The sequence below is a fragment of the Sinohyriopsis cumingii genome, chromosome 8, assembly GCF_028554795.1.
Source record: "Sinohyriopsis cumingii isolate HCF-2022 chromosome 8, ASM2855479v2, whole genome shotgun sequence".
NCBI classification, from domain to species: domain Eukaryota; kingdom Metazoa; phylum Mollusca; class Bivalvia; order Unionida; family Unionidae; genus Sinohyriopsis; species Sinohyriopsis cumingii.
In genome coordinates, this window is record NC_142968.1 from 19,165,102 (window position 1) to 19,237,190 (window position 72,089).

At 35.6% G+C, this 72,089-nt stretch overlaps 1 protein-coding gene across 1 annotated transcript; it reads right to left on the bottom strand.

Moving 5' to 3' along the window:
* Positions 1–19,247: 19,247 nt before the first annotated feature.
* LOC149793080 (uncharacterized) lies at positions 19,248–49,435 on the bottom strand. Its single transcript, XM_089966288.1, has 3 exons — positions 49,313–49,435; positions 28,619–28,756; positions 19,248–19,411 (listed from the first exon to the last, which is right to left on the bottom strand). The coding sequence occupies exons 1-3, from the start codon at positions 49,383–49,385 to the stop codon at positions 19,275–19,277; spliced, it is 348 nt and encodes a 115-aa protein (XP_089822414.1). The 5' UTR covers positions 49,386–49,435; the 3' UTR covers positions 19,248–19,274.
* Positions 49,436–72,089: the final 22,654 nt, after the last annotated feature.

A 72,089-nucleotide genomic window follows, 5' to 3' on the forward strand; every position in this document is an offset into this window, starting at 1 on the left:
GAATAAGAGAGAGGACACACACAATGCTTTGAGAAAAATCTTTAAAGATCGAATACGACCTGATTTGATTTGCTGAAGAAAAATAGCTTCGATACAGGAGATTTCAGGAATTTTGTCGTATGGCTCACTGCAAACATGACTGAACAACAAACAGCATAGCCTCTCCATGGGTGAGTTAACAAGAGTCAATGTCGATGAAAACATGTTCTGATTGATTGATTGATTGTTTGATTGTTTGTTTTTTAACGGCGCATCAGCACTGTTAGGCTATTTAGCGCCAAACAAAGTGTTATTCGTATAATCTTTAAAAACTTATAAAAGGTCCTTTATCGACCAGCGATATAAAAGAACAAATGGTTGAAATTAAAAACGGTAAGATGGTAACGGTGCAAAATAAAGCTTCCCGATCAACGGGAGATGTAAAAAAGATGAATAGGTATTAAAATGAGACGGTATATATATTGCATAAAACTGCACAAGGTGATAGCATAAAAGTCAGAGTTTAGAGTAAATATTTACGGCTTTCAGGAACTCTATAATACATGCTCTTGTTGAACAGGATCAAAGAAATCATACGAGACACTTGCTATTACCTGATATATGTCTAGTGTATATTCGCCTTCGGGTTGATAAAACTAGTAGTATATAGGATGTGAAAGTGCGAGAACAAAAAAAAAAAAACTAGTAGTAGATGGGATATGAAAGTTCATGAATACTACACTAGTAGTAGATAGGATATGAAAGTGCGAGAATACTACACTAGTAGTAGATGGGACATGAAAGTGCGAGAACACAAAACTAGTAGTAGATAGGATGTGAAAGTGCGAGAACAAAAAACTAGTAGTAGATGGGTTATAAAAGTGCGAGAACACTACACTAGTAGTAGATGGGATATGAAAGTTCTAGAACACTACACTAGTAGTAGATGGGATATGAAAGTGCGAGAACACTACACTAGTAGTAGATGGGATATGAAAGTGCGAGAACACAAAACTAGTAGTAGCTAGGATATGAAAGTGCGAGAACACAAAACTAGTAGTAGATGGGATGTGAAAGTGCGAGAACAAAAAACTTGTAGTAGATGGGTTATGAAAGTGCGAGCACACAAAACTAGTAGTAGATGGGATATGAAAGTGCTAGAACACTACACTAGTAGTAGATAGGATATGAAAGTGCGAGAACACTACACTAGAAGTTGATGAGACAGGAAAGTGCAGATACACTACAATTGTAGTAGTTGAGATATGAAAGCGCTAGAACACTACACTAGTAGCAGAGATAGGATATGAAAGTGCGATCACGTGTCAAGATTAAAACTGATTACATTAAATTGCTATTCCGCAAAATCAAACAAAAGCACTCTCAAATGCAGTCTCATGTGGGGTTAATGGAACTAAACACTTGTAAATTGAATCATTGTTGCCATGTCATGTAAGGGTACTGGAGTATTCCAAGCAGGATTGTAAATTTCAAATTAGTCTAAGGTTCTATTTTGAATCTGATAAAACACTACTTGTGAACTAGCAGAATATCACGTTTCATTGCAATCCAACTGCGGAACTGTGTCATACACCGTTACAGGACAGAAATACAAATGACTCGAATAAAACTTTCGTGAGCAAATTGTCTAGTCAGTATGCACAGCTTTTGGTGATAACCATACAACTGACCAAGTTTCTCTGGAGCAGTGACCATGCGGATGTGAAGAAATCTCTTTTTCTACTTCTAATGTATGACCAGAAAAAAACATGTCTTTCCAGAATATTTTCCTCTACATAATTTACTCATCTTATTTACTGTTGCCTTTAATGGGCATGTATTGGCTCATTGTCCAATCATATAAATTAGTAATGTAAGTTACATTATGTATGGTTTGTTCTATGGCTCATCGAACTCAGCATCTTTTTTATCTTGCTATCTATGGCTGCGATTAATTTGTAACTTGCTCTTGTGTATCTATGTGGTGTCTTATTGCGTATTTATTGGGTATCATAAGCGTATCCATTTGGTGACATATACCACAGGTATGAAACTATTTCAAAAACGATTCCCGCTTTCGATGATTAGAAATATGTAATTGTCTGTAAAATGTTTTAGTTCAACACCCGATATTTTTAACTTCGCATAGTTCACTGGTCATAATAGATGCAAATGCTGAGCGTAGTATAACTTATTGTTTGTTACACATATATTTCCTATTTCTTCAAGGTTGTCAAAAAGCAACAAACAACAAACTTACATCAGTTTATAAATCCACTTGCCCGACTATCTGGACAAGCTCAGATTTGGCTTCGGCAAGCTCAGGTTTTATGAAAACATTTGAGAGAGAGAGACAGAGAGAGTGTGTGTGTGTGTGTGTGTGTGTGTGTGTGTGTGTGTGTGTGTGTCCGTTCGTAATAATAATGTGAATATTTACCATTAAAGCAAGGTTTGGCAAATAGGGACAAAATATGAGCAGTGCCGGATTAAACCCTGTGGAGGCCCTTAGTTCCTTAGGCAGTCGAAATCTTGGGGCCCCTCGCAAATTATCTCCTAATACGTTTTATCAATATAATTTTGATATGTTGTCGCGGGGCCCCTAGGCCGGTGACTACTCTATCTATTGGGTTATACGGCACTGAATATTTGTAGTTTAAGTTATCAGTTACATTTTTTTCGTACATGTCTGGGATGAGCCGACTTTCTGGTCCTAATATAGCTTCGGGAATTCAGTAAGCTTGCCACCTCTAAGCAATCGATTTGCCTTTTGGAAATTTGAATTTGTCCAAACATAATATCCAACATGAGGTAAAAAAAAACAAACAATATAATATACAAAATATGGGATCTGTAAAGGATCTCGCATTTTATTTTATTAACAATTTTGGTGTTTCTTACTTATTTTTATTTGCACTTTAAACCATATAAATAGATAATTAATGTTCTCAAAAATATATACATTATTTATGTAGATGGATACATATATAAAAGTGTTAAAATCCAGATATATTATCTGTATTGAGAATCTTTGTCCTTCACCTGGTCAGATAAATCACTATATTAATTTACACCGAGTTGATGATTCTTATCTATGTGAAATTTTAAATATTGAATCGTGACAAACATCTATTTCTTACATTTGCTTACCTTTTCACCGCATAGGCCTTGATCTATGGTGATACTTTTTCTGCACTCTGTTTCTACTTCTTGAGTAAGACGTTTCAGAAGTCTGAATGTCGAGCCTAGCTGCACATTTACAGACCCAGTTGTTAAAATCTTTCAGCGAAGATATTCTTGTATCAATGTCAGAGAAATCTTCAGTAAGTGTTGTTACCGTACACTCTGCAACTTTCTATTTAGTTAATCTCATTGACATTTTGTTAAAAATCTGTTCAAAAATAGATTATTGTACCAGTTTATTTCTAGCTGGAACACTAATTGTTTGGGTTTGTAATTAAGAGACAACAGCATTAATGATCTACAACATCCATTCAGCAGAAGAGTTGATGAAAAGGAATATCCACCTGTCAGCTGCTGAGTCATATGTAGTGCTAGCTTCCCACCTAAATTAGCTTTGATTTTTGAGGCAGACAATTATACTAATTATTAGTTTACTTATGTGCTTCAGTGTTTCCAGTACCCATACAGAAATAGTTTCAAGTTTACACGTGTTCTTCAAATATTCCAACAGCCCTGCATTAGATGGTATTTGAGAGTGAGGCAATTTGAATTTTGACAACCGGCTGTCTGGTTTAGTCTGTTTTAATGAATTATTAAAGTACTGTTAAATACATATCAAACAAAATTTATGAATGTTTTCGCAGCGGTATTTACATAGCTAGACAAAATGTACAAATATTCTCGCACTGACATTTAGCTAGCCAGAAAATAACGTAGGATGTATACGACAATACACGCAAACAAAATCAGATACTTGCAAAGAGGCATGATCGCATGGATTCTGAGTTTCACAAGCACATAAGATAATAATAATAATAACAATAACCCTTATCACCAGTGGAAAATGGTCTGCAGCAGACCCCAAAATATGAGCCCGGAATATTTCTACATCTCTGACCGAAAGAGCACCGCTGATTTAGGAAACCAAGGCACGTACGTCCCGCCGGGATCTCTCCAGGAAGACATCCTCCTGTAATTGATAAAGAAAGGATTGATTTGTTATTACTAATATTAATGTTATTATGCTTATTATGTTTATTCCAAAAGAAGTTTGTTGAGTGAAAAAAAGACAGTAATCGGTAAGTTTCTTTGTTTCACTATGGTCGAGGATCATTATATAATGTATAATGTAATGTCCTTCATAACCAGTATAGTTGATACTTGCCAATATGAGATGTCGGATGTCATCTTACATATGCATACATATTTATTAACTATTAATTTGATTCAATGCAATGTAAAATTAGATGACACAAATAAACACTTTCCTCTATGTGTTTAATAGTTACTGTGATGACTCTAACAATAAATCTGAAATAAATTATTTATCAAGTTTCCAAGTTTGAAGACAATAAGGTGTTGTGTTGCTGCACCCAGCAGCTCCAATGATATGACGTGTTGTGATCTGGATTTTTAACGTAGCTTTAACAATTGTTCAGTCATATCGCTACGATGTCTGCAGTGTGGCAGTTTATAGTAATGTCTAGCACTGGGACATCATTCCGCAGACATGTAGCATGATGTCCAACCCAGTCACATTATCCTGACAACAGGCCGACGAGTCCTAACACTAGCCTCTTAATGCTGAGCGCCTGGCGAGGAAGATGTTAGCACCCTTTTTATAAGTCTTTGGTATGACTCGGCCAGGATTCGAGCCCGCGACCTCCCGTATACGAGGCGAATGCTTTGTCCACTAGGCCACTGGAGTGGTCGCTCTAACAATTGTTTGTAGCAAAGAGTATGCACTCGCCATGCGGACAGATGTTATTGCATCAAACAGGACAAAGACGAATAAAAATAGGAAACCAGCCTTAAGAACAGGATGTTGGAAAGTCAGAACAATGGCAACTGGCCTATCCGAAGACCTCAAATAGGTCAACGATTGACCAAAACTGATCGCCATTATGTTTTGCCTAGTTCGAGCCAACGAGTTGGGTGAGTTACATTCTTTTTTGTTCAAAGTAATGTTCAGTTTCGCAAAACACGTTCAATGTTATATTATATGCTTGCTTTGTTTTATCATACTTTTAGTTTAATTCACCAAGAGTGTATGGCTTATGTATATAAATGAGTTTTAGTACATCATACCTTTTAGTTTAGCCAATCAATGGTATGTCATTCGTACATTACAGAAAGTCGTACATAAAGAAATATTTCAGGTGTGTTAGTATTAAGTCGTGTGAAAAGCTCCCTTTTTAATCTGAATCTGAATGATAATCAAAAAGCAGATTATTTGGAACGTTGTTTTCTCATATTCAGCTAGCTAGGTGTGAGTGACTAGGTGTTGATAACTAGGCGTGGATAACTGGGTGCGGACTAACTAGATGTAGCAAGAGGCCGCTGATGAAAAACCACCATAAGTGCCAACGTGTGTGTGCATGGAAGGCAAGGGTGGTTAAAGTGACCGAGCCGGGAAAGCGGGTCAAGAGCATAATATGAAATGTCCAGTAAACATTGGTCATATGTATGAGAAACGTCATTGTAGTGTTCGACTTCAGGGAGAAATGTCATTATAGTGTTCGACTTCAGGAAGAAATGTCATTATAGTGTTTGACAATAGGGAGAAATGTCATTATAGTGTTTGACAATAGGGAGAAACGTCATTATAGTGTTCGACTTCAGGGAGAAATGTCATTATAGTGTTTGACAATAGGGAGAAACGTCATTATAGTGTTTGACTATAAAGAGTAATGTCAGTAAAGTGGTTGACTATAGAGACAAGAGGCAAGTTAGTGTTTGACTAAGATAACGTCATAGTTGTGGAATATTCCAAATAAGTATTTATCTGTTCATCATTGTTTTACATTGGATCCATACTATGTACCTTTGTATTTATTTGGCGCCCTGTTTCGTTATTGTATGATCATTAGTGCGGTAGGATAATACATTTCTTTTCATTGTCACTCACATACATGTTTATTATTTCTTAAACTACATTCAGTCTCAAAGGGTGTTACCTCGATTACGTTACAAAGGTATCATGGAAACATCACAGATCTGGTACAACAGCTAGATATGATTATTATCAAGCGTATCACCCACAAGAGTGTCATAAGCACTTGGAGCTACCATAGCGCTCACTGCATTCACTGGAATCTAGAAACGTCAGACTTCAGCAATAATACAACGAAATCCCAGCATCAATGTAACACCGCAGCGAACCAAAAGAAGTCACGGCCCTACGCTTACACCCTAAAATAAGCTCTCCTGTCCAGCAGCCTGCACGAGTGTCCAGCAAATATGGGAGCAACTGAAAATGAATATTATCTACAGCACATCCTTATCATTCTTTCGTCAAATTCAAAACAAGACCAATGATTGGTTCGAAGCAAACTATAGGGCAGTGGTCAGTCATTGAGGCCAAACTTATTGCCCTTAACTACAAAGCCCAGAAACTGAAAGCTTTACAAGTAATCAGAACTGCCAAAAGCAACGCTCAACAGACTGAACGGCGCTTTGGCAATAGTATTTGCTGCAAGTATGTAGGAACACAGCAACATCAGATGCAGGCCACATCACAAACATATGCAACGGGATCAAAAAGGCAATAGCTGCAATTATAAAAAGACAACCCCTCTTAAAACACATACAAAGGAGAACATTAACGATCCCGGCCAGCAAATGGACCGGTGGATAGAACACTATTCGGAGCTGTGATCCTGGGAGAACATTGTCATTGATAACAGCCATCCACGCAACCGAAAGTTTGCCTATCTTGTATAAAGTTGACGATGAACTTACTATTGAGGAACTCAGCAAAGGTATATGTAGGCTAGCCAAAACAGAGTGTCTCCTCGAAAACATGGGCAACAAACAGAACCAACAAATGCGGATTACTTATCATATTCAGACACCACCAGGAGCTCATTTGTCTGTGCTGCAAAAACGTGAAGTGCCACTAGATATCAGAGGCGTTAACATCATTACTCTCTACATAAACAAGGGCGACATGAGTGATTGCATCAATTATCGCTGCATCTCCTTGCTGAGCAATACAGGCATGACGTTTGCTCGAATTGTCATGAACAGAATTCGCACCATGCGAATCTAGTTTACCCTAAGTCACATTGCGGGTTCAGAGCAGAAAGACCCTCCAACGACAAGATCCTCACTGAAGCACAAGAAAACAGGAAACCAAGAGGGCCACTCTACAAGGCCTTCACTGATTTCACAAGGGAAGCGGTCTATTCAAGCTGTTAGAGCACATCGGATGCCCACATAGATGTGTGCGAGAGAGATATCAAGGCTATGAACGCTCATGTGGACAACTAGGAAGCACTTACACAGGACCGAAGTAATTGGCTGCTGAACTTAATCAGAGATACGACAGACACAGGTTTTAGAGCGTGCGCACATTCCTAGTATGTTCGCGTTGCTAAGACAGCGTTGTCTGCGATGGCTTGGGCATGTACACTGAATGCTGGATGATTGACGCATACCAATGGACATCCTCTACTGCTTGCTAGCCTCTGGCAAAAGGTTGTTAATTCGCCCACATCCACGCTTCATTAATGTGTACAAATGAGACATCAGGGCTTTGGACGTCTATGTGACCAGCTGGGAGGCACTTGCACAGAGCCAATTTAGCTTGAAGCATGAGCTCAGACACGGCATTTAGAGATGTGAGAGACATCTGTTGCAATTGACAGAAGATAAAAGAGCCTGCAGAAAGGATAAGATGCAATAACATGTGTAAATCCAATTCATCACTTTTCAATGTGGCAGATGCAACAGAGATTTTTATCCTCAATTGGATCTCTACAGCCACAACAGACGCTGATAGTCAACTAACTGGCTACTTCAGAGCGCAGCCACAACCACATAGTCTTCGGAGACTAAATGATACCAATACCTTCAATTTTAACCATTGAATCAAATTACCAAAGACATATTTTAGATTGAAAAGCTTAATTACTCATTTCAATCAATGAGACTTTCAAGACTAGCCCAAACATATTAGATTCAAGGAGGCATTTTATTCCTTTCAGTGAAAGATATGTATTGGCGGTTCATTAGTTGGCCGTATTGGGGATACTAGTTTTAGTCGTGTGACGTCATGGTTCCCGACAGATCCAATGTGGCGGGTACAAGAGCTGTTATATCTGGTCAGAGTACAAGAACGGAAGCAAAATGGAAGACAAGGAGTAGCTTAATTTGTTCGTAACTTACCTGTTTTCACTCGTTAACTAGATCATTTTCATTTGCTCATTAACTATAGCCATGGTAGCTCAGATGATAGAACGTCGGATGAGTAATCTAACCTTCGCGAGTTCGATACCAGTCCAGTCAGCCCCTAGTGTACAATGTCACTGTCTTCTCTGGAAAGGAATTTCGCTTTCACTTGACATTTTCAGGTAGGGTATTCCATATGAGAACAGAAGAGTTAAGGAAATTATTTCACGTCTGGTTTTTAATACTGAGAGGTTTTGTCGATTATGTAAATTGTGTCTCGGCATGATGTAACCAATAACCAACTTTGACGGGACACAAATTTTTAGTTAGTGATCCGATATCAAGAATGGAACAAACAAATATATTTACATCCATTTTATTAGATATGGTGGACAGATGCGTGACTATAAGGCTTGCAATTTTTTGACCGTCTGATTAAGCTTACTATAATAGCGTTTTTCGAGGAAACACAAGAAATAGAGATCGACTGAGAAACAAAGCGATCAGAACAAACAACCCATGAGACAATGCGATATCAAGAATCGAAAATAATGAAAGCAATCAAAATATTATTTGCAAGGAAAATTAATTTAAATGTTATAACAATTCAGATAATCTCCAAACCAACTCAAAGTTCAAACTTAGTTAAACAGAAAGTATCCCATAAAACATTAGTTAAACAGAAAGGATTCCATAATATACAACCATTACTATTCACACAAAATGGTGGCACACTGAACAAACATTCTCCGATTTGGAGAAAACAGAGTGTTTAAATTCGTTTTTTTCATCTGTCTCTAAAATCAACGTTATCAATATATCTTTCAATACATTGACAGGGACTGAGATAAATTAGCAGGAAATTCTAGACGTTGTAATAACAATTCCTCTAAATAAACACTGTGGCTCTGTTAAGATAAGTAAAACTCTTCTAAATGGTGCAGCCCCAATAATTATAATATCGTTATGTATTTTAAGCAACATATCTCTAATGAGAAAATTGTCTATGTTCTCTGGAAACAGAGGTAGTATTCCAAGTTCGCAAGAAAGATGGAAAAATGATCTCACTAGTTATATAACTATTTCTTTACTTGGCTGTGTAGGCAAAATCAAGGAAAGGGTCATTTTCAAACATTTATACATTTGCTAATATCAATGGGACTTTCTTCCAAATCACTCAACAGTGTACAAAAGAAAGCATCTTTGTAATATGTTGCTATGTATCGAAGTCCATCAATAGAGTCTGGCATTAAGAAATTATCCTTAAATTGCTAAATATTTTAAGATACCGCAAATGCAAGAAGAGTAGACAGTCCTTAGATATAATGTATCTATTATACAGAAGGTCGATCTTAGAATATGCAAATGTGTGTTCTCATATTGAATACCCTACCTTAAAATGTCACATGGAAAGGCGATTTCTTCAAATTTAGAAAGTATATATCCCGCCAAACAATAGCTAACTTCTTATCTTTCTGGTTATATCATATAGCGACCTCAAAAAGTTCTGTATGAAAATTACCTGATGAACAATCCCTGACGCAGCTGTGTGGTAGAAGCAGAAGATGCATATTATTATATTTTTATATGCACTCAATACAAAGGCAAATTCTAATACTTAGTAAAAGTAAAATGCCCGTCCCAATCTCTACAAACATTCTCTTATATAATACACCTGAACTTGAAACCAAGATAAATTTAAATTGCTTAAGCGTTTCAAATATACATTAAAGATACAAAGTGTTTGGCTAATGCTCATTCCTTAGATTCTAAATATAAAGTGATTCTTCAAACTGTAATCATAGTGATGTAGGTGCATTAAATACTAAACGACATTTCTTCTGAAGCTTGGTAACATCATTGCGTACTTAAATTGAATCTCTCTCTCTCTCTTTCTCTCTCTCTCTCTCTGTGCAAGCTTATTCCACGAAATATCAGCACACCTAATTCGTTAGTGTTGTTTGATATTTTTTTCTTTTCATTTTGCCTCTTGTCATATTTGATCAGTTTGTACCACTGTATTTGTATGGGGATGGGATTTTATAATGTTGTGGGAACTTGTAGCAAATAAAATATGTTTAAAATATATCACTAACAGTGTGTTAAAGGACATTAAAAACAACAAAAACAAAACAACCTAAAAGACAAGAAACACACGATAACAATACCATGTTGCTGGTCTGCGTATTCAAGTTCCGAGTGGACACCTTTTCTTCAGACCTCTGACCAAAGTCACCAAAACTTCTAAATAGTGATTGAAATCAAACTGGTCACATACCCCAACAACTCATCGGAAGTGAACTGAACAAGGGTCCTGTTTAAACTGCTTCATGAAGAAGTTAAATACATATTTTCGTCATTTAAATGGGCACAGGAGTGTGATTTAAGCATTATATCCGTCTTTGTTCTTTGATTCGGCCCTAACAATAGAACTCAACACTAAACAGTTCTCAGCGATCCATCAAAAGTACCATTTGGAGTGCGTATCATTACTTTTGTACTGCCAACGAATGGGAAACATCAGCGGCGCTGTAACTAAAATGCAAATGATGAAAATAAAGAGCATCAAACACGTCCAGTAGGGAAAAAAAGTGGTTGTATTCTTCCTTCTTAAGTTATTATCTTTAACTTAAAAGAATAGAAAAACGTGCCAATGAAAATTAATGAAATATGCGTTTACACCTGATAACCTTTGACCCAGTGAACATGATGACTTTCTATTGATAACGCTGTGATACGAGTCTGAGATATTTAAGGAGTAGGCTGTATAAATGTCAGATTCCTATGTATTTCCATTGGGAGAAAATGTGTGGTGAATATACGGAAAACTGATTGTCGTATAGACCGATATGTAGGAAAAGGTGATTGGGCCATACTTCAAGAGGACTTACTCTTACTTCCAAAGCAACCCATTATTCTAAAAAAAAAAACTCAATAGCCATTAAATATGTATCCATTTACAAACTGAATGAAGAACGATCAAAACAGCAAACTCTAAACTTTCTATCCTCAGAGAAGAAAAATAATAAAACTTGCCATTTCTACCAATACGTAACAAATTTTGAACAAAATCAGAGATATTTCGTCGATACGGTGCTGCGAATTGCTTCGCATGTATTGATTTAATGAAGACAATAGACGATCATTAACGGTTCGATTTCCCACAATTACTCGCTATGAAAAGTCTGGTGAAAAACATAAAACAAAGCTAAGAGAAAATGTACAGCCCCTGGTGCACAATGTAAGCCGAAACTTTTTCTTGAATCCGAAGACGACATAAGTCTTTCTGGACTAGAATCGTCCTGTCCGGCATACGGCATGAAATCATGCATTATTTATACCACTGTAAATAACGAGGGAGGAACATGGATAAAGAATGGATTTCTTTGAAATACACTCCATAGCTAATTATACGAAAGTATTTAATGCTACCTCATTACAAGGAATACTTATTTTTGTAGACGTATATCAATACATTGTAAGAACATTTATAATACATAAGCACATTATGTTAACGTTAGTAACATCATGGACACATATTTTAATAAACTACCCTGTTTTTATGAGCAATTCATGAGCAAAATGGATTCCTATTAAGCAAAATGGAACTTGAATGCTGGGGGGTGTGTGTGTCTTTCTTGATGTAAACAACTTTCGTCTTTCATCGTTCAATAAAAACAGTTATTTACATTATTATTTCATTCTATCACTCCCATATGGAGATCTGTTCACATAAAATACTCATTCACATTTTTTATCACCAGTTATAGATTGCTCGTACTCAATACAAAATAAAAAAGTCAAAATTTTATTGCGTAGAACAATAGAAGTTAACATGTTCTTGGAATGTTTACATTTTATTTTTGCTACAAATTATCATTAGAAAGGTTCATGTCATTTAACACCATTTCTAGACAGAATGAGAATGTTCTTGTTTAAAACAGGTTAGTGCTAAATAAGGACTTCGATACTGTTGCTATTTGAGATATTATAGTGCTAAATAAGGACTTCGATATTGTTGCTATTTGAGACATAATAGTGCTAAATAAGGACTTCGATACTGTTGCTATTTGAGACATGTTAGCGCTAAATAAGGACTTCGACAGTGTTACTATTCGAGACATGTTAGTGCTAAATAAGGACTTGGATACTGTTCCTGTTTAAAACAGATTAATGCTAAATAAGGACTTTTAGTAGTAGTAGTAATAGTAGTAGTAGTACTAGTAGTAGTAATAGTAGTAGTAGTAGTAGTAGTAATAGTAGTAGTAGTAGTAGTAATAGTAGTAGTAGTAGTAGTAATAGTAGTAGTAGTAGTAGTAATAGTAGTAGTAGCAGTAGTAGTAGCAGTAATTAAATTTTACCTGAGATACGCGAGAAGACCTTATCAACCTGAAGCAGGATTGCAAGGAAAGCAATGGTGGTGATCTTTGCCATTCTGTAGTGTATTGTATTTGTTTGCCAATGTGAACTATATTCTTATGTATTATCATACACTAATCACCAATTAATCAACTGTCAGGAACACGGACGTACGTAGAAAGGTTTACGTGGACAGCTGGTACAGCAATTCACATTTATTTGAGCCATACCTCAATGACAAGCTTATATGATAACAATACAAAGATTCAACGAAATTGTTTTGCGAGACAGTCTGTTGCATCTAAACCCTTTAAACTCTCAAACAATTGTTTTACGAATGAAATAAAATAGTTTTTCTTTTCCTGGTGCTGAACAAGAAAAACATACCTGTTGTCCAACTATTTTGACACTCAGGCAGGATTTACAAGTCCCACAACAATGCATATAATGGAATATTTCTCTCATTACTGTATCAATTACTGTTGCAATGGCAATAACGAACCATGAAAACCGATTTTATGGAAATTGTAATGGACATCATTTGGGTCACTATGAATATGTTGATATCATGACACCTTATGAACCCTTGTGAGGTAGGTTCTTTACTTACTTTTTTACTACATAGGAGTGGGGATTGGGTTATCCACGAAAGAAAGTCGTGCTCTATACGCCTATCCCTTATAAGTGCACCTGGTGAAATCTAGCTGACATCATTGTGCATTGATTCAGATGATATCAATATCATTTTTAGAAATATGTAGTGTATTCACGATTATCAATTTGTATCCACACCGATGCCTGAAAGATAGTTAATAACCAGCCATATCTTTGGGTGTGAGATTTCCCTCTACATCATCAACACATATTATTGATTCTATAAATCTCACATGACTTTCTCACATGAGTAAAACATGTTACAAAACTGCAGTAACGATTGAAAAGAATTCCCACTGACGGTTACCATACTAGTTCTAATATCATCGTCGCTTCCCAACACTGGACTATGTTGCATCCATAAATAGACCTTGAATTTTAGAAACTTCAAGAATAACACGAGAGTTTACTCAGAACTTCGATACATGATATCCAAGACGTCACGAAAGTTTTGACTGATACACGGATTAAATTTTCCGCTTTAGATGCTTTGTACTTTGATAAGTCTAGCAACGTTAGACCGATTTTTTGAAAGGGACAATGATTTAAAAGCAAATTTAAATTTGGATACATGAATTTCGATTCCTGGAATAAATATGTACTCAGACTAATCCAACAGCTAGATCTGGAATAAATGTGTACTCAGACTAATCCTCCGATGTATTTGGAATAAATATATCAGACTAAACCATCTGCTGTGTTCGGAATAAATCTGACAATCCACCTGTTGTATATGGAATAATTATGTGCTCAGACTAATCGACCTGCTTTATATGGAATATGTATCTACTAGACTAATCCTCTGATTTATTTGAGTAAATATATCCTCAGACTAATCCACCTGCTGTATATGGAATAAATATGTACTCAAATTCCCCTGCTTCATATCGAATAAATATATACTCAGACTAATCCTCTTAAGGGAAACAAATCTTTGGAGGAGCAGCTCATTTTTAAAAATGGAAAGCACACTTTGTTTTTAATATGAGCTCGACGTAGAAAATCTTCTTTGATAGCAGCTATTTTGACATCCTGCTAACGAGGCCTGACTATCGCATCAGTGATTTCATACGCAGAGTGTAGATACTTGTTCTGCCCTTGTGAAAACATGTGAGTCTGGTACCCTGACCTGTCATCAAGAAGCGTATGTGAACATAGTTCAGGTTCTTGATGTTACCTCTCTACACCGTCCAGATTTCGCATGCATACAGCAGCGTCGGAAACACAGTCACTTTATAGACCTTCAAGTTTGTTTGCGAAGTGATGCTTGCACTCCCATAAATTTGCTACCATAGATTTGCGCGTAATGTGCCAAAGGTCACACGTGCTTTAGCCATCCTGGCATTGGTTTCATCACTGATTTGAAATCCACGTTATAGTATACAGCTTACATGGGTAAACTTGCCCAATAATTTGGCCATTTACAGTGATGGTGGGTTCTACGTAAGACTTTCCTGGTGTAAGCTGGTGCATCGCGTCTGTTTTCTTGATAATGATTATGTGACAGAAAATGGGGCAAGCTGAAACGAAATAGTCCATGGCCTGTTACATGTCAGACTCAAATTTGGCATTCAGAGAACAGTCGTCAGCAAACAGGAGACCACAAACAGTCACTTCCTGTAACTTAGTCTTTGTCTATAGTCTATTCATATTAAAGAGCTTGCCATCAGTCATTTATCTGACGTCAATCCCAGTGTTATAGTCTCGGAAAGCTTTACTGTTTGGGTAGACTTTTAAATTCCGCGTTGTTCTCCCCTTGCTTCATCCCTCCCCATGCTTCACCCACTCGCGCAACCAACTACAATTATGCCTTTCTTAAACGCAGCAATCTAGCCCTCGGATCTGTTAGAGACATCCGTCCAGGTTTTATTCCACTTTGTTTTTAAACATTTAACTTGCAATAAACCCTATTATCATTTAAGTATGCAAATAACCATACAAAACGTGTACACATAAGGAGACTTTCTGAGAAAAGCCATACATAGCTGAACTTATTTCTTAAAAGAAGATTCATTTCACCATAACATAGCTTATTTAAATTTCTGAAATTATTCACAATGTAATACAAGGAAACTTATTTGAGAAACCTATATTATAAGAAAATGTGTGACCGTTACTAACTTAAACATGCTGCGGTAGAAAATCAAGGAAGATAAAATGAACAAAAAAAATCAGATATGTCGAGTCCAAGGAATAGCTAACCCAACACTAACAGTACGCAGTGAGGTTTCTGTTAGTCATGCCTACGATCAAGTGCAAGCACATACGGTGAATTGATAGTGGATAACAATATATTTTCATTCCTATAGTCAATAACCTTTTGTACATAACATAAATTATTATTTCCTGGCTATGCCCGAGTCGTACTAATTAGTTGATTTTGCTTATCTACGTGATATCAAGATTATTCCAACTATTATTCTTCTCTTTATCATCTAAACTAAATTGCAATCTAAAACAAAAAGTAATTTGCCAAATATTTTCAAATATGCATTATGTGCTATATTTGCAAATTTGCTTAGTTCCTAACTTGTCTTTTTTCAATTCCGAAATATTTCCAGGTTGTCACACATCATTATTATTATAATTCTTCCTTACAAAATGTTCGTAAAGGTCATCCATTGTATGTAGCTCAATATGTACATCGTGTACATATTGGTGGTAATCATGTCCGAATCATTACATGATGAGTGAAACTTTTCTATAATTTTAGTTGTATCTCTCCAAAATGTCTTGGTGTCTTTAAGTATGCCATTAATAAAATGTTATACCAGCTTCTTTAATAACTGTCCCATGAATGACAAAAACACTTTCTAAGCAAATTTTCTGCCCATTTTACAGGCGTTTGAGTATCATCTTTGATAGACCAATCAACTATGGCTGAACAAAATGTATTTGTAGTCGTTGTTCGGTATTAGTTTTACCCTTATTACAGTCGTCTTTCGTCTTGATAAATAGATGACTGTCCTATCCAGATAAGCTATGAACGAATGGTAGTACATACTTTGGTGTCAGGAACGAAAATTCCTTTCGTCACGTGCATTATCACTGCATTTGCATTTGCAGTTTAAGTGATCGTGATATATACATCTGTGTCTAAATACTTTTATTTTATAGATATGGTATATATTTGATGGGTTGAAATGTTTTTCCTCATTCTCTGTGAATAACATAGATTATGGAAATTTCCGCCTTAATTCGTCCAACACTGTTTTTCCAAGCCTACCTGACTTGATGAACATATGATATATGATTCAATCATCATTTCTTTAAACGATGAACGTTCATGAATTGACTCTAGGTGCAAACAAAAACCCAGATGGAATGTGTTGAGATGCTTGCTTTGTCCAGGATAGTGGATACATCTGGTTACTGAGTGGCTCATATACTATGTTATGACATGGTGCTACATTACAAATGAAAATAAACAAAATGGGGAATTCATTTTATGACTGATCTCTCTTCGGGAATAAAATACATCGAATTGTCTACACTGTAACAAATGTACTTTGTGTTATGGTAACGCTTCGTGCTTCCTGAACAAATTCAAGCATTTTTTTTCAGCAAACATGTTTATGGCCTTGATGTTTATTTATTTTTACATCAATTATTTATTTTTACATCAATGTATATAAATATTTCATTCTATAATAATGGCACCTTCATTATTGCAAATGTTAAGATAATATTTTGAACAAAATATGATTCACATGTCAACGTGCATGACATGATATGTGCGATTTATTCTGACCAGCTGTTCCAATCTGCCGCTATGCTACGTGGACATAGTTACCGCTGCCTCCTCCTTCTAAAATTTGTAGAATCGTTTACAGCAGTATTAAATTCGCTGGCAGTTGTTGGAAAAATATCCATTTTAGCCGGACATTTATTTAACCAATGAAAACATCTCTCCAAAATGTATTTTATCGGACTCCCAGTATGATCAGTGCATGTTTTTACTAATGATTACAGAGCATAAAAGTACATCTACCATCACTATTTATATACAGTTTTGCAACTTTTTTTCTTGACACCATCTGAATATATATATATATATATATATATATATATATATATATATATATATATATATATATATATAGAGAGAGAGAGAGAGAGAGAGAGAGAGAGAGAGAGATACAACAGAAAAATTTACAAATAGTGAAAAACTGATGCGAGATCAACACCAGCGCTTTCCGAGTCTACTGATTTCTTTTTCAACGACAATAAAGTCACAACGGCAACATCACCAAACACAAAAAAGCGAATACTATACAAAGTCTACACGGGTTTATAATTACAAAATAAATAATGTTTAGTGCTTTTACTTTGTTAGGTGTAGCAGAGTAAGACAGGCTAAAGCAACTGATCTCAGTAGAAGATGACAGTTGGTCAGCATTTAATTGTTTGCGCTGTCTGCAAAATTTTACATCCCGGGTGAATTATGTTATCCTGGATTAAATATTTCGCTCTATTTTTCAAGTTACACGAAATTATATCCTAGAGCAAAATTGCATCAATGAGTTTGTAATATTTAAAAGCTTAATAAACGCTTTTTAATCAGATTATAAATGTGTTTTTTGACATTTGTACATAAAAACGATAGGTTAGATCATGTGTTTGAAAAAGTGAATAAATGACAGGGAAAATGTAATATTTCTAACTTGTAAGTTCCTTGATACCTATGCATTGATAAATGGCCGTTTGGATTATTCCTGATTTAAGCCGCTGGGTTTAGAGATACGCAACAGGCGAATCCAATAGGTTTCTTTTGATTTCCTAATTTATGTGCTTTTTGAGTTTTGGACGACCCACTCAGGATTATCTCATTGAAAGTATGGCCCTGAGAAGAAAAATGTTCTACCACTGAGCTCCTTTCCACTTTATTGGCTTGCCAGTCTGACACGTGGAGATTCATTATAATAATTAGTTTATACCTTTCTATAAAATTTTGGGAGCTGCATATATTGCATCTGATGTGGTAGGTCACATTTTCTGAGTTGCATGTTATAATATGTTTGTGAATATTAAGCTTTTCGCCTGCGATTGAGCTGGACAATGTGCTTCTTCCCTACATGTGTTGGTACGTCATACATCGTTTGTTTTCACGAGGCTTAGATTCCGCATCCTTTCTTTGATTGGAGAGTGATTTTGAATTTGCCCTGATTAGTACGTCTTTCAAATTTTGAGTTCTGCGAAACGCTACTACTTGTTTGTGTCTAAAGATTAATTTAAGCAGTTTACACGATTCAATTTAAGCACTTTACACGATTCAAAGATTGACCAATGTTTGTGAATGATGCGACCTACTTGTGGGTTCTCTTGGTGGAACGTGAGGATGATCCTGAGTACCGTTCATTGAACCGGGATTTAAAAATGGATCTCCCGTAGCTCCAAGAGGCCAAAGTGTCCATTATATTATCAAACGAAGACGCTGAGTTTCGCTTTGAGGTACGTGATTTCAATCTGTCCTCAACATTGTTTTCTTTCCAGGTATATAACGCAAAAGAAAGCCCGTGCAAAGCTGGCAAAGTTTATTTTTGTTCTGTATATTGTTCAAAGTCAATTAGACACTGGCTGGAAGCAAGTTTACCCTATTATTGTTCTTGTTCTTGATGGTAGTGGTGGTCATTTTAATTTTTTTATTTAATAGTATAATACTAAACAGCTAGTCTGTCCGCAGTGGATTAGTAAGTAATTAACATACTAACTTGTCTAGCTATTTACGAGACTTGTGTACATTGTTTAGTTATCCACAGGTTATTTGGCTGACTAACCGTTTAACTGTCCAAATTAATGACACATTAACCACTTCAGTGACTGATTCCGAATTTAATCAACTAAGTGACTGACCAACTACTTCAAGGACTGATTGACTCTCCGATGTAAAGATTGCACAGATATCCAAAGAAGTATTTTTATTACAATGTTTATAAACGGTAGGAACAACAGTTTCCGTAATCAGACTGTGGGACATACTGACAGAATGACCCCCTTGGACATTGTGCTCCTGCAAATCCGCCACAAATTGGTCCGCCGATTGGGAAGCTGCCAAATGGGCACACACCTGTAAACACAAAGAAAAAAAAATCAAAACAAATGTACATAGATAGGTACGTAAGTAGGTCAAGTAGTATAAATGTATCAATCAGTTATATATTATACATAATACATAATTACTATAAAAAAATAAGAATCATTCCGCAGAAAATAATTCTTCATTGAAAAATTGAACGCACGTAATATGGATAACAATCTGACCACAGTATGGTGGTTCACTTCCAAGGTAAATCTTAATTCAAGAAAGGAGGTTTGATAATTCTCTGCTAATTGTGTTACCGTCCCATTGTTCGATCAACCAAAAGTTGATGTTTTTAAATAAATAAAAAAAATACTTTAAATGCCATTGTGAATACCAGTGTTTTAACTAATTTTCAAAAATGACGGTTCTTTTGGATGCAGTGGGTTATTTTGTCAAATGCGAAGGGCATTCAAAGGGCTGCCCCTGTTCCGAAACCCTTGCATTAGCATTAGGCGTGCTGCCATTTAGGGTAATATCTAAAGACCACGCACTGCGGAAATGACAAAGACGATGATTAGATGCAAACAAATTTGCACTAAGGTAGCGATAGATACAATGTATGAAGTATATAGAGCTGAAATGGATTTTGTTAACTCTAGTTGATTAACAATTAAAGAGTCTAGTTGTTACGAACCGCTTTAATAGAGTGCTTAAACAAGATTTTGAGACAAGGGGAAAGAACGATATGCACATCCGCACACGGATTTAAATCATATTCCAGGCTTTGCATTGATGAAAGTAGTAGATAGGATACGAAACTTGTAGCACATTAACCAGTAGTAGATGGGATATGAAAGTGCGAGAACACTACACTAATAGTAGAAAGGATATGAAAGTGCGTTAATACTACACTAGCAGTAGATGGGATGTGAAAGTGCGAGAACAAAAACTAGTAGTAGACGGGATATGAAAATGCTAGAACACTACACAACTAGTAGATAGGATATGAAAGTACGAGATAAACCAAACTTACAGTAGATGGGATATGAAAGTGCGAGCATACTACACAAGTAGTAAATAGCCCGCACTCCACTAGTACTAGATTGGGGACGAAATTGCTAGAACACTACATTAGTAGTAGATAGGGTGTGAAAGTGCGAGAACACAGAACTAGTAGTAGATAGGATATGAAAGTGCGAGAACACTACGATAATAGTAGATAGGATATGAAAGTGTGAGAACACCACATTGAAAGTGCAAGAACACAAAATTAGTAGTAGTTAGGATGTGAAAGTGCGAGAACAAAAAACGAGTAGTAGATGGGATATGAAAGTTTGAGAACACTACACTAGTAGTAGATAGGATATGAAAGTGTGAGAACACAAAACTAGTAGTAGATGGAATATGAAAGTGTGAGAACACTACACTAGTAGTAGATGGGATATGAAAGTTTGAGAACACTACACTAGTAGTAGATAGGGTGTGAAAGTGCGAGAACACAAAACTAGTAGTAGATAGGATATGAAAGTGCTAGAACACAAAACTAGTAGTAGATAGGATATGAAAGTGCGAGAATACTACACTAGTAGTAGATGGGATATGAAAGTGCGAGAACACCACATTGAAAGTGCAAGAACACAAAATTAGTAGTAGTTAGGATGTGAACGTGCGAGAACAAAAAAACGAGTAGTAGATGGGATATGAAAGTTTGAGAACACTACACTAGTAGTAGATAGGATATGAAAGTGTGGGAACTCAAAACTAGTAGTAGATGGGATATGAAAGTGCGAGAACACTACACTAGTAGTAGATGGGATATGAAAGTTTGAGAACACTACACTAGTAGTAGATAGGATATGAAAGTGTGAGAACAAAAACTAGCAGTAGATGGGATATGAAGGTGCGAGCACACTACACTAGTAGTAGATGGGATATGAAATTGCGCGAACACAAAACTAGTAGTAGATTGGGATATGAAAGAGCGAGAACACTACACTAGTAGTAGATGGGATAAGAAAGTGCTAGAACACTACACTAGTAGTAGATAGGATATGAAAGCGTTAGAAACACTATACTAGTAGTAGAGATAGGATATGAAAGTGCGATCACGTGTCAAGATTAAAACTGATTACATTAATTTGCTATTCCGCAAAATCAAATTAAAGGCACTCTCAAATGCAGTCTCATGTGGGGTTAATGGAACTAAACACTTGTAAATTTAACCATTGTTGCCATGTCATGTACGGGTACTGGAGTATTCCAAGCAGGATTGTAAATTTCAAATTAGTCTAAGGTTCTATTTTGAATCTGATAAAACACTACTTGTGAACTAGCAGAATAAATGGAAAAGCACCGGATCAGAGAGAGAGAGAGAGAGAGAGAGAGAGAGAGAGAAAGTATCAGCGAGGACTTTGGTGTGCAAAACTTTTATCATGAAAAATTGGCAAGCGGGTGATATCGTACACCACCACAACGATGTGTCCTATTGGGGCAACAGCCTGCGCAAAAGCACAGAACATTAAAAGCATAAGTAGTTGTAGTTTATATTGTTGCACGACAAAAATAAAAGCACAGAGTAATATCCTGATGAACACTTGTCCGTTTTTAGATGTGATAGAAATATTCATTGGGTTTAGCATAAAAAATAACCTCTATATGAGAGGGTAAAGTGCATTTATTAACAAGTTTGGATGTGAAAATTTATTTTAAAGGCTAGTTTTGTTAACAATAACACTAAAAGAGAAATCGAAGTGTTGATCGTCGGTTTCAAAAATTAGGAAGGATATCCTGCCATGTTTTTAGAGAAGATTCAGATTGATAGATTGCTTCCTGTGATCATAGCAGTGAGATAGGCGTCATCAGCGTAGCAGTGAGAAAGGCGTCATCAGCACTGGTAGCAACGTGATCAAACAAGACAGTATGAAGATTGAATGAAATATGTATTTGAAGTGGATTAAAAATCAGTCAAAAACGATTCGACCACAATAGAAATATAATTTATCGGAAACAAACTTTGTTTTGAAACAACATATGGCAGCACAGTATAAGAAGCAACCGTGTTGCATCAGCAATAGAAATGGCAACTATTGCTTATATATGTCCTGTTGTATTGTTTTCAGCAAGTGGCATGCAGACATTGTTGGCATGCAATGATATAAACAATACAATAATGGGAGCAAACATATCTTGACAATGATGAAAAGCTTTTCAAAATGCACTTCCTCTGAGAAAGAAAAAGGAAAAATGGAGATGACGTACGCGATGCTCTGAGAAACATCTTCAAAGACTTAACACCAGACAAGATACAGTTTACTCAAGGGAAACAGCTTCATTACAGGATATTTCGTTGGAGTCGGAAAACATCGAATAATTTTCAACTTAAGCATTAGAACGGTTTATCAGATCTATCAACACTAGAATGTGGAAGTATTTTGCTTAAAATGAAATGAGACCATGGGTTTACAACATAACAAAGCTAATTTGTTATATACAATCACACTCACTACACGTCAATAGATATTACTCCATTTGAAGCGAGCAAAGAAGAAAGCAAATCATTACCATAGATAAATCTATTTGGTTACCAGATAAATCTATTTGGTTACCAGATAAATCTATTTGGTTACCAGATAAATATATTTGGTTACCAGACAACTGATGCATTTTAACTTCTACATTTAAAACTGGTCAAAGACTCTGTACTTTTAAGTACAAATCAATCTCTACAAAGATCTAACTTCCGACTATGTACTGAAAATATTTAAGTCATGTAAGTAATTTAGATGACTTGGTTGTCCGTAAATTTGACAAACAAATAGCATAACTTCATCATAGGTGAATTATCAAGAGACACTATCTATGGAAACATAAGGATCAGAGAAATGAAACGAAGCACATGCTTTTACCTGATCTTTGTCTAGCGTATATTCATTCGTACCTTCGGGTTATGAAGTTTAGCTATAAATCAATCGATGTTAAACCTAGCATCTTCAATAATGTTTTCCATTTTGTGTTTTGTCTCAATTATTTGTAAACTTCTACTTCTTTTAATGCTAATTAACCCGATGTTTTGCTCATTGTGATATACTTTTTTAAATATTACTCATGAAGCCCTACTGTTCTAGTTGAGCCCTTTCTTATTCTGTACAATACAATATAAAATGAGAACTATGGTAATCCTGTCATACGCAGTGGTGCTATTTCATTTCCTTTTGCAAGGAAAGTTAATGACTAATGTACTCATTATGGCAACTTGTGCTGTACGCTCCAAGGAATAGTTTTGCTTTATCTTCTCCACATATCGGACATGTGTTGCGTTCATTTATTATATTTACAAAATTGGACTTCAAATTTGTTATAGTAAATCATCTTGTAATTTACCTTTGTTCCGATCGAGATGTATATTCCTCTAGTTTACTAATTTCCTCGTCAAATAAATGTATGTGAACAATGCAGAAAACAAAATAAAGACTACTTCAAAAAGAACGTCGGAAGGTAACTTAAGAAACGCAAGAAACGCAGAAAGATCCATGTAGAGTTTAACCAGTACTACAACTTGTACTTAATTAACTTGAATTTAATAAACAAAAACTGATTCTTCAAAGAATGAAGAAGACTGTCCAAGGTCGCAAGATACTGAACTCATACAACGTGAAATCACGTTAGTTGAAAGAAATGAATTTAAATTCAGACGAGAAAACCTCCACTCAGAAGCAGGTGTAGAAACAGATTCAGCTGATTTAGGTGCCTTTGACACTGGTTTTTCTTTATCGGGAATTGTTACATGTGCTATTGTTTACTTAGCTTTTACTGGTATTAGTACAAGAATGATAGGCATTGCTGTAAAAAAAAATCACGATACAATAACTGATTAATAATAAAAAAATGTAAAAATATGATGGCTTCATAACACCTGTCCATCACTAAGTTAAACTGTATTGATGACACAATAAACAGAGCGAGTATGACAAATCAAATCAATCATGATGAATTGTTTTCATAATCAACAAGCACAAATGATACTGATATAATTTTATGTTAAAAGAAAGAACAATGATAATATCAATCAACACAAAAACAATAGGATAGTAAGAAAAATATGTTTCCAATTAAAGGAGCATATTGTAAGATCGAACAACACAATATATTATCAGCAACTTATAAAAGAATAGCTTTAGATTTAGCAGGTTATTGGTTTAGGAATGACTAATTTCTCCTGTACAAATGAGTGACGCCGGATTTGCAACACAAGACAGCAATAGCGCAATCGACTATCTCTCGCTGAGAAAGGAATCTATTTCATCACTTCACTTAATTACAGTAATAGAAAACTATATATTCATTCCGGAAAATAGATCTTATTTGTGGATATTATCATATGTTCGATGCACTGAAAAAAAATATATTTGACTACATCACTGGAAAGAATTAAACTATATCGGCATCAATTCCTAATTGATAATACAACCTCAAGATGTACATGAAAAAGTAGAAGAGAGATTTAGCACTAACCGTATAAATTGACTGATACACATGGTAAAAAATGTATAGATAGACGACTGAAAATGCAGATTCAAAACTGCGCTTAATGATAGCACTTTAAAATATATCAGGATGCAGAGGAAACAATCTGATGACAAACAATTAGCTAGTTAGCACTATTGCTCTGAAAGAGGTAATAAAATCTCGAAACTAAAGAGAACAGAAAACGAAAAGTGAATATGTTACATACAAATAATTAATATCTTCAATCAGCATGAAAAACAGAAGACGATTTACTTAATGTTAGTCAAAGCGTAAACCTATTAAGTAAACAGCGATATAGTTGCCTTTGAGAGCGACTATAACATTTTATAATCTCCGTTGCAACAGCTATAAGAAGACTTTAAAGATGAACTCCAGCATTACAAGCAATGAACTTCTTGTATGAAACACCTACTGACCTGAACAATAAGATTATTGCTACTCATAAGTAATTAGCGAAATTACATAGAAATGATGATTAAATACAGAGATATAGAAAGAGAGACAAAAGGATAGAAGACATACAAATAAACTTAATGTGAATGAAAACAGTGTTCGATCTATGAAATAACATGATTTGTCCATGCATATCAGAGTGATAACATCAGCACGACTAAAATAACTTATATTAGCTAAATTTTATAAAATTTCACACACTGAGGTTGATCAAACTAGAACAGAGACATTAGAGTAATATGCTAATAAAGAAGAGGTCAACATATTATATAGGTCCTATACAAGTTGGTATTGGTGAAATAGAAAATAACAAAAGTAGGATGAAACGAATAATGAAACATTTAGGTAATTTGGATCAAACGTTTGCAATAATTACATAGGCTTTAGTGTTGACTTTGGATTAGAAGTAAACAACCAAATAATGCTTACTCGTTAGACGTTACAAAATAATCAATACATATTGGCTTGAAACACATAACAGTACGTCATCAGTCAGGAAGTAGAAACAATTACAAAGCCTGGTTTAGTATCATAATGTGTCACTCTAAAGTACAACAAATGGGTACAGCAGCAGTCATGACTGGATGAACAGGCGCTTACTATTACTTTACAGGAAGCAACTATCAAGTTGCATGACGTTAATGGATCTGCTGAGGAAATATTTTTTCTAAGATAAAGATAATAATTATGAGTAGCCTCAGATTCAAACCCATTAGCAAGAAAGAAAGAAAGAAAGAAAGAAAGATAGAAAGCAACAATTATAACAAAAGTAACAAGCAAAATAAGTTGTCGATATATGCATCTTAAGATTTATCACGTTTCATTGCAATCCAACTGCGGAACTGTGTCATACGTCGTTACAAGACAGAAAGACAAATAACTCGAAGCAATATTTCGTGAGTAAATTGACTGGTCAATATGCACAGCTTTTGGTGATAACCATACAACTGTCCAAGTTTCTCTGGAGCAATGACTATGCGGATGTGAAGAAATCTATTTTTATAATTCTAATATATGACCAGGAACAACAGGTCTTTCCAGAATATTTTCTTTTACAGGTTAAATAATGTTCATAATTTACTCATCTTATTTACTGTTGCCTTTTATGGGCCTGTATTGACTCATTGTCCAACCTTATAAATTAGTAATGCATATAACATTATGTATGGTTTGGACTTTGACTCATCGAACTCTGCATCTTATTTATCTAGATATCTACGGCTGAGATTAATTTGTAACTTGCTTTTGTGTGTCTATGTGGGGTCTTATTGCGTATTTATTGCGTATCATAAGCGTATCCATTTGGTGACATATACCACAGGTATGAAACTATTTCGAAAACGATTCCAGCGATCGATCATTAGAAATATGTAATTGTTCGTAAAAGATTTTAGTTCAACACCCGATATTTTTAACCTCGCATATTTCACTGGTCATGATATATGCAAATGATGAGCGTATAATAACTTATTGTTTGTTACACATATATTTCCTATTTCTTCAAGGTTGTCAAAAAGCAACAAACTTACAGTAATTTCCAAATCCACTTGCCCGACTATCTGGACAAGCTCAGATTTGGCTTTGGAAAACTCAGGTTTATGAAAACATTTGAGAGAGAGTGTGTGTGTGTGTGTGTGTCCGTTCGTAATAATAATGTGAATAATTACCATTAAAGCAAAGTGTGGGAAATAGGGACAAAAAATATGTTCAGTGCCTGATTAAATCCTGTGAAGGCCCTTAGTCCCTTAGGCAGTCGAAATATGCCCCCCCCCCCCGCAAATTCTCTCCTAATACGTTTTATCAACATTATTTTGATCCAATGTCGCGGGGCCCCGAGGCCGGTGCCTTCTCTGCCTATTTGGTAATCCAGCACTGAATATTTGCATTCTAACTTATCACTTACATTTGAATCGTACGTATCTGGGATGAGCCGACTGTCTGGTCCTAATATAGCTTCGGGAATTTAATGAGCTTGCCACCTCTAAGCAATTGATTTGACATTTTGGAAATTTGATCTTCTCCAAACATTATATCCAACATAAGGTAAAAACATTATATACAAAATATGGGATCTTTAAAGGATATCGCATTATATTTTATTTACACTTTTGATGTTCCTTACTTATTTTTATTTGCACTTTAAATCTTATAAGTAGATTATTAGTGTTTTCAAAAATATATACATTATGTATGTAGATGGATACATATATGAAAAAGTTAAATCCAGATATATGTTCTGTATTGAAAATCTTTGTCTTTCACCTGGTCAGATAAATCACTATATTAAATTACACTGAGTAGATGATTCTTATCTATGTGAAATTTTAAATGTTGAATCTTGACAAACACCTATTTATTATATATGCTTACTTCTTGACCAAAAAGGCCTTGATCTATGACGATATTTTCTGCACTCTGTTACACTTCTTGAGTAAGGCGTTTCAGAAGTCTGCATGTCGAGCCCAGCTGTACATTTACAGACCCAGTTGAAATCTTTCAGCAAAGACATTCTTGTATCAATGTCATATAAATGTTCAGTAAGAGTTTTTACCGTAAAAAAAAATCTGCACAAATGCAACTTTCTATTTAGTTCATCTCATTGACATCTTGTTAAAAATCAGTTCAAAAATAGATTATTGTTACCAGTTTATTTCTAGTTGGAACACTTATTGTTTGGGTTTGTAATTAAGAGACAAACGCACTGATGATCTGATACAACGTCCATTCAGCAAAAGAGTTGATGAAAAGGAATATCCACCTGTCAGCTGCTGAGTCATATGTAGTGCTAGCTCCCCACCTAAATTAGCTTTGATTTTTGAGGCAGACAATTATACTAATTGTTAGTTTACTTATGTGCTTCAGTGTTTCCAGTACCCATACAGAAATAGTTTCAAGTTTACACGTGTTCTTCAAATGTTCCAACAGCCCTGCATTAGATGGTATTTGAGAGTGAGGCAATTTTAATTTTGACAACCGACTGTCTGGTTTAGTCTGTTTTAATGAATTATTAAAGTACTGTTAAATACATATCAAACAAAATTTATGAATGTTTTCGCAGCGGTATTTACATAGCTAGACAAAATGTACAAATATTCTCGCACTGACATTTAGCTAGCCAGAAAATAACGTAGGATGTATATGACAATACACTCAAAGAAAAACAGATACGTGCAAAGAGGCATGATCACATGGATTTTAAGTTTAACAAGCACATAAGATAATAATAATAATAATAATAATAATAATAATAATAATAATAATAATAACCCTTACCACCAGTGCTAAATGACCTGCAACAGACCCCAAGAGATGAGCCTGGAATATTTCTACATCTTTGACCGAAAGGGCACCGCTGATTTACGAAACCAAGGCATGTACGTCCCGTCGGGATCTCTCCAGGAAGACAACCTCCTGTAATTGATAAAGAAATGATTGATTTGTTATTACTAATATTAATGTTATTATGATTATTATGTTTATTCCAAAAGAAGTTTGTTGATTGAAAAAAGACAGTAATCGGTAAGTTTCTTTGTCTCACTATTGTCGAGGATCATTATACAATTCATAATGCAATGTCCTTCTTAATCAATACAGTTGATACTTGCCAATATGAGATGTCGGATGTCATCTTCCATATGCATACATATTTATTAATATTATTTTGATTAAATGCAATGTAAAATTAGATGGCACAAAGAAACACTTTCCTCTATGTGTTTAATACCTAACTATGATGACTCCTACAGTAAATCTGAAATGAATTATTTATCAAGTTTCCAAATTTGAAGACAGTAAGTTATTGTTTTGCTGCAGCCAGTCGCTCCAATGATATGACGTGTTGTGATTTGGATTTTTAGCGTAGCTTTAACAATTGTTCAGTCATATCGCTACGATGTCTGCAGTGTGGCAGTTTATAGTGATGTCTAGCACTGAGGCATCATTCCGCAGACATGTAGCATGATGTCCCACCCAGTCACATTATCCTGACACCAGGCCGACGAGTCCTAACACTAATCTGTTAATGCTGAGCGCCTGGCGAGGAAGATGTTAGCACCCTTTTTATAAGTCTTTGGTATGACTCGGCCAGGATTCGAACCCGCGACCTCCCGCATACGAGGCGAACGCTTTATCCAATAGGCCACCGGAGCGGTCGTTCCAACGATTGTTTGTAGAAATGAGTATGCACTCGCCATGAGGACAGATGTTATTGCATCAGACAGGACAAAGGCGAATAAAGCTAGGAAACCAGCTTTAAGAATAGGATGTTGAAAAGTCAGAACAATGGCAACTGGCCTATCCGTAGACCTCTAAAAGATCAACGATTGACGCAAAACTGATCGTCATTATGTTTTGCCTAGTTCGAGCCAACGAGTTGGGTGAGTTACATTCTTTTTAGTTCAAAGTAATGTTCAGTTTAGCAAAACACGTTCAATGTTATATTATATGCTTGCTTTGTTTTATCATACTTATAGTTTAATTCACCAAGAGTGTATGGCTTATGTAATTTGGAAGCGAGAGATGTTACAGTGCAGATTATTGACAGGGATATGAGCATATATGCAGTACTCCTGTTTGTAGGTTATTTTGTCACTCTTAAAACTAATATTTAAAATGTATATATATATATATATATATATATATATATATATATATATATATATATATATATATATATATATATATATATATATATATATAGTTTTAGTACATCATACCTTTTAATTTACCCAATCAATGGTATGTCATTCGTCATTCGTACGTTACAAAACGTTGTACATAAGGAAATATTTCAGGTGTGTTAAAATTAAGTCGTTTGAAAAGCTCCGTTTTTAATCTGAATTATAATCAGGAAGTAGATTATTTGGAAAGTTGTTTTCTCATATTCAGCTCTCTAGGTGTGAGTGACTAGGTGTTGATAACTAGGTGTGGATAACTGGGTATGGATAACTGGGTGCGGAATAACTAAATGTAGCTGGAGGCCGCTGATGAAAAACCACTGAAGTGTCAACGTGTGTGTGCACGGAAGGCCAGGGTGTTTAAAGTGACCGAGCCGGGAAAGCGGGTCAAGAGCACCATATGAAATGTCGAGTAAACATTGGTCATATGTCTGAGAAACGTCATTACAGTGTTTGACTATGAGAGAAATGTCACTGTAGTGTTCGACTTTAGAGAGAAATGTCATTATAGTGTTTGACTTCAGGGAGAAATGTCATTATAGTGTTTGACTTTAGGGAGAAATGTCATTATAGTGTTTGACTTTAGGGAGAAATGTCATTATAGTGTTTGACTTTAGGGAGAAATGTCATTATAGTGTTCGACTTTAGAGAGAAATGTCATTATAGTGTTTGACAATAGGGAGAAATGTCATTATAGTGTTTGACTTTAGGGAGAAATGTCATTATAGTGTTCGACTTTAGAGAGAAATGTCATTATAGTGTTTGACTTTAGGGAGAAATATCATTATAGTGCTTGACTTTAGGGAGAAATGTCATTATAGTGTTTGACTTTAGGGAGAAATGTCATTATAGTGTTTGACAATAGGGAGAAACGTCATTATAGTGTTTGACTATAAAGAGTAATGTCAGTAAAGTGGTTGACTATAGAGACAAGAGGCACGGTAGTGTTTGATCAAGACAACGTCATAGTTATAGAATATTCCAAATAAGTATTTATCTGTTCATCATAGTTTTCCATTGGATCCATACTATGTACCTTTGTATTTATTTTGGTGTCCTGTTTCGTTATTGTATGATCATTAGTGCGATATGATAATACATTTCTTTTCATTGTAACTCATATACGTGTTTATTATTTCGTAAACTCCATTCAGTCTCAAAGGGTGTTACCTCGATTACGTTACAAAGGTATGGAAACATCACAGATATTGTCAGTTGCAACGGCTAGATATGATTATTATCAAGCGTATCACCCACAAGTGTGTCCTAAGCACTTGCAGCTAACACAGCGCTCACTGCATTCACTGGTATCTAGAAACGTCAGACTTCAGCCATAATACAACGGAATCCCATCGTCAATGTAACACCGCAGCGGACCAAAAGAAGTCACGGCCCTACGCTTGCACCCTAAAATAAGCTCTCCTGTCCAGCAGCCTGCACGAGTGTCCAGCAAATATGGGAGCTACTGAAAAATGAATGTTATCTACAGCACATCCTTATCATTCTTTCGTCAAATTCAAAACAAGACCAATGAAGCAAAGTATAGGGCAGTGGTCAGTCATCGAGGCCAAACGTATCACCCTTAACTACAAAGCCCCAAAACGGAAAGCTTTACAAGTAATCGGAACTACCAAAAGCAACGCTCAACAGACTGAACGGCGCTTTGGCAATAGTATCTGCTGCAAGTATGTAAGAACATAGCAACATCAGATGCAGGCAACATCATAAACACATGCAACGGGATCAAATAGGCAATAGCTGCAATTACAAAATGTCAACCCCTCTTAAAACACATACAAAGGAGAACATCCCGTCCAGCAAATGGAGCGGTGGATAGAACACTATTCGGAGCTGTAGTCCTGGGAGAACATTGTCATTGATAACAGCCATCAACGCCACCGAAAGTTTGCATATCTTGCATAAAATTGAAGATGAACTTACTATTGAGGAACTCAGAAAAGGAATATGTAGGCTAGCCAAAACAGAGTGTCTCCTCGAAAACATGGGCAACAACCAGAACCACCAAATGCGGATTACTTATCATTTTGAAACACCACCAGATCATTTGTCTGTGCTGCAAAAAAGTGAAGTACCACTAGATATCAGAGGCGTTAACATCATCACTCTCTACATAAAAAAGGGCGACATGAGTGATTGCATCAATTATCGCTGCATCTCCTTGCTGAGCAACACAGGCATGACGTTTGCTCGAATTGTCATGAACAGAATTCGCACCATGCGAATCGAGTGTACCCTGAGTCACAGTGCGGCTTCAGAGCAGAAAGATCCTCCATCGACAAGATCCTTAAGCACAAGAAAAACAGGAAATTAAGAGGGCCACTCTAAAGGCCTTCACTGATTTCACAAGAGAAGAGGTTTATTCAAGCTGTTATAACAGATCGGATGCCCACATAGACGTGTGCGAGAGAGATATCAATGTTTTGAACGTGTATGTGGACAACTAGGAAGCACTTACACAGGACCGAAATAACTGGCTGCATGAGCTTAATCAAAGATTTCAGAGATACGAGAGACAACAGTTGCAACTGCCAGATGAAAAAAGAGCCCACAGAAAAGACAAGATGTAATATGTGGCAACCTAATGTATCACCTCTAAGTGTGGTGGATGCAAAGGATATTGTCATTCCAGATTGGGCCTCTACAGCCGGAACAAACGCAGAAACTCAACTGACTACTTCAGAGAGCAACTTCATAGTCTTCCCAAACTGAAAGATACCATTTGATTCAAGTTTAATATACGGGATATTCAAATTATGAGAGACTAGATTCAAACAAGTAGTTGTTTTTTGTTGGTTTTTTTTCATTTCAGTAAATCATATATGTTTTATATTTTCGCGATTTTCGACCGGGAGAGCTTTTTACTTTGTTCAAGGTTGACCTTATGGGCGACAATAATTTTGGGAGTGTGACATCATGGTTCTCACCGAAGCATCGTAGCGGGTACAAAAGCCGCCATATTTGGTCATAGTGCATGAACTGTAATTTTACACTCACTGCCTTAAATCGATATGTGATGTAAGTAAAGATAGAGAGAAAATAGAAAAAAGCATAAGGTATTCAAAAAATAGCACTACTGAACTTGAAAGAATAAATAATACAAAATAAAAGGATATGAAAATTATATTTAATACTTATTCAAATCGATCCTTCATTCAAGTACAACAGTTATTGAAACATTTAAATCCTTCTGAAAGCACATTTCATTTTATCCATGCATTTGTCATCCAAAAGAACAACAATCCTGTAAAATATTATCTATAACCATTTCTTGAAACACTATTATTAATGAAACACTATGTATATATACTAATTACAGCAGAGTATTAAAGCTCACACTTCCAGATTGTTGGACAAAGTCACTGTATCAACATTGTGTCTATCAAATCCCATGGTACTCGCAAATGTTTCTCAGGTAAATAATCCCCAAAGTGCTGAATTAAACAAGTCCAGCTTTCTCAAAACCACTGATAATTATGTCTTGCCTTTCACTCATTGTCGCCTGAGCTGCAATTATCCATTCAGCGTGAATTGGCTTGATTAATGAGGTTGCAAGGTTTACTAATACTGTGCACTGATCGTCACCAGTAACATCTTTTTCCTTAATGGAGTCCAAGATCTGTTCAGCATACCATTCATGGTTGTTGTTGTTGTTGTGGGGTTTAACGCCATTTTGCAGCACATGATAGGCTATACATGGCGGCCAGTATTAATGGTGGAGGAAGAACCAGAGAAAACCCCGGAAAGAACCACCGACCCACGAGAAGCTACTGGCAAGCTTTCTCACATACCCACATTGGCTGAATCTTAGACTCGAACCGCCGCAGACAGAGGTGAGATGGCAGTGATCCGTAACGAAGAGCGCTTTAGACCACTCGGCCACTCGGGGCCCCCATACCATTCATGGAAGTGTGACTTTAATTCGTCTTTAATTACCGATTGTCTTAGTGTTGTTGGTTGCGTCAGCTTCCTTTGATGTTGAGCACTCAAACGAAAGCATGGCGAAAGTGATTAATGTTGACAGGTGTTTTATTTGTGCTCATAGAGATGGCGTATTGTTTTAGTGCTGTTGGCTGCGTCGGCTTCGACTGCTGTTATTCAACTGGTCGAAAACACTATGTAAGTATTGAACATGCTAGTTCTTTGATTCGTGTTCATACAGGTGGTAGTATCGCTTTAAACATTAAAGTGACCGCCATTTGCCTCGGCATAGTTTTATTCTTTTGTATTTTTTATTTTGACCGCTCCGGTGGCCTAGTGGTTAGAGCGTCCGCCTCGGATGCGGGAGGTCGTGGGTTCGATCCCCGGGCGAGTCATACCAGAGACTTAAAAAATGGTACTAACAGCTGCCTCGCTTGGCGTTCAGCATTAAGAGGTTAGTGTTAGGACTGGTCGGCCTGGTGTCAGGATAATGTGACTGGGTGGGACATCATGCTACATGTCTGCGGCATGATGCCCCAGTGCTAGACATCACTATAAACTGCCACATTGCAGACATCGTAGCGATATGACTGAAAAATTGTTAAAGCTACGTTAAAAATCAAAATCACACATCACATCACATTTTTTTATTTTGGATATTTGTAAAGGTTACACCATGAAATTAAATACATACTAATATGCAAACTTTGACAGGCAAAACCACGAATTTAAGAATCCTCGAAAATGCCTTTTTTTTTTACAAAACCACACAAATTGAGCAAATACAGTATTTTAATTTGCTCGGTAACGGTAGTCTTGATAATACAATTGGTAGAGCGTAGGACCACATGAGTATGTCGAGGAGAGCAGACGTGTTTTGGGTGTGCTCTTAACCTAATGGCACGTACCGAGCATGTGCATGTGCATGTGTGAACGTTACCATATGTGGATCGTAGGATAGTGTAGTGTGGTAAGAGATTATTATACTAATTGCTTGACATCCATTTTTCCTTATTTTCATTTTTTTCCCTTTTCATTTGTGCTTTTTGTGTTCACATCCCAGTTGGGAAACGATGGATGCAGTAATGGTATTTTTGTTGTATTTTTCATTTGTTGCATTACTGACCTTCAGTCCCTTGAGGGATTGTAGGTAAATGTTTTTGTAAGGGATTAGTGACTACCTTGTTAACAAAGTCTGCAGGGTGTGACCGCCTATTTTTTTGTAGTATTATAGATTTCTTAGAAAGGGAAATACAAGTAGTGGTGTGCGACCTTGAGTTTTCTGAAAACAGCTCAACTACTTAGAATGGAATCAGCTGAGACTGAAACAATGCCCGCTAGAGCAGTACCAAGAGGGTCGAAACTCAATCAATATTTCAATACTAGAGTGGAAGATAGAAAGTTAATAGTGTGCCACGCGGAAGGGTGCCAGACACTTGATTTTGGTAATGAAGCTACTGTGCCAAAACAATGATAAATCCTAATGGCACTCCATACACGGGATCTTGATATACGTAAAATAGATGGTTTACAAAATGGGGGGGGGGGGTTACAATAAGTTCGTCATTTACCCCAAAATATCCAACCCCGACCATTGAAATCAAGGGTTTGACAGCGACGGTAAGTCTGACAGAACCGTTCGTGCGAGACATAGAGCCCAGGGTTATTGAAGTAAACATAACGGGTCTCCTACTTGAAGTAACAACGGAAGAAGTAGTGCAGAAAGTAGAGACAAAGTTCCATGCAAAAGTAATAGCTCATAAAATGACAACCATATGGGGATTTGCCCCAATAAAATCGGGAGTCAGAGTAATATACGTGGCCAAAGAAGACGCCAGAAAAATTCCGATGTACTTCTACATACATGGCTTCAGATTAAAAAGCTGGTACCGGGGCTCATAGCAAGATAGAAAGTGCCTAAGATGTTATCAACAGGTCATGGACCCAGAGAGTGTCCCTATTCAATAACAGCGCCCGCAGCACCAAATACAGCCACGTACGCATGCAACGTTGCTACACCGACTAACTTCCAAACTATGGACCCATAAGACCAGATAATAACCTTGATAAAACAAATCAGATCAGAAAAAGAAAATGAAAAGAACGGAAACAACGAAAATAACAACAATGAGGACGAAAATGACATAGTAAACTCCCTACCGGCAATTGATTTGACTGAGATCAGAAAGGATACACAAAAAAACCATAATGAGAATACATTTTGAGTCCAAATAAAACAGGAAAGTTGAAGACCCCGGCTAAAGAAGAGCCATTGGCACTACGAAATAGGTTTGAGGGGCTAAGAGAGGAGGATATACAAGAGGAAAGAGAAAGTCTAACAGAGAAGGGAGACAATGACCTGATAGGAATAAAACCGTTAGCATCCACTCCATTACCAAAAAGGATTAGGAAAAAAAAAGGAAAGCTGACTCAGGATTGGAATCACCCCAAGAGAAAGAGGGGAAGAGTGACAGTAACAACACACTGAACACAGCCCAAGAAAAAAAAATAGACCATGATGCCAAAAACTAAACTCAGAAAGAAAAGAGCAAAAGAAGGAAAAGAGGAAAAAGAGTTATAAAGCGAAATAGAAAGCGAACAGGAAAATGATGACGAGGACGACGACAAAGACGAAAAATTTGAAACGGGAACATAATACGAAAGTGACACACAGGACACACAAGACACAAAAATGACCGATAACACAATGGAAAACACAATAGACGAAATAAATAAGACAGAAAGTATTATAACGGGGGGAGAAACCTCTCTCAACAGCATTTCGGGGGGTGGGGGGAAGACCAGTGCCCCCATATAGCAACAAATTAAAATAAAATTCTGAACCCTCTTTTGGGAAATATACACTCAGAACAATAATATAAAAAGAAGTTTTACTATAATCATTACTGCGGCAACCTGGAGGAGACAAAAATGGAGGGAAAAAACTTTCATGTTTTGTCAATAAATGTAAATGGAATCAATAAGGATAAACTCTCAAAATTTGGAAATGATTTGATTTATGACATATTATTCATACAGAAGACACATAATGGTTTTACTAATGATTTAAAAACCTTATGCGAGGACCAACTAAACGGGATTTTAATAACAAATGATTACGAAGGGAATGATAAAAAAGGGGGAGTGGCTACTTTTATAAAAAAAAAAAACTGGGAAAGGATAGATGAAGGTAAATATTTTAAGGTAGATTGCTACACATAGTAATTGAAAACACACATTTTATAAACTTATACATGCCTGCAAATAAATATCACAAACAAGAATTGTTGGGAAAATTAACAAAATACTTAGAAAAATACACAATGGAAAATGTAATACTAGGTGGGGATTTTAATACCTAACTATGATGACTCCTACAGTAAATCTGAAATAAATTATTTATCAAGTGGGGTGTGGGATAATATATATAGGGCAGGGGAATTAACAACAAATGACATTAGGTTTAAACCGGAAATAGAAAACTTCATGAAAAAACACAAATTTACAGATGTATATAGATATTTAAATATGCCAAGGATTACAGATTTTAAAGTTTCAGACCAGAAATTTATATATGTAAAATTAGAACTTAAAAACAAAAGCAATTGGGGCAAAAGGAGCTGGAAGCTTAATAACAAGATACTAGAAGATCCAGAATTTGTAAGGGAAATAAAAACGGAAATAACAACTTTTGTGGATAATGGAAATAGGGATATAATTAGGGAAATTTAAAACAAAAATTTAAAAACATAGCAATTACAATTTCACAAATAAGAAGTAGAAAACTGAAAATAGAGAAGGAAGCAATTGAACTACAACTTAAGAAAAACAACTCAGCAGAATTAGACAGACAACTCAAAGATAGATTAAATAAAATTATAGACGAGGGAAGGAGGGGTAAGGAAATAAGAGCAGGAAAGTACACCCAAATATATATAAAAAGCGGAGGGTTTATACAAACGCGAGGAAATAAGGAAAAGGTGGGGGAGACTTTTGACAGCCTGAAAATAAAGGGAAACAAGCGAACTATGGACGAAAACGAAATTTTACACCACTTTAAAGAATTTTATAACCAACTATATACATCACAGAAAATTGTAGATGGTACAATAGAGGAAAATTTACAAGAGATTAAATGCGAGATGATATCAACAGAACATAAAGACTTACGTGATGATTTCATTTCGCAAGAAGAAATTATGAAAAACATCCAATATTTCACTATAGGGAAATCCCCAGGTGGAGATGGACTCACCCCAGACTTCTATATGAAATTCTGTGGTGAGTTGTCGCCCATATTAGAATGGTTATACAACAAAATTTTGCTTAGAAATGAAACAATGACAGAAAGTATGAGGGAAGGATTATAATATTAATGTACAAAGTAAAAGGGGATAGGGAAGATTTGAAAAATTGGAGGCCCATCTCCCTCCTAAACATGGACTACAAAATTTTAAGTCAGGTACTAGCGGAAAGAATCAAGAAGGGAATGGGAAAAATTATAAATAATAACCAGACATGTGGAGCGAAAGGTAGGGACATACAAAACAATAGATTGAGCATTAAAACAATTATAGAATACAAAAATGAAAGTGGCCAAAAAGGTGCCATGGTACTTTTTGATTAGGAAAAGGCTTTTGACAGATTGGAGAATAACTATATGCAAAAAGTGCTAAAGAAATTTGGTTTTGGAAACAATGTCCAGAAATGGACTAAAATCCTGTATAATAAAATAACCTCACGAGTACAGGTAAATGGAGCAAAGACAGGTAAATTTTGACATCAAAAGATCGGTGAGGCATGGTTGCACACTATCTATGCTATTATACGTAATAGCAATTGAAATTCTAAGCATAAGCATAAAACTTAACAAAGACATAGAAGGTATAAAAGTTCCAACATAAAAGAAGAGGTAAAAATGCTGCAACATGCTGACGATTGCACCAACTTTATAAGGGATCCCAATTCCTTTAAAAACCTGATCAAGGAATTCGAAAAAGTTGGAAAAGCGTCAGGATCCCAAATCAACCATGACAAAACTGAAATCCTAAAAATAGGGAACTGGTGGGGAAATCACTCAGTATTACCCCACATCTAATCAGAGAAAAGGTCAAAGCATTAGGTATCTATTTTGGAGTAGGCGATGAGAAGGAAAACTGTAAAAAAATGAAAGAGGAAATTGAAAAAATGTGAAGATCTGGGCACTAACGCCGTTATGCCTCATGGAACAAGCCCAAGTGGCCAAAACGTATATGTATGCTAATATTAATTATATTTTAAAATCTACAGAGATTAGTAATGCTACACTAAATACAACTGATAATAAAATAATAGACTACATTTGGGATTTTAAAACGCATTACATTAATAAAGAAACTCTATATAAGGCCAGGGAAAGTGGGGAGCTAGCATTACCAAGTCCCATACTACTAAAATGTTCTAATACTTTAAACAGATTTTAAAAAATACAAGCATAACCCAAGTAACCGTGGGAAGGAATTTATATATATTGGTATGGGTTTACGATAATAAATAGATTAATTATATAAAAATAACTAACTCACTATGAAACTAGAAGTACTCCGAAAATTCAGGAATATTAAGGAACTATTGCTAAAATAAGAGATAAATAAAGATTTATGGGACCTAGATGATAAATTAACATAAATGTGTAAGGGAGGATATTACAAAGAAAATAAAAAGTAAAGTAGAAAAAGAAAATATACATGTAAATTGGAACAGAGCATGGGGGCACTGGGTCAAACTAAGCTCCCTAAAAATGCAAAGCCTCTGCTTCAAATACATGCATGATGCATGGTTGACAGGAGAGGTTGCAGTGAGACGGCATATGGTCAGAGTACCGCCTAAATGTCCACTGCGTAAACACGGGCCCTTCAGCAAAGTGCATACACTGACACAGTGTGATAAATCTAAAGATAATAGAATAAGGACTACAGCAGAAATATGCAAAAATGAAGACTATAGGAAACAGAACATATTGTATTTAGTTGGTAATTTTAATATAAAAAAAAAACACTGTACGCGATTTCGGAATGTATAATTACAACAATGAGGGCCTGTGGCCAAATAATAGTTATAGGCAAATAGCATGAGGGTACAGTGAAAAAAAGGGGGAGGGATGGAGGCAATGAGACTACCCTTAGGGGTTAGTTACCCAAAGGGACATAGCCCCCCCCCACCCATGCTAGTTAATTATTTATTTATTTTGACTAATAAATAGGAAATTTAATACAACTACCATTTAAGAAATAAAAATTTAATATGTTATGAAACAAAAGTTTCATAATTATACTAGATAAATACGTTTGTAATCTATGTACGTATGTCTAAACAGGTGGGTCAGGGACAACCTATGGGGAACAGTACGAGACAAGGACGCCATGGGGCTATGTCACACGGCGGCCGCGAAGTGAACAGGCCCATGGAAGAGTCTAAGAAAACAATCCCATGGGTGAATTCACAACACACAATACAAAGAAACAAGGAGTCTCTCTCTACAATACTAACCCCAGTACAGCTCCCGGACTGTACAGCATATCCCCTTAGTGGGAATCTAAAACAATTTCGGAAAGATTTTTGGCAATTAAATAATAAATAAATAAAGGCAGCCAAATTCGAAGTAGGTGAAGTATAATAAATAAAGGAAGTATGGAGCCTACTGGAACACAGTTGACCCTATCTAATAAATATACGAGCGAAGAACGACACACAATATAGCAGACACCAATACAGTAAGAATTTTTTCTTCCTGTAAAATCATTATCACACCGTCACTTCGCCAAATTCAAAAACAATAAAAATTACTTAATCACATTAAATAAAAATCAAATCGGATCCAAAAATAAGGATCATAGGACAACTGGGAATTAATTTGATATAGAAGGCTATCCCCACATGAAGACGTATATAGCATTCACAACATATAGCACACACATAAATAGCACACATGGGATATAGAAGACCTCTAGCCAAGATCAAAGAAAAATTAGGAAAGGAATTCCGAGCAAGGTGATTAAAACCTAATCAGATGAACAATCCTATAGATAACATTAGGGACTCTGAATAACCCGTCAAAAATTCAATGAAAATATTTGAACTAAATTTTGTTTATAAACTTACAAACAAACAACACACCAGGGGGATACAAAAGCACTTAAAAACACTTTTTACTTTGGTGGTGGGGGGATCTGTCTGGTGCCCCCCCCCCCCAATAAAACAAACAAGTACCGAGCAAACATCCAGGAAATCCACCGGATAAGTAAGCATTCTATTCAGCTCTTACACTTTTATTTTCATTTTCCTTTTATCTTTTCACATTTTTCAGATTTATTTCATTTTTTCTTTTTATGCTTAGAAGGGAATGTTTTCTTCTTTTGAATTTTGATTTTCAATTTTGACAATTTGCTATTTGCACTCTTACCTAGTCTAGGATTAGGAGAGAGTTAATTGCTTGTGTAGTTAGTTTATTCATATATTATTCATATATTAAATAAATCATATACATTTACAGAAGAGTGAGATCCAGTCACTGATATTTCTGAGTGACGATAATTCACCACTCAATGCAATGGTAGTAAATACGCCCAGCAGGCACAAAGCTCAGGACATACTTCAATACAGTGATTGAAGGTGATGTAGGATGTAAAAAACTAATAGCCTTTCACCTAGAAGACTGTCAGACTTTAGATTTTGGGCACATTGAAAACTGCCCCAGGCAGGCGGAAATTTTGACGGCATTGAAAGTACAAGGTCTGCACATTCAGGATATAGAGGGCCTACAGAATGGGGGTAAAAATAAATACATAGTGTACCTAAGAACAACACCCCTCTAATTAAAGAAAGGGAAATAGAGATCAAAGGGTTGAAGGTAAGAATTACTGACACAGAGCCCATAGTCAGAGAGGTCGAGGCCAAAACAAATCGATGTATTCGTATCTGGCCTCCCTCTGGAAGTTGTTACAAGGGAAATTATTGAAAAACTACAAGAAAAACTAAGAGTGCCTGTTAAAAGTAGTAAAATGGCAACATTGTACGGCTTCCAAACTGTTAAAACTGGAGTGAGAATAATACAAGTACCAAAGCAAGAAGCCAAAAGAATTCCAACTTATTTCTATGTGATGGGCTTCTTGCTTAGAACTTGGTACAGAGGTTCAGATAGAGAGAGACCTTGTACTAAATGTAAGCAAATTGGTCATGGACCAAAGGAATGTACAAGTCAGCCGAGCAGCATAAGGCCCCAAACGTACTCTGAAAACTGGCCTCTAATATACCAAGTACAACAAATCAACCCTTGGAGACTAATGGTCAAGACGAAATCGTAAGACTTATACATCAAATAAGAAAAGAAAGTGGAGAAGGAATGTCGGTTACCTTACCGGACTTCGAGCAATCAGAAATAAGGGTGACAGGGGATGAGATACAAAAGACCCCAGAATGGATGCAATTCCTCACCCCATATAAAACAATAAAGGGGACGGCCCCAATAAGGGGACAAACCAGCACTTACAACAGGTTTGAAGTGCTAAGGGAAGAGGAAGGGGAATTGGAAAATGAGCAAGGGGCGACAGAGCTGAGCGGGCTGCTGCCCTTACATCAGCACCAATACCCACAACAAGAACAAAGTAGAAAATTAAGGAAATCCCTGTCGATGTCGTCACCAAGTGATGATATATCGACAGAAGAAACATCAACAAGAAAAGAAGTGAATGAAAATATCCCCAAAAAGTTGAGAAAACAAAAATTAAAGAACATGACAGAAAACGGGAATGAACAAACAAAAGACGGAAAAAGTGACCCTGAAAATGAAAATGAGGACGAAGACGAAAGCGGAAATGACGAAAATGAAAAAGACAACGATGACGATGATGATGATGAAGGTGAAGAACTGGAACTCGAACTACTCAAATGCAAATTAAGTATGACGGAATCGGACAAAGAAACGGACATGGAAACCGAACAGGAAAATGAAACTGACCTTACAGAAAACAAAACGACTGATGTATCGGAAGCCGATGGGGGGCCAGTGCCCCCAACTAACTAAACATTTTATCTTTAAACAACTACTAATAACAAAATAAACAAATAACTCATATACACAGTGTAATAATTAGAAGAAAGCGGCTACCTGGAGGAAACAAAAATGGAAGGATCAAACTTCCGAATTGCTTCAATCAATACTAATGGATTAGATAAAGATAAAGTGAATAAATTAATAAGTTAATTGAGTATGATGTAATCCTTTTACAGGAGACTCATAATAATTTTACCAAAGAATTTATAGCCATGATAGAAGAAGAAATGAATGTAATTGTAATTTTAAATAATTTTAAGCAAGATGATATACGAGCAGGGGTAGCCACAATTATTAAGAACAAAACTGGTTTCAATTGGGAAAGAATAGAAAAAGGGGAAAATTTGAAGGGAAGGACAATACATATACTTTTAAATAAATTACATATAATCAATGTATATTGTCTAGCCACCAGATACAAGAGACATGAATTCATCCAAAATTTAAGTAAACATATCAATGACTACAAAATGGAACAATTAGTTATAGGAGGTGATTTTAACTGGGTGGGGGAGAGTGTAGACAGAACAGGGGGACTATCAACAAATGACTACAGTTCAAGGGAAATAATGGAAAAACTTTTGAAAGACCACAATCTAGTGGATATATATATAGAAGATTAAATTTATTAAATACAGAATACACGCATAAATACAAAAATAAGGGGGCTAGTAGATTGGATAAATTTTATGTTACTAACTATGAAGAAAAAAATACACAAAAAAGCAGAAATTATTGATTTAAAAATATCAGATCACAAATTAGTAAATTTAGAAATGAATTTAAATAATAGGAAAAAATGGGGGAAAGGGATCTGGAAACTAAATAATAGAATACTAGAAGAAGATGGTTTTGTGGGAGAAGTCAAAAATAAATTAATCAAAATAAAGAATATAATATCAGATTGGGACGTACTAAAAGATAAAATTAAAAAAATAGCAATTTATCATTCAAAGAAGCGTAGAAAAATACAACAAATGGAAAAAAGAATTAAAACTAAGACTTAAAATTAAAACAGTAACAGATGAGAATAGGAAAACATATACGGATAGGTTGAATCAAATAGCAGAGGAAGAAAGAAAAAGGATAGAGATAAGAGCAGGAAAATTTAATAATATTTATGAAAGGGCAGAAGGTTTGTATAAAAGGGAGGAAATGAGGAGAGTCTGTGTGTGTGTGTGTGTGTGTGATTTGGATTTTTAACGTAGCTTTAACAATTTTTTAGTCATATCGCTACGATGTCTACAGTGTGGCAGTTTATGGTGATGTCTAGCACTGGGGCATCATGCCGCACGCATGTAGCATCATGTCCCACCCAGTCACATTATCCTGACACCGGGCCGACCAGTCCTAACACTAACCTCTTAATGCTGAGCGCCAAGCGAGGCAGCTGTTAGTACCATTTTTGTACGTCTTGAAATGAGGAGAGAAGGAGAGAAAACAATAGATAAATTAAAAGATAATGGGATAGAAATTAAGGATAAAAAAGAAATAATGGGGAAAATAAGAGAATACTACACTAACTTATATATGTCTCAAAACATAGATACACAGGTAATATTAGATTATATAGAAGGGGTACCATGTGAAATGATATCGTCAGAACACAGAAACCTGTGTGACGATTTCATCACAAATGAAGAAATAATATCCACCATTAAAGAACTAACAAAAGGTAAATCCCCAGGGAGAGATGGACTCACTGCGGAATTCTACAAAAAATTCCAAAGTGAGTTAGCGCCGATTCTTGAATGTTTATATAATAATGTACTTTTAAAAAATGATACAATGTCTAAATCCATGAGGGAAGGGTTAATGACAATTATATACAAAGGGAAAGGCGACAGGGAAAAACGTAAAAACTGGAGACCCATCTCCCTCCTAAATACAGACTATAAAATATTAAGTAGAATTTTAACAAATAGAGTTAAAAAAGGAATGAATGAAATAATAAATATAAATCAAACTTGTGGGGTGCAAGATAGAAACATTCAAAGTAATATTTTAAATATAAGAACTATAATTGATTTTATAAATGAAACAGTTACGAAAAGTGCTATGGTACTTTTTGACCAAGAGAAAGCTTTCGACAGATTGGAACATAACTACATACAAAAAGTAATAGAAAATTTGGTTTTGGAACAAACTTCCTAAACTGGACCAAAATCCTGTATAACAAAATAACTGCAAGTGTATAGGTCAATGGAGCTGTAACGGAAAAATGTGACATACAAAGATCAGCGAGGCAAGGCTGTCCACTGTCAATGCTATTATATGTAATAGCAATATAAATCCTAAGTATCAAAATCAGAATTAACAAAAATATAGAAGGTATTAAAATTCCAAATTTAAGAGAAGAGTTCAAAATGCTACAGCATGCAGATGATTGCACTAACTTTATTAAAGACTCCAATTCCTTCAAAGACCTGGAAAAGGAACATTAATCATTCGGAAAAGCATCGGGGTCTAAAATTAACCACGATAAGACTGAGATACTAAAAATAGGAAACTGGAGGGGAAATCACCCTGGGCTACACACACTTAATTAAGGACAGAGTGAAAGCTGTAGGAATATTCTTCGGGAAAAACGAAGAAAAAGAAAATTGCAAACATGTTAAAGCAAAAATAGAGGAAAATATCAAAATCTGGGCACTAACGCCACTGTGCATAATGGAGCGTACACAAGTTGCAAAAACATACTTATATTCTAACATGAATTATCTTCTAAGCTCAGTAGACGTAGGGAATAATATAATTGACAAGATAGATAACGAAATCATTAATTACATATGGAATTTTAAAACGCATTATGTGAAAAAAATCATCCTTATATAGGGCCAACAATAGGGGAGGGCTGGCCCTACCAAGCCCAGTTTTAATCAAATGTACAAATATTTTAAATAGGTTTAAATGTTTAAACAGTCAACCAAAAACACCATGGGAAGCTCTATATACTTATTGGTTTGGTTTCATCATTAGAAACAGAGAGGACATATAAAAATAACAAACTAATTAAAAAATTAGCAGTACCTAGAAGTTTTAGATATATAAAGGAATTACTATGTAAATACAGAGATATACATGAATTACGGGAAATCGAAATTAAGGGAACGTAAAATTGGATAAGAGAAATTCTAATCCAAAAAATAAGAAATAAAGTAGAGGAGGAAAATATCTCCGTTAATTGGAACAGAGTTTGGAGGCACTGGGCCAACTTCGGCTCACCGAAAATACAAAGCCTCATATTTAAATATCTACATAACACTTGATTAACTGGGGAGGTAGCTTTAAGAAGAAAGATGATCAGAACAACAGTAAAATGCCCTATGTGTAAAAAGCGAACTTTACCAAATACCACGCTACAGCGCAATGCGATGAAAGAGAATATGACCGAATCATACTCATAATGGAAATACATAAAAAGGAGAAATACCAGAGAAACCAAATCCTATATTTAGATGGTAACTTCGACAAAAACCTAATAAGAAAAATTACAGATTATATTATTAAAACAATGATGGCATGTGGCCAAGTCATAACAATAAAAAATAATACTCAATCAAAATAAAATGTTAATCTAATTGATTAGCCCATTTGGGGTCTTCGCAGCCTGGGGCCTGGGGTGAGGAGAAACGGAACGGGAGGGGGCGCTCTAGATGACACCCCTTAAGGATGTCACCGAAACCGGACTAGAGCCCCCAATCCTTGTCCCCGACTCTGAGCCCATCTGACCCAGAGGGTAACGGAATAATCAAATGGGATTAGATAACCTTAAACGTATTTAATCTAAAAGAAATTTAAAACCAAACTAGATATAAATTATGATTATTCCTTCAATTTAATCTCCTAATACAAAGACATTAATTTAACTACTATTAGAAATTTAAAAATCTCCTTGCTCACTAGTTATTATCATTATTATTATTATTATTATTAGGAAATTAAATATAGACACTAGAAATCAATTTTTTGGGGGGACAGGATCCCTTAGGGGGCAAGTACGAGACAATGACGCCATGGTGCTATGTCACACGGCCCTACGCGAAGTGAACAGGCCTATGGAAGAGTCTTGGAAAACGACCCCAGCAAGGGAAACTTGTACACATAACATAAAAACAATAGCTGTTACGCATCACTATTTCTATCACTTCTCTTTCTACTGTACAGCTCCCTTACTGTACAGCTCCCTTACTGTACAGCTATTACCCCCTCTGCGGGAAATGTTAAACCCTTTTTGATATTTGGCATTAATAGAATAAATAAAGAGAGGCGGCCTAACTCGAGTGGGGAGAAATACAAATAAATAAAGAAAGTGTGGACCCCCCACTCGAACACAGCCGACCTCAATTAATAAACAGATATGCAAAGAACGAAACAGACTACAGCAATCGTGAAACAATAGGTAGTTTTTCTCAAAATACTTTATCACACCGTTTCTTCGCCGAAATTCAAAATTATCTGAATAAAATAAATATAATAATTTAATTTGATCCGAATAATAGGGATCCTAGGAAAACTGGGAATGATTTGGAAATAAATGGCTATCCCACACGTTAACTATAGATAGCACTCTTACAATATAGCATACACACATATAGCATACATGGAATAAATGTCAACCTCTAGCCAAGGTCAGCTAAAAGTCTATGGAAGGGATTTCGAGTTAGGTGATGGAAACCTACTCGGATGAACAACCCTAGGGATTTCAAAATACCCCGTCAAAAGTCTAACTTAAATAAAATTTTTGATCGAAATTCTATTTTAAAAATAAAAACAAACAACGCATATGTGGGGGATACACTTACACATAAAAACACCTTTTTTATACGGGGGTGGGGATCTGTCTGGTCCCCCCCCCCCCAAAAAAAAAAAAAAAAAAGTAGAGCGTCGGACTCGTAATCAAGCCCTTACGGAGTAAATACCAGCCAAGTTTAGCACAGCTCAGCTAGTACTCTATCTTCATGATCTATTCAAAAGCCAAATTGCTTTCCTTTAAGCGAACTGGAACATGTTTGCTGTTGTGTTTATTTATTCCTTCTTGATATTTAACGACTGTCATCTCTCACCGTTAAATAAAAATAGTTATTAACATTATTAATTCATTCAATCTCATCCAAATGGCTTTAAATACGCATGTGATGACTTTAGGAACGATTAACGAGAGCAGTACTTAATTATTATACATTGTTTGGAAAGATGACTTCGCTCTGTCAGACGAAAACTGGAGGACAAATGTGCACAAGTTAAACTTATGATTGGCTAAATTTGCCGCCATGAATTCGATTGCAAGTCTTACTGTTAACTGTTAAGTACAGTACAACTGGAATAGAGTAGAAATTTATTCAGACAGACAGACAGACTATATTATTGTTGTGTCCAGAAGTTCATTTGTGCTGGAATTTATTTCTTCAAATTGTTAGATTCAAAATGAAGTTCCTCTGGAAAATACAGAATGGTCATAAAAAATAATATCTTTTGACAAAGACACTGGGAGTTATAGTAAACTAAATCCTGGAATTACATTCATATATATCAACTAACAAATGTTGGTACAACAACACAATGTAGGTCACCACAAGCATATCAACATCTTTAGCGTTGGACTTAATTTGGATTTGTATCAAAGATTTTTCAGAACATTAAATTATTAGGACTTGTATCTGTAATTCTAGGATTATTTTGGGATTAATTCGCAAATAACGTAAAACTTTTCTTTCATATATATATACCTACATTTTGTATTTAATAATTTTTTAATTTGAACCTCAGATATACACGCACATGTTCTGTTTACAAATATTCCTTCACGAATTGATTTTTATTCCCAATTATAAATAGCTCGCGCTCCATATAAAATACAATAGTCATAAATCTATTGCGTAGAACAATACGAGATAACATTTTCTTAGACTGTTAACATTTTAGCTTTTGCTACCAAATTTAAATAGAAATGTTCATATCTTTAAATGCCATTTCTTAAGACGTTGATAAAGTTGCTGTTTAAGACAGGTTAGTTTAATAATGGTATTGAGAATTTTGCTGCACAAGACAGGTTAGCGCTAAACTGATTGATCGACTGATTGACTGAATGATTTATTTGATACAGTATATTAACAGCTGAAAGATTATATAACGTCAATGTAATTGAAATAAATCATGTCATGAGAAAAAGAAGTATCTTTTGAAACGGAAAATTTCTAGATGATGATGATGATTATATTATTATTATTATTATTATTATTATTATTATTATTATCTTACCTCGGAACTGAGAGAAGACATTATTAACCTGAAGCAGGATTGCAAGGAAAGCAATGATGGTGATCTTTGCCATTCTGTCGAGTTTCTTGTATTTGCCATTGGAAAATGTATTCCTTTATATACTTATGCACTAGTCAGCAATTAATCACTTGTCCGGAAGAATGACGTATGTAGAAAGGTGTACAAGGTCGGCTGGTAGAGCGAATTACATTAAACTGATTCAGACTTCGGTGACACGCTTACATGATGACAAGATGATTAACAGAGAGACAGTCTAATGACTTTAACACTGATTAGAGCAAATCGTTCTACGAGACTCTAAATAGTTATTCATTTCCTGGTGCTGAACAGGAAAAGCATAATTGTCGCCAGACTATTTTGATCCTCTGGTAGGTTTGACAATTCCCATAACAATGCATACGATTGATTGATATCAGCTTCCTGCCAAAAGTTTAGTTTACCTTTGATATTGGATGATAGTGCATCATAAATCAAACAGAAGGTTCAGATTTTAAAGTCAGAGGTCACATGACCTTGCTACCATATCAAACAGTTTGAATGTAGGCATGACAAATCATTGTGTATTGGTCTGGTCTTGTGTCGTCTATCTGTTGACTTAGAAATTTAAACTCCATTCTACATGTGAATTGTACACAATAATCATCCTGATCTATTTGGAATTAGCATGCACTCAGTCTAATCTACCTGCTGTATTTCAAATAAATAGGTACTCAGGCGAATGCTCCTATTGTATTTGGAATAAATATGTACTCGGGATAGTCCTCCTGCTGTGCTTGGAATAACTAAGTATTCAGAATAATCAACCTGCTGTAATTGGAATAAATATGTTGTGTTGTTGTGATTTGGTTTTTTAACGTAGCTTTAACAATTTCTCAGTCATATTGCTACGATGTCTGCAATGTGGCAGTTTATAGTGATGTCTAGCACTGGGGCATCATGCCGCAGACATGTAGCATGATGTCCCACCCAGTCACATTATCCTGACACCGGGCCGACCAGTCCTAACATTAACCTCTTAATGCTGAGCGCCAAGCGAGGCAGCTGTTAGTACTCAGACTAATCTTCATGAAAAAAAGATCCTTGGAAGGCAGTTGATTTTTTAAAATATAAAAAACACTTTATTTTCAATATGTGTGTGAATTATTTATTTAAAAAAGGGATGGGAACTATTTATCATCAAGGGGCATTAAAACGTGTATTATTTAACATTGTTACAATTTATCAACTTTACTTTTAGATAACAAATAATTGTTACAATTTATCAACTTTACTTTTAGATAACAAATAACTCCTATTCTCTTTATGTTTAAATAGCTTGTTCTGTTGAAAGAACTCGTTCTGTGTGATTTTCATCACTTTGTCAACAGAAACTACAAACGTATTAACGGTGTTTTCACAAAAGGTTCCACAAAAGCAAATAACGTTTTATTTTAACAATCAAGATCTGATAATATACACAGTGGGAATATTTTCATTCAGTTTATGTAAATTAAATGTTTGCCTTCGTAGAAAAATACAAGAGCAAAATCACGATGAGTTGCAAATATTCACAATCCTTTTTCGTTTTTTTTTTCTCTGTTTCTTTGTGACTTTATTGTTGAAAGAGGGTCATAGGTCACGAAACATTGAACAATATTATTAGGTCGATGATAGTCGTGTACATGTCTGTTGCTGACAATTATCTTGGAGTTGACAAGCTGCAAACAGCATCTATGTGGTCCCTCTTGCTTTTCCTGAAGCCATGCTGACTCTCAGCAAACGTCCGTGATCAATGTAATGCACAAGGCGATTCAACAGAATTCTAGCGAGGATTATGTCGACAGTGGAACTGCAAGAAGGTGCCCCGATGATTGTCGTGGGATTGAATGTTACCTTTGATATTTGCACAAGTGCATCTTCGTACTCCTAAGGTATACTTTCTTGAGGGTTCATTGTCTGGAAGATTTCAGTAAGTTTCGGTACCATGTGCGAGCCTCCAGCATTGAAGACATCTGCTGGTATAGCAACCGCTCAGGTGTTTTGCCATTTGACAGCAGGTCAATTACTTTCTCATTTTGTCAGCTCAGGAGGATCAGCAAGTCATAGGTTGATTTCCATTTGAGGCAATCGAGCAATTGCTTCCTTTCTGATAGATGATTGTAGATTGAGGATGTCACTGAAATGTTCTGCCCAGCGTTGTAGTACCTTGTTTTGTCAGTGAGCAGTGTGGTATTGTGTGCACTCAGTATTAAAGATGCTCCTTATGATTTCGTCTCATATATTGTCTTCGGAGTGTCCGAAATTCTTCTACGCAGTACAGAATCTCATTGCATTGCTATCCGGCCATGAGTCTTGCAACACTCTGAGTTTGTAATGGACAGTCCTTTTGATGTTGTTGAAGGCTGTGTTCTGAGATGATGTAGTGCTATCATTTAACCAGACTTTTGTAGTTGATGTTATCGGTCAGTAGTCTCTGTATTGCAGCATCCTTCTCGTCAATGCAATTTTGATATTTACTTGTGGTGGGACTGATATTTTTGGATGCAGTTCAGTACACAGTCTCTGAAGGATGCCCACTTTTCATCCACATTCTGGACCGCTCCGATTGCCTATTGGCTAGGGCGTCCTCCTCCGATGCGAGAGGTAGCGGGTACAAACCCCGGCCGTGTCGTACCAAAGACTTACAAAAATTACTAACAGCGGCCTCGCTTAGCGCTCAGCATTAAGATGTTAGAGTTAGGACTGGTGGATCAGGTGTCAGGATAATTGGAATGGGTGGGAAATCATGCTACATAGACATCACTATACACTGCCACGCTGCAGACATCGTGGCGATATGACTAAAAAAATTGTTAAACTACGTAAAAAATCCAAATCACACACACACTACTCCACATTCTGAGTTCGTATCCATTGCTTCTATAGCTGAGTGCATAGTTTTTCGGCAAATGTCTGTATTACATTTTCCATTTTCAAATCGGAGATATTTAGTTTTTCGGCACTTTTGGCCTTGTGGTCGTCTGCTGAATCTTGATATTGAGATATTAAAACTGGCGACGATGTGCCTGTGGTCAGACCAGTATTCTGCACCTCTCATGGCCTTCGTGACTCGAACATCCTGTCGGTAACTTTTAATGAGGATAATGTATTCGTTGAGATGACAGCGCTTCGGGCGTGGATGCATCCAATATGTCATGTTGTGGTTTGTCACGTGGAAGACTCTTCTGGAAATTAGGAGGCCATATTCAGTGCATTTCCTTAGTAGGATTAGTCCGATGTTGCTGGATTTACCAAAGACATTTTTTGTCATTGACACCTGACCATATCTGGTTGTCTGTGCTAACTCTAGGACTGAAGTCACCAAGTATGACGAGCTTGTCAGCCTTCGGGATTTCTGAGATAAGAGACTCCAGGTCTTCATACAATTTGTCTCTCATTCAAGCTCTTTCTTAGATTGATGAACTTGCTCACTAGCTGTGATTTGATTTGTGTAACCAAAAGCAGCTTCGCGTTGCTCTTCTTTTCTTCGGAACTACTGAAGACGATGAAGCCACTTCCTACTTCAGTGATTGTCCTTCCTCAGCTTGACGGGTTTCACTCAGGACTGCTATCTGGATGTGGATTGTGGCCAGTCCTCTACCAACTAGAGCTGTTCCTCTCTCTATATCCCTCTCTGGTCTATATGCGGTGTATTTTCTATTAGTGTGTGCACATTCCAGGCCCCGAAGGTAACTTTCTTTTGTGTGCAGGTATGCAGCTACAGCACCAAGTGTATCCACAACTGCTGCTTTGCCGCTCACCCGAGGACTTAAAGGTATCTGTTGGGGGATGGGGGGAATGATGTCGTGACTTGTGCATAAGTTGGACCTAACTGGAGGAACGTTGCTCAGAGTTATCCTCACTCTCTCATCCAGACATGTCTGGATCCAGAGGTAGTATAATGTAAATACGTCTGGCGACGAGTCCAGCTGCAGTGCTGGCTATCGAGTCCTACTGCACCTGAGCGGTTGCACTGAGCTGTCCACACAGCACATGCCATCTGCCTTCACAGCCAAGAGGATGAAAATATCTGCTCGGCCGCCTGATCCGGCAGACAGAACTTTCCGGAAGGAACCAAATCTAGCTGTCCTGTCAGCAGTCACGAGTAGTATTATCTACTGTTATTTACGGTAGCAGGTGTAGCAAGAACCGGCCTAAAGTTTGCGCGTACATTACATGCTATACATTGAGGCAAGTATAGATGGTGGCGGAAGAACCCTTGAAATACTGGAAATAATCACCGAAACAGAGAGAGTGAGAAAGAATGTCAGTGTAGCAATGCACTAAATTAGAAAAGCTGTGTTTGATTGTTTGTTTTAAATTATTGAATGAAAAAATCAGCTAGAGAAAATGTGCTCCTATCGAAACTCACATTTTGTCACTTGGAAACAAAAACCTCGTCACGTAAGTTAATACAGTTATTTAGCCTTGAAATAGCCATCGTCACATGCTTATGTCAAACAGAAATAGAGTCATCGTCTAAAGAACAAATATAGTAATACAGAAATGCAATCCTTGTAACATGAATAAATAGTTATTTCAAATGGAAATACAGCCCTCGTCACAATAAACACTTGAGAAAATAAGATACTGGTATAACTTTGTTATAAGTCCACTTGAATTAAGAATGACAATTCATAATGTTTAAATATTCTGTATCATTCATACTGTAATCAGTTCCAAAATTTGGCAAGAGCCTGGCATTGAGTTTTCTGTTTTCTCTTACATCATTCTTTAATTAATGTGGATTGTAGTAATGACTCCATTTCTTGTGACGTACCGAAAAGGCGCTCATACTTAGCAAGCGCGAAGTTTTTTAATCTCTGTATATGATGTATAACTCTCATTTGGTACAACATGGCAAGCGTGGCCACATGCCTGGCTAATAAAGCCCTGATATTTATTTTAAAAAACCAAACAAAAATGTTCTATTTATCATGTATACAAATGAATAGCATCAATTACAAATTAAAAAAGCAGATAGAAATAATGTTTCTTAAATAAATAATATTATTGTACGGGTTTATAATTCAGTCCCTATTGACATTTGAAGCCGGGGAAAAAGCAGCTAAAAATAATGTTTCTTAAATAAATAATATTATCATACAGGTTTTTAATTCACTCCTTAATTACATTTGAAGCCGGGTAAAGCAGCTAAAACTTATGTTTCTTAAATAAATAATAACATTATTATACAGGTTTTTAGTTCACTTACTATTTAGATTTGAATCCGGATATTCGGGATATGGCAACAATCACCAACCTCTGTAGGTAATGTTTAAATATGTATGATCGGTATTTAGGGCTTTCCGGTTTGTCTGGTGTGTGCCTGCTTGTTTGTGGTACATACATACATACATACATACATACATACATACACACATACACACACACATACATACATACATACATACATACATACATACATACATACATACATACACACATACATACATACATACATACATACATACATACATACACACATACATACATACATACACACATACACACATACATACATACATACATACATACATACATACATACATACACACATACATACATACATACATACATACATACATACACACATACATACATACATACACACATACACACATACATACATACATACATACATACATACATACACACATACACACATACATACATACATACATACATACATACACACATACATACATACATACATACATACATACATACATACATACACACATACACACATACATACATACATACATACACACATACACACATACATACATACATACATACATACACACATACATACATACATACATACATACATACATACATACATACATACATACATACATATATTTAACAATTTTTATGATTCTGGACATAAGTTTTCTCAGCTGCAGAACATAGAATTAATAATAGGAACTTTACCCATCTATATATGTACGACTATTGTTGGGCTTGGGAGCGGCATTTACCTGCACTAGCATTAACAGTAAAAGGCGTATTCGATTTTCTTGTCTTTATCTGTTTATGTCCATTAAATTTGTTTATGACATAGGCCTAATTGACAGTAATCTTGTCAACACGCTATAAAAATTTAGCAAAGGCCGTTGACAACACCAGTGACAACTTCCATGAATATTGCCTTACTTTGAATTTAAATTAATTTAAAATTTGATTTTTACACATGCTGTGGTGTGACGGGTTGTTATGCCACCACTGTGGTAGGTCTGTTATGGTTGTGGTGGGGTGCTTCCAATATTTTATTTAAATTATTATTGAAGTCCCACCCAGGCTCCATTTTGGTTGGAAGTTAAATTAGTGAAACACAGATGTAAAGCTCTGAGCCCCCAGTCAGCAATGCCGACGGTTAAATGATTGAATAAACAAAAAAGTGAAATTCAACGAATAACAATTTAATAGCGATTCAATAGTCAAGTGCTACAAATTTCCCAAGTACTCTCCTTCCGCCCGACCCTGCGATAGTCTATTGCAGCATTTCAATAGTAGTGTGAGGTAGCTTTCCAAATGTCCTTGCATCTACTCCTCTGTGTATTCTTCTCTCCTATTATTCGAATTCGTTTTCTTCTTCCTCCCGACTTTCTCCAAGTTCCTTCTCCTCCTCGACTTCTCTATACTCCTTCGCCTTCTCCACTTTCTTCTCCTCGACTAATTTTTCTCATCCTCCTCGACTCTCTTCACCGACTAGACTTGTCGACCCCGACTGCTCTGCTAATCTCACTTCCGTCTCCTCTCTTAGAGACTCGGGGCTCAACTGAACCGGAAGTTCTGTCCCCCAAAAGCTTCCCATGAAAACACAAAGACGGTACAATATTTTCCTTAGCCCTCTCGTCTAAAACTAGACCCAGTCTATCATCAGATAACGGCTATTATATTTCTTCAGTCACGCATTCATTCACATCGAAATACTCATACGTTATTGTATGGTAAAACAACGTCGTAATAAAAGCACGGTATAAATTCTCATACATACATCAATAAATTGCGTCACATGAGTACATATTCCTAATCCCATTATACTAAACAATATCACATCATTCAGACGCATTTCATTACATTACAACTCACACAAAGTTCACAAATATTCAAATCTCCTTGCTCTGATATATCCAGACATCCATATTAACTAATCTTACACACTTTCAACCATTTTCCAAATTCTCAATTCAAGCATGTGTAAATTCTAACATATCACATGAATAAATGCACTAGTTTACTACTAAGTAACCTAATAGCGACTGACAAAATTAATTCTGACCACAAGCTAACAATCTACATAATTTTCTGCATAATACTCAAATACTTCTATAAATGAACACTACAAAGGTAATTCTACGCACTAAGCTATCCTAGTAATTAAATATACATACTACACATAATAACAATTACAATGCCGCAATATTCTGCAAAATTTGAGCAAATAACTTACTGACCTTTACGAAGATTTGTCTTTCCTTAGAATCTCCTCTCTAAGTTTTACCGCCAAATTACGAGTGGCTTCCTCGGAGTAACCCTATATTGCTCATCAATCTTCCTAGGCGAGATTAAATTTTACGCTTTTTAGTTAGAAGTTATAGTTCGGATATAAACTTTTATCACACCCTCTATTTCAGTTCCGATTGGGTGTCGCGTTGACCCGATCCAATCAAACTTAGCTGACAATGTCTTTCTCGCTGTCTCTCCACGTGGGGGCGGATTTAGAACACGCCCTGTTTCCCCCTCGCGGTTCCTCTGATCTTAGGACTAAGCTGTAACACATAGGTGGGAAGTCGCGCTATCCAACGCCTGTCCCGAATAAAGATGTCGGGTCTTCTCTCTGGTCACGGTAACCTTGTGTAAGAGATTAACTCTAACCTGCGGAAATGTTTATACATCAAACCATGGCTTGTAATAATACCTTAGTTTATACACGACTTACTAAATGGGGCTGAGCAAACGTGACACATGCAATCATAAAGTTTGTAAACTGTGCAAGTGACATTAATCGCATGCTTCTTGAAAAAGAAAGTGGAATCACAATGCATGGATACTTATGCGTTTTTGTACAAAATATTCCAAACATTACTCTGCTATGAAAAATGACTAAAACTAACCTATAAGCTGGATGATGTTTGGTAACTATACATATTGGAACTACTGCGTGTTAACATTTTTTCTTGAAGGTTATGGTCACAGATTAAGGTTACATTTAGTGTGTGTGTATGTGTGTGTGTGTGTGTGTGTGTGTTTGGATTTATAAAATAGATTTAACAATTTTGGTCATATCACTACGCTATCTGAGGCGTGGCAATTTATAGTGATGTCTAGCACTGGGACATCATGCCCCAGTCATGTAGCACCATGACTCACCCACTCACATTATCCTGACACTAGACCAGCCAGTCCTAACAATGAGGCAGCTACTAGTACCATCGCTGTGACTCGACCGGGGTTCGAACCCGCTATACTCCGCATTCGATGCAGACGCTCTAACCACTTAGGCATCAGGAGCGGTACGGGTGTGCTGTTTATACCTCAGAATCTAAAAGAGGTAATGGTATGAAACTTTATCAACTTGTACACTTGTGTAAGACCCTATGACAGCCGTGTAAGACAATTTTGTACACCTTCTTGACAGCCACTTCATTTAATGTTACCAAACCTTCAGCACAGCGGTTTGGGACCGTGATTACTCCTGATATAGATCAAGGCCCTTCTATGCGCTAGTGAAGGTGATTAATATGCAACCATAATTTGTATTTTGTGTTGGCTTTTGACTATGATTATATTTTTTATATTTAATTTGTATTGTGTGATTGACCTTAATCTATAATTGAGGGCATGAGTTGGGCCTATCTGACTAATGTATTTTTTTACATTGTTAATTATTGACTATGAGTTACATTATATATTAAGATTGTTGTTGTCTGGAGGTACACTTGTTTACCTGGATTCGAATTCAGGGCATTAGCATTCCCCTGGGATAAGCATGGTCTGCGCACAGGTAACTTGTTAAAATTTTAATAAACAGATCTGACCTTGTTTTCGAATTTGGTTGAAAATTCCATTAAGATGACAGAATTTTTAAAAATTGATTGTTCTGACATAGGCAGGTGGTCAGGTATATGAAGCTGTTTACTTCTGAAAAATGCATTCGCATCAGACTAAGTGGAATCAATTTTTCATTGTCCACAATTGAGAGGATATTATTTAATCATTTAAATTATTCACTGGAATTACAAAGTTCTCATGAATAATTTTGGACTAAATCACTATTTTGGGATTATTGTGAATTCATTCAAACACATTTTGAATTGTATTATTGCGATACATCAAAACTCTTGACACATTTGCACACTTGAGACTATTGGTACATCAGCACATTCAACATTGGAATTCATTCTCTTTTCTGTCTGAACTATCTATTTTTGCTTTCCTATCACTGTTACCGGTCGGATTGTCTTTGACGGGCAAGATGAGAGTGAAACATGATAATACCATCTTAGTTTGCGTTTCTTTACAGTGGTGAGCAAATCTTCATATGGTCCAATTGAACCTTGGATTCTAATGCGCACCTCCTAGTTAAATACGTGGTCTAAGTATGAAATGTTCAGGGTCATTTGATAAAATCTCTTCTCTAAGGCATGGATTCTTATCTATAGTTTTGATGTCAGGGTCTGTGTCTCACATGCATATAGGAATATGAACATTACGAGGGAGGCATAAATTTGATTTTTGGACTCAATCGTGATGATGCTGACCTTTCAAATGGGTTTCAGCCTAGCCATTGCAGCTTTCGTCTGAGCAATCCTGGACAAAACCTCGGGTTTTAAACCTTCATCAGAGGCGACGACGCCTAGGTACTTTAAACTTGCCACTGTGACCAACTTTTGTCCATTCACTCTTATTTACGCAGTTTGGGTTGTTTTTCATTAGCTTCGTCTTTTCAGTGCCAATATTCATCCCATATCTTAATGATGCCTAATTCAGACGGTCCACTAAATTCTTCAGTTCTTGTTTAGTTCCTGCAAAGTCATAGATATCATCAGCGAAGCGCAGGCTGCTGATTTGTCCGCTTCCAACAATGACACTGCCCTCGTGGTCTTCCAAGACATAGAACATGGTCATTTCAAGGTAATTATTGAAGCAAGTGGGTGAAAGGAGGCATCCCTGTACGAATCCGACTTTGGCTTTGAACCAATCTCCTATGTTGCCATTGACGAGAACTGCACTAGTCCCCTTGTCATACAGGCTTTTTATGGTACTGATTTGATTTGAATTTATGTTGTATATCCGCATGGTGGCCCACAAGGCTGCATGTATACGTTGTCAAAAGCCTTTTTGAAGTCAGAGAAGACATGATAGAAATTATGTTGATGCTGCAGACACTTTTCACAGAGGTTGAACATTTGCTCTAAAGTGCTACGTCCTGCTCTGAAACCAGTCTGTTCTTCAGCATTGATGTGCTCTGATTGGGGTTTTAGTCTATTGAGGATGATTATTAGCGTACTCTTGTTAGGGTAACTGATCATGCATCTTGGTCTGTCATATTCCCTGTCTTTGGAACAGCGTTCATCAGAGACTGGTCCATTACGTGGACCATTCTCCTGTTTGCCAGATTGTCTTGCAGACTGTTGCGATGACATCTATCATGGAGGTTCCTCCTCCCTCAACATGTTCTGCTGGTATAGTGTCTACCCCAGTTGACCTCACTTTCTTTACTGCCTTTACTGCAGCCTCTACTTCTTCCCTGAGAATTGTTGGTCAACCTCTGCTGTGATCAGTGGTATATTTAGTACAGCTTGGTCTCCAGAAGTCTCCTGTTATAAATCTCTGAACAGTATTCCGTCCATCTGTTCAGAATCTCTTGGTCTTCTGTGAGATTCATACATTCTTTGTCCTGGATCGTGGTAGATCACCACTGCTTCTATCTTGCTGGTTCTTTCTCCAACTGGTATGCCTCTTTCCTATTATTCTGGTTTATGTTTTCTTCAATTTCCTAACATTCGCCATCTAACCACCATAACTTCACTTTCTTTAAGCTCTTCTTAATCCCTGTATTTTTCTGTTCCTTCGAGTTGTACCCGCTTCCTCCAATGTTTTCTGTAATGATAATAGCATACTGAATCAACTCGGTTTTGAATTATTGTATCCAAATAACATTATCAATTCTAACCAGTTAGACAGATATCCTCTATTCCTCTATAACTGCACTTATTAATATCTAAATAAATAAGCATATATTTTTGATACTCCCAAACTTCGATAGGATTAATTTCCTGTTGTCAGTCACTTCGTATGCAAGTACGTACGTCCACATGACCATGCCGACTCTGTTTATTGTGATAACACACAACCTACTAAACTTAGAGTCTTGAAATTTAGCACTTTATTATGGTCAAAAGTAAATGATCCAGTTATATGTTCAGGTCATTCTAACAAATTTAAAAGTTACAAACGTTATTGCACATGATGAACTTGAAAGTTTTCAAAGTTTGTTTAATAAGCGAAACCTATTTAAGGTACACAAGTAAAGTATTTTAGTGATATTTTATGTAATTGACCTGGTTAGATTATTAGATTATTTTCGGAAATTCAGTTGTTTTTTTAAAACACATTTTAGAGTTTTCTTTGGAAATATTTTTCGTAATAAAAATCTCGTTAGCAAGAGTAGCCAAAAAATCTTCACGCAATTAAATGAAATGTGGTGCTCTTGTGCATGTCTAATGATTAAAGCGCCAGTTACGGAAATACGGTGCAAGTAAGTGTTGTTGCAATCGACTCAACCGAACAGTCGTCTGCAGCAAACGGCAATTGTGGTAGAGTACAGGGCACGTGGTACCAACGAATCACCCACATTACCCTGGCACTTGTATACTTCCCTGCAGAGAAAAAAAATATTCTTGTAAGAATGATCAACCTTCGAGTTTTCAGAGAATTATTATTTGAAGCGCTGGAAATATTTTGCAGCATTCTGTCTTTTACGGTTTTATTATCCTTTTCAGAATTACTTCTGTTACCCGAGGAAGCCTCGAAAGTTTGGAGTGAAACAAATCAAGATGGGTAACATGGGTATCTCGTGATCCTATGAATATTCAGTATCACTATTGTGTCGTGACTCTGAGTATCCTCTGCTTTTTGTATCGCAGGCTTGAAAAGACCAGTTTTAAAATGGTTGCTATTTTTAACTGTCCCCATGCCAGTTATTATATATCAAAATAGCTTTATATCGTCACAACGATTCCATGACATGACATCATAAATAATCAGTTAGAAATTGTTTAAGAACATATAAAGTTAAGTTTTTATTATTTTCATTCAAAACTTTTAGTGAATTTATTTCAATAAAGTTTAAACAAAGTCAATGTTATTTTCAACGCGTAGCGGTCATTAGGAGGGTCCTTTCTCATATACAACCGGATATTTGTTCGAAAAAAATCTTAACAGAGTGGGACGTGCCACTATGATTACCCACAAGTCTCTTGCAGAGAGAAATCGGAAAGTTCCCTTCCATTTCCGATGCGTATTAAATAATGGTGTCCCTTTGAAAGAAAACCTGAGGTAATAACAATAATGCATCCAACAATGTTAAGTAAGCCTGTTGGAGATGGATACACGGGTGCTAGTGCGAAGAATATATCTTCGTAATAACCGCAAAAATTACACTCGACGATGTTCAGTAATCAACAAATTATCTGCGCTTTTAATAGTTTTATTCTTGTAACCTTTTAATAAAACGAAAGAAATTCAGTTTCTATAGCTTGAAGCTAATACATACATTGCTACTAGCATCAAAACAATACTGTTTATATGACGTCACAAGAATAACTGGCTTGACGGGGACTGAAAATGGTCACTATTTACGTCAGATTTCCTTTGTTGCCTGCGGGAAAAAATGCATAGGACGTTCTCTTTGACTTCGAGACATCACGATTATCTAAAATCGTGTGTTCCAATGTATTCTACTTTCCAAGATAAAAACCTAACTGCGTAACAGAAGTTCAGTGTCTGGGTCAATTAAATACGTTGAAAACACCTGTAAACGACATTTGATTGACCCCAGAGTGACCCCAGTGTTTTGTCATTTATGTTCTGGTATCAATTATATAGTGGTGGTATATGAATTGACAAATGTGTTCAAGAAAGGATGTATGTAGGAGCACGCGGGTTTTTTTTGTGGTGGGGGTGTTGATTAGGGGGAATTTCTTTGGGAGGTTTTGTTTTGTTTTGTTATTGCTATTCTTGTTGTTCTTGTTGGTTTAAAATTAGACAGGTTTTCCTTTTTGTATTTGAAATTACAATTTTTTGTTCGTTTCACAGTAAGGAGTTAGTGAACGAAAAATTTCAAAACGTTTAAATTCGTGCAGCATCCATTCCTATAAAATACAACTATATAACTGACATATATCTTGAAGATTTTATTTTTAATTTATTATCCAGTACACAAGATAAAAATCTAACTGTTAACTGGATGGTTTACATGTTTGCGCATTAATGCTCTCAGGGCTGGAAAACAAGGGCGCTGTACATAATTAGTATGCAAGTTGTATTTGTTTACATAAAACAAATCATACGTTTAAATTCTTTTTAATAAAACGTGTTAAATTCATTAAGATTCTAAATTTGGATAACATTAATATCTTTTTTTTTTTAAAATACAAAATACAGTGGCTTGTATAGGTACTGGCACATGTAGTATAGATGTTTGCTATAGATTTACAGTATATATTAAATATAAAAACGTGTGAATATTTGAAAGTACGAAATCGAAAAATAAAAAATTAAATTGTATCTTCTTGGAGTTTTAGGATATCAAAACATATTTAAGTTTATTTTTTATAAATATTTTTTTTCTTTGCTTGCTTGCTTAATTATTGAAAACAAATGTGCATAAATAAATTGACCACACACAATTGCAAAAATTAACGATAACAAAAACATTATATTAGCAAATTATGTTCCTCCGTAACTGAGAAACACCGCATTGTTGTCTACAATGAAACACAACACAGAAAGATCTGATTGATTATATTTTTTAGTCTAAAGCGCGATCCTTGATTTGTGTATTGGTTTTACACGGAGCATGCATATATCTTGTGTGAAAAGATTGGCTAGATTATGTTTTGTTTAAAGTATAACGTTTCTCAAAAAATATGTTACATTCATTAAAAGACCAACAGTTCTTTATGTAGTTTATGATCTTTTAATTTGTTCAGCATCTCGTCAAGAAATTTGCAATCTTTAACAGAAAGTTTTCGTTTGAGGTTTTCATTTGGGGTATTATCGATGCAATACAAATTAACTTCTGTTATATTATCCTTTTTCTTTTAAATAGTAATACCGTTTATTGTTGCATAATATTGTTATAGCTTCCAGTCGACCCTTTCTGTTTTACAAATTGGTCAATTTACATTCAACCAGATGTTTCCAAGTTGTTAAATTTTCGTCACGTACAATCTCAGATGCGACATACTGGAACAAACACAAGCGGGATGCTTACAAGACTATTGTTTGTTCCAGTGACTAGTACACACAATGAACATGGCGGGTCTAAGACAGCTCATGCGTAGTTAAGTATAAGGGAAGAAAGATATATACATAATATACAGTGTAACGTCTATTTCAATATAGCAACATCTCCCTCGTGTTTTGACAAAATAAAATAAACAGTGGTTTGATTTTGAAGGTAGCATACAAAACACTGGCAACGAACTATAAGCAATTCTAAATAAATCTTGTTATTTTACATTATATATATATATATATATATATATATATTATATATATATATATATATATATATATATATATATATATATATATATATATATATATGTATGTATGTATATATATATATATATATATATAACATTATATTTCATATAATGACAATGCAAAAGCATATAATGTCCAAAACTTTTTTAAAGGCCTTAATAATGCTGTTCATACTCAGACTAAATAACCATTATCATTTATTTACACCCTAAATAATCGTCCTGTTTATTGTGTACTGCCAACATTATCATTTATTTACACCCTAAATAATCGTCCTGTTTATTATGTAATGCCAACAGTATCATTTATTTACACCCTAAATAATCGTCCTGTTTATTGTGTAATGCCAACAGTATCATTTATTTACACCCTAAATAATTGTCCTGTTTATTATGTAATGCCAACATTATCATTTATTTACACCCTAAATAATCGTCCTGTTTATTATGTAATGCCAACAGTATCATTTATTTACACCCTAAATAATCGTCCTGTTTATTGTGTAATGCCAGTGGTTATCAATCTCTACCATTCCATATAAATGTCACCCATGGGAATGTAGACATTTATACTCCAGATCCAGTCCGGTGCTATAGTTATAGTCATCCATGGGAATGTAGACATTTATACTCCAGATCCAGTCCAGTGCTATAGTTATAGTTATCCATGGGAATGTAGACATTTATACTCCAGATCCAGTCCAGTGCTATAGTTATAGTCATCCATGGGAATGTAGACATTTATACTCCAGATCCAGTCCAGTGCTATAGTTACCTAATCCATTGGTCATTTACATAGAGCTTGTTAAGCTTCATCTCTTTTCCAGACCGTGATACATATTTGGGAGTCTGACCTCAAAGTCTTAGCTACAGATTCGGTGATAGTGTTATTCAAATGGGGTTCTCTAGGGACAACTGTTTGGAATGGAGTATTTTGATACTGCTGCACAAGGTCAGCCAAAATGTGAGCAGCAAATGCGGTCAGATCTGATAGATTTTCCAAGGTTTTATTAAGCAACCTTCGATTTTGGTGGTAAACAGCATCATCCCTTGTTTGTACAGAATATGACCTGCTTTTGTGATCTCATAACTTTGGGAGGATTCCAGACTTTGCCAAATTGCACTCTGACAGAATAATTTGCGGAAAGGAGTTTAAGTGATTTTACTGACTTATCAAAATAGTTTTTGTTTTGATTTCGACTGCTGCATTTTCTTTTGAACAATAGTTGGGTCAACGGTCTGTGGTTCGAGAAGCTTATTTGTAATGGGTATTACGGATTTTGTTCTTCTACCAAGTAACATTTGAGCTGGTGTATAGCCGCTATCCAAGGGCGTATCTATATATTCTAACAAGGCTAGAAAAGGGTCCTGCTTACTGTCTCTTTCTTTCGTGAGCAGTTTCTTGGCAATTAAGACTACAGTTTCTGCCAAAACATTAGAGATTGTATGTAATGGACTTTTAAGTCTGGTGATCGATTCTTTCAAACTGTGGGCCATTGTCGCTGATGCGGACATTACACATACCGTTTGGTGATATGTGTAATTTCAGTCTCTTAATAACTGTGACACTGTGTGCTACGTAAGAAGTATCTCTCAGAAAATCGACTATAATACTCTGCAGTCACGACGTATTTTTCCATCAAATGCAAACGGGTCAGTACCAATATGTTCATATGATTTTGTATAATATCATGTGGGATTAAAGGTTCCTTAGCACTAGAGAAACGGTGAGTGAGACAAGGCACACCGAGCATTTTAGCACGTGTTCAGTGATTTCTTTGGACATACCTGGCCAAACGATGCTATCTTTTGAGCTACATAATGTCTTGTTTACTCATAGATGACCAGTGTGTACAGTTGACAAACATTTTCTGTTGGCGACCTGTAGGTACAATAAGCCATCCTCTATAGTTAGTTCATCCCACTGATTCCAGAATTCAAACAGATTTGGATCGTAGTCAGCGCGTTCACTAGAGCGTATCCATGAGTCATTGTCTTTATCAAAGTTGTATCTGCGGATCAGCTTTGATAACGCTCTTCAGAGATTCTAACCATCGAAAATGTTTTTACCGTACCTGCCGTTGTGAGAGCAGGAAAGCATTATCTTACCACCTACTGAAATCAAATCCCTGTCTACGATACAAGCTTGCTGTCTGGGATATTAAGGTGTCTTTACAATTATGTTTTGTAGAACGCTAGTGAAAAATATTTACTTGTGACCTGGTGTCTTTTTAAACTTATATCGGGTTTGAGAAGGCCAATAAGAAATTGAACTAATAAACGGTCTGGAGATGGGAGAGATGAATGATTTACAGCGTCTATTTAAAATTCGTTGCCATGATGTGTATTCCATGCACTGTTACCACTTCCGTTATAATCAAATCCCTGGTCACTGTACCCTATATTGTGCAAACTTTTGCAACATTTTTAAGTTTATCACACTCTTTGCAAGTTCACACCTCTGGCCGGACACTGCGAATTACTTGACTGGTAATTCCTGTTTCTACGTTTCCCACGTGGTATGTTTGATGTGAACTGTTTGGGTCTTGCACCATTGAGATGATGGAAAAGATGTGTCTGCGACGACTTCAGGGATTGTTGTCAGTTTTATCCCACTAGTTTTTTTCCACCGCGTCTGCAATCCTGTTTTTCTTATGTCGACAGCGTCTACATCCTTGTTTGGCGTGCCATTTGATATTGACATTGACTTCAATTGCTGCTGCCAATATTCAAAGTTTGGAACGATCTGAATAGCTTTATCTAATGACAACTTGTCTCCATTACTCAGTCTTGGACTCTCTGTTCGATCTAAATACAATTCTATCACTTATCGTATCATCGGCATCGTGAAAGTTGCAGTCTCTGGCTTTGAGTCTTAGCCGTGTGACGTAAAGATCAATAGATCCCGCCCCTTGCACTTCGGGATTGTAACGATACTGCGCAAATATGGGTTTGAGCTTTGATTGTACGTGCATCTTGAAGAGGTCATAAAAAGTTTGAATTTCTTAGCGTCTTCATTCAAAACACCAGTCCACGTTTGGTAGACTTCTCTCCATTTCTTCCCAACCCACAACAAAAGGTAGGACACCTTTCCAAACTTTAATCGGTCCGTTAAAATAAGCGTGATGTGCACCTTACATTATTTTCATTGTTCCGGCAAGTTCATAGCTCCACACTCCATGACTGGTTGGCGGAATACAGCTCAAATTCATTGATTTGATTTTTATTCAAATTTCAACTAATACAAACACTTCTTCTTAATGCGCACATCTTAGTTAACGCACCAATCCTACTTAATGCACAAATGTTATTTCTGACACCATGTTATGTTTTCGTCATGTGCTATCTCAAGTGAGATATATATTGGAACAGACACAAGCGTGTTACTTTCAGTTTTTATTTCTTCCAGTTGACTAGAACATACATTAAACAAGGTGGATCCAAAACAGAATATGACTGGTTATGTTATAAGGAAGAAGGATGTACACATAACGTAGACTGTTTAGTTCATTTCCCCCATGCACACAACATATTAAAAATGATTTTCAGATTTCGTGTTCCTTCAAACTTTGTTATTATTTCAAATGAGCGTTTCTAAATTCGTAAATTTATTCGTGTATTTTTTCTCAAGTACCGCGCATTGTCTTGTTAACTGCTTGTAACTATATCCTAATTTGCTTATTCATTGTGGTCAAGCAAGGGTACAGTCAATACATTCCGATGTATGTTTTTTATAGGTACACCATCATTTGTATTTGATAGCACTCCGTACATTACACATTGATTGATAGGTGCAATATATTTATTACATTTATTGCGTTTAGAGTTTCAATAAGATTATTAAAACATTCACCTCTTTTAGGTAATACTACGTATTATTTTTAAAATTGATGATATTTAGTTGAGATTTTAAACTTCTATCGAGTCATCAACAGATGTGTTGTTTACCATTACCGTAATAAAAATGTACATATAATGGACTATCGTTATTTCCGTGTTGTGTTATTACATTATTATGATCTTATTATTGGAATGACATTTGTCGTTGAGTGTATATCGTATGTTATAGTCAAGAAATGGTCTTGTTGTTTAATTAAATCCATAAATTTCAATAAAATCATTAAATGAAATTTCATATTATTCAAATGGTACATAGCTTAATCAATAATTTCAGTAAGATTATTTTGTGAAATTTCAGAACATTTAAATATCTAACCATCCGTATGTCCTTCCAATTAGAACTGCAGTTATGAGAAACTACTCCTTAAGATTTATTTTCCCTTATGGACAAATTTACTTTGAAATGGGTTAAGACGAGAATCGTATATCAATATGCATACAGCCACAACAAATTTTCTCTTCACACGTCAATTACTATTATCAATTTGACTGTTAACTTGGTCATTCTAAGATCTAGTCGAATTCTGGTAATGCCCTTAGCCCTATTCAACAGCATTTTAACTCTGCCATTCCATTACTTTAATCCCAATTACCATATTTAACTCAGCAGTTAATGACAATGTTTATTCAGTAATATTCGGCAATAATTCAGTTGTAAACATATGTATTTAATTTTAGATTAACATTGATTTCAATATTCAGTTTGTCTTCAATACTGCCTTGAACCACACCAATTTCATAAAATGTTATATCAATAGATTGTTTATTCTCTATGTTATATTGTTCTATTCCACCAGTTTTATTGTTGTTCTATTCCATCAGTAAGCTCAGTTGCAAAAGCGATGAGACTAATAGTTTGATTGTATTGTTTACTTCAGTGACTGATAAATCATAATTTGTTTCCACAGCTTTAATAATACTTTCGTTCACTCACTTTATATATTTTTACTTTTATTTGTATTTTATTTGTATTTTTTATAAAAAATTTTTTTGCTCTCTGGTTATGTTGGTTACAAATTCGTTGCAACAATGACAGACTATTGATGCTAACAACCATTTTGTTCTTCAAAATCACTTTTATTTGTCAAGTCTTTTTGTCATTTGTTCAAATTATGATTGTATGGTGCCATAGTCTGTCGGATAGATATTTCTTTCCCATATCACTCTCTCTCTTACATCCCAGACAGTTCTTTGTTTATTTTAGAAATATTTTTATCGTTTGGCATTGCTCAGGTCTTTTCTCCTACTGTTTTAAATCATTTAACTTACACTTTTGAATGTTTGCATTGGATTTAATGTCAAACTAATCTCTTATTGAACAATGCTTCTCAATACTTTCATCTATTCCTGCAACTATTGTTTTCTATCCCTTTAATTTTGCTTCCAATTTGTTCCATAACTTTTGATACTTGTTCTCCTCTTGTCCAAATGGCATTCATTGTTTCTCGTTCCAAGTCTTTGCTATCTTATCGTTGTGATCGTTTACATTGTTTAGTCGTAGCACCACTTGAGCCATTAACGTTGCTCTTGCTTTGTTTAATGGATTATTTATTTTTTAATCCATATTAATTTTAGTAAATTTGCGTTTCCTTCCCTTGATTTAAAACAGCTTTAAGTAAGACCTTAACGATATAAATTACACTGTGTTAACGCTTTTTGCTTAGCTAGGAACACGTATTGTTACAGGCCTCTTTGTCAAATTCAACAAATAATTTATTTCCTTAGACTACAAGGTGAAAATGTATAAAGAGGAACTTACGTTATTACGAGTTCAATTCAAAATACACCTAGAATTACTGACTCAAATCCTGATGATTAATGTTCTGAAAAAAACTTTAGTGGAAAAACAAATTAAATCCAACGCTGGAAGTGGTAATGCGCCAGTGCTGGTCCACGTTGTGGTGATGCGCTAGAATCCAAGAAAATATCCTTAAATTGAAATTTCACTATAAATTCAAGTCTCTATTTCCAAGAATGCTATTTTTGAGTTCTTTATATCTCCAGAGAAGAATCGCTTGAACTAAATAATTTGAATTAAAAAAAAAATCCAGGCCAAATGAATTACTGGGCACAACAATCATACAACTGGTTCCTCTAAGATTTTACAGCACGATTGAATGTTAAAAAAAAACAAAAATCAAGATTATATAGTCCTCTACTTGACCTCAGGTCACGACTAGCACTTTTCCGAAAGAAAAACAAAATACTACCTAATGCAAAACAACCTTCCAGGAGGCTCCTAGTGTTTAATAGATAAAATTTGAGTTATAATTATAATACAAAATTTGGTAAACACAATGTCCTTCACCCGAGCAAAAATAATAATCCTAATAATTATCCTTACTCACATAGAAACTACTTAGCTATGTATTAGTTGTATACAGAATTTCTAAAAATGATTCAGGTCAAGTAGAAAATGAGTTTGAAATTGGACAAGGTCAAATCCAAAATACAATTATCCATTACTAATAGCATATAATGAAATAAAAAGATTTTTAAAAATAACTAACAAACAATGCAAATTAAATACACATTACAATGTAAGTTATTTTTGAGTTGAATGGCAATATTGCTATGACCAATGAAAAGGTACAGTCTCTCAAATGAAATGGACATTTTATCATCTTTTTTATCAGTAGAATGGGCAACCTATATGCCTTTACCAGGATGTTATTCAACAGCAACAGTTATCTGCTTGTATACGCAAAATTGATAAAAAAAATGGTTAACGCGCATTAATTTACTTTGTATCTTTCATCTTTTATTTATGAAATATCTGTCTGCTTTTTCAAATTTCTTCTTTATTGTGTTTTTTATTTCTTCTTCTCAATCTCCAAAGCTTTTCGGGGTCTTTAGTGGTTTATTTATCCTAAGTGTTTTTCATTCCTGACGGCAGTTGTTTTTTCTTTGTATACGTTATGTTTGGCAGCTTGAAATCTTTCATGGCTTGCTTATGTTGTTACTTATTGCTTTACTGACCATACTATTCAACTTGATAAATCGTTTAGGTCACTCTCCGGTCGTGTTTTAAACCTTATTTTGTTAATCATTTTATGTACGAACCATTTGTAGCGAAATGACATTCGACATCAGCTGTTTAAATGTATGATAGATACAAAAGAACATGCATTATGTGTTGAAATGTCTGATGGCAGTAAACAAAAAATACAACAAAACCACACAAAAAACCGCTAACAGCAAAACAAGATGCAACCACAAAGTTTAATGAACATTTGGAAAGTGAACATCAAATAGCACAAACAGTTGAACATTTAACAAATCCATTATATGACTGTATAAAGAATATTTTAAAACTTAAATCATTTATGGAAGAGCCAAATTAAGTGTAAAATAGAATATTGCAGTAGTTGCAACTATTCATAAACCCTTTAAGAAAGATCACGGTAAAATAATTTACATCAGTAAGATATATGGCTACTTTTACAGCAGTTTTCATTTGTGCTGAAATTTATCTTCGTAAATTGTTCATCAATTTTCTGGTAGTTGTCCAGTAATTTATATATTCCATTTTTATTTCAATATATAAATGACAATATATATTATAACCCTTCATTTAAGAACACCCTGCTAAAATGATCGAAATTCAAAGGCAGGAAGTCGGGTTTCAGAACCTATCAGACATTATAGAAAACACCGACTCGAAATTCACTTTTCTTAAGTACCGGGAGTTGTCTTCTTAGTATTTAACATTGTTTGAATTCCTTTTCGTCCTTTGTTATGACCATGTTAAGGAGCACTTGGTACATTATAGTATATAGTTAAAACGTACACCGTTTTTACACTTTGATCGCACACTTAGTACGGTACAGATTGATTGATAGGTGGAACATATTTTTATTACTTTTATAACGTCTAGCCGACTTGGTACCAGATATAGAACATGTTTATAAAGCAAGAATATTTGTCTAGTTTTCAATTTTAGTCGATTTGTTTATAGCAAATACACCTACCATTATATATAATTTCGGGGAATGTTTTATTGTTTCCTTTTCTCTTCTTTACAAAAATTATCAAACGTATGTGTTTATACA

Bases quoted from the DNA above. Each gene is read 5' to 3' on its own strand.
- LOC149793080 (XM_089966288.1), bottom strand. From the start codon at position 49,385: ATGGCAAAGATCACCATCATTGCTTTCCTTGCAATCCTGCTTCAGGTT. The intron at 28,757-49,312 runs GTAAGATAATAA...TATCAATTACAG, and splicing joins TGTCTTCTCTCAGTTCCGAG to GAGGTTGTCTTCCTGGAGAG. The intron at 19,412-28,618 runs GTAAGGGTTATT...TTGTGTTTACAG, and splicing joins CAGGTCATTTAGCACTGGTG to GTGTGTGCCCATTTGGCAGC.